The sequence below is a fragment of the Adiantum capillus-veneris genome, chromosome 18 (genome assembly GCF_014529385.1).
Source record: "Adiantum capillus-veneris isolate H3 chromosome 18, ASM1452938v2, whole genome shotgun sequence".
In the NCBI taxonomy this organism is placed as follows: Eukaryota; Viridiplantae; Streptophyta; class Polypodiopsida; order Polypodiales; family Pteridaceae; genus Adiantum; species Adiantum capillus-veneris.
Genome location: NC_140948.1, coordinates 50,801,384 through 50,873,472, shown reverse-complemented (window position 1 = coordinate 50,873,472; position 72,089 = coordinate 50,801,384).

The window sequence follows — 72,089 nt, the reverse complement described above, 5'->3', positions numbered from 1 at the left end:
CACACAGGCTCCCTTTACACAAAGGGAATGAGGGACACATGTCAGCTCCCTAGGCCAGATGCCCACAAGGTGTGCCCAATTTCTATTGGATGACCCTTGAAGTGGACCAATGAAAATTAAGCTAGAGTAAATCTAGTTTAAGTAATTTAAAAACATTTAATAAAAGAAACCAATGAGAATTAAGTCTCCTAGAAGACTATTGGGCAGTCTCCCAAGGGGTCCAATGAGCATTCAGGAGCCCCATGGCTTGCCTGATTCCTATTGGCCAGGAGGCAAAGGGGTCCAATGAGAGTTTAGTTTAATTATTTAATTACCTAAAGCTCTCACAAAAGGGGAAAGGGGGACACATGTCAGAAGGCTATCACTTATGCTGCTTAATTGTAATTGGCTTGACTTGGGGAGGGCCAATGAGGCTTCAGGAAGAGCATTTAGCAAGAGGGCTCGCCCAAGAGAGAGAGGGGGCTGATTTTTGCAAGGCATTATCACACACAGACTCACACAAGCTCATGTGTGAAGAAAGAGAAGACTATCTCTTCCCAAGCTTTAATGGAGAACTCATCACCTACTCCAAGCTTGTGAGATAGAAGCCTACATCAACACTCTCTTGGCATGTGGATGCAAATCCAACCAAGAGCCAAGCTTCAATGTATGCTCATCTCCTCTACCAAGCTAATTACTAAGCTAAGCTATGCTACATATGAGTGATTATGTGAGGAGATGTACATCTTTCTCGTAAGATACTCCTTCTTCCTCTCAATCTACTCTCATACCCTGCTAGCTCTCACCATCTTCGAAGGTGTGTGAGGTCTTGGGTCTGAGAACAGGGATAATTCAAGTTGTGTTTGTTAAGTGTTTTGCTTAGTGCATGAAGTTTCCATCTTCATTGCACTAGCTAGTCTTGAAGGAACACAAAGAATTGTATTGTACAATGTCTCTGTTGATGGGAGAAACCATAATACAAAGCCTTTTGGAGGGGGGACCGGCTCCATGAAAATCCGGTCCTCAACTGTTGTCAATAGCTTAATTGCTCTCTTTTTTGAAAGTATTGTCGATGCTATCTAACTAGGTGTTATGCTTTTTGTTGCTCTCTCCACCCAAGCACTCTTGTAATTCTCATTAGGAATCTTTTCTAATGAAATGCCCACTATGTTCATGCTAATTTCTGCTACACATAAGTTATTAGGCCATTAAATGTTACATAATATATAGTATAGATGTAAAAAAAGGTCATTTTGATTTTTTTTTAACTTGTACTTTTTGAAATAGATGGTTGAATCATATTTTTGCCAAGAATTACAACTGCTGGAGAAGGAGCCCTTATGAATATGAGCCGCAATATACATATAGATCATTATTAATAAGTGAAATATTTTATGCTTCTTAGCCAATTGACAACTCAGAAGGTTTAAGAAGAAGCAACAACAACAAATTTTATGAACAAAAATGTGTGTGCAAAAAGTAGGTGAGCAATACGCGAAGCTGGCAGCAAGTGCCGATGCATACCAAAGGAGATTGGATTCTTGGTTTCTTTTTGTTTATAATTAAGTCAGAGAGCTTTACATTACAAATAAAAGAGAGAGGTTACATTTTGACATAGTGTAAGGCGTAAGCTTTGTCCGAGAGTCACTAGAGTATGATTCAATGAGAGAAGAGGTGGAATTATCTCACATGTATTGGTGCAAGGACGTAGAGCTACTTAAAGTTCATTTCATGAATAAACAAACCTATTGAAAGTTTGCATTACATCTCTCTTGTTTACGTTGAGCTTGTGATGGATTAGCAATTACTCAGGATCTTGTTTATGAGTCCAAGTTAATCTATCTTGGAACCTAATTCGTTTGAGTGATAATCTAGCATACACACACTCACGTGTATGCACGATGTTTGTCTTTCATCTAGCACGATCCCGTTCCCATCAAGTGATATCAGAGCTATGGTGTGTAGCTAGGATTACTGCTATGGCAGGATTAACATTCCTTTGCATTGCATAGTTTTTCCTTTTAGTCACATTCCCTAATCAACCTTTTAATGCTAATCAACAATGGGACTCAGTGCGGTCACTACGTATAGATTTTGTGTATCATGTGCGTTCATGGACTATTTTTAAAACTCTTTATCTGTGACTTTTGGATAAATAAAATACACCCTTTTTCTATTCAATCTATAATTTTTATCCCAATTCCATTTTATGGTACCCTTCTGTATGTGAAAATGCGAGAAAAAAATAAAATTTAATAACCCCTTCTGCTGCACTCACATAATAGTCACATAATTATTAAGTGACCCCCCCGAGCGGTGGGATATGCACCCTTGAAAGGATGTGGCACTATCCATGGTCATTGAGGTAATGAAGGAGGATTAGTCATCATTAGTAATTGCCAATAGGAAATTTCACATTAACAATTGCATTGGTCCTGTGTTCCTTTGTTGCACCAAGAGTGGTTGTCGTGGCAGGTTGTTTGCATTCATCATCACTGAATAGTTTAGGTTTTCCTTGGCTCTCCTCATGGACAAGGAAAATCATGCATGCCATGTCCTCTTTTTCCACAATTCCAGCACTCCACCACTAGCCTAGGTCTAGGATCTAGATCCATTGTGAATTAAGGTGGCCCTCTTGGTCCTACACCTTGTGCAAAATGAATGGAAAAATTGTTAGTTGACTCATTGAGCCTATTGATTACCTCCGACGTGACTTCTAGGAATTCACAATGTCTAGACCGTTTTCCAGTCTCCCTTGTTGGGTTGTCTTCATTAATACCACACCTGCAAGCATCCCTAGTAGCAGCTCAAGAATATTTGAAGAGAAAACAAAAATACAAGAAGAAGCCAGAAACAGTGCCGATGAAGACTAGGGCATTTGAGTTCTTATAGCTTGAAGAGGATGTTGATCTCACCATAGTGACACCAAAATCCTCCATAGACGCGCTTGAGACAAAACAAGTGCAACTTGATAGCTTCACATATGAAGCAAAAAAAATCTCTAAATGTGAATATAAAGACAAAGACTAAAGACATCTAGAAGAAGGTCCATGGTCTGGGAGCAGAGAATCTTACATTTAGCTAATGTGGCCCAGCTTACTTCCAAGTAAATCACCAAAACATGACACCAATAGTCTCTATCATATCCATTAATGAAATATTATATTCTCAAGTTCAAAGAATGTCTTGTCAAAGATCAAGCCATAGATATTATGGATCAACACCCTGCTTGGAGAATGTATTAGTTGAAGAAGCACCCAAGGTACCTCATTCTTTATACTCAATCTCCATTGAAAATTAAAAGGGACCCCATTCTGTGTCTAGAGACAAGAGTTCACATTTGCAGCAACCATCAACTCATTCTCAAGAAACATCCTACATGTCTATATTACCCCCAGGTTGATCCCACCAAAAGGCAAAGATTTTTAAGATTATATGGTCAAGACATTATTGGAAGCTATAGAGATCTTCAAAATAATCCTAGATTTTGTTTGCATCATGTTCACAAAGGTTTCCAAGATGCTTCTTACATGCATCCAACCTTCCACCAGGAAGATCAGCGAGATGCTCCTTGGATGACTTTGCTAGAGTGCAACCAAGGACTATGCTATGATTTGTTAGATCACCACCTGATGAAATTATCTATGTATTTTATGCCAGAGTCATGTTCTTGCCCTCATACTACAAGAAGATCTTAAAAGAGGAATTCTACATGGGGCTCTTTCCTTCCGATCCAAAATCTTTGCCCCATGGTGGAAATTTTTTATGCTAGATTTGATGGCTTCACCGCAATGAAGATCAACACTCCAATGGATTTATAGACCCTAGCCAAAGATGACAAGAAGCTACGCATCAAGTACTATGATGCCCTGGAAGCACTAAAAATGCAAAGGAAAGCTCGCAAGCCTGATCACTACCCAACCCCTTGAAGCTATGTTGTGGGAACAACCCAACATAGGAGGGGGGAAATGTTAGCACATTTCGAATATCACAGCTTATATATCTAGCCTATGATACAATTCCTTTTTTTTTCAATCTTGATAGCTATAGCCTTAAGACATTGTAATTATTTAATTTTTGGATTTAATTCGTAATTAGCTATGTGATTATGAGCCATGCAGAGTGGGGTTAAATGCTTATACATTGTATCACTGAAATCTTAGGCTGCAAAAGAGTTAGAATGTTTCTCATTTTTGAACCCAAAACCTTTGGCTAAGGTATAAAAGCCAATTTTTTTGTAAAACGTAGAGGACATTTTTTGGATAATAAGCGGTACAACTGTTCTACACAACACTGCGTACTCTTTTATGATCTTCTCAAGCTCATAACACCCTAGTGAAGTGTTTGTTTGAAATTTTTTCTGTGTCATTGCGTTCAAAGGTGAAAGCTCTTCATGACATTGTGCTTTTATCGCCGTAAAATTATGTTTTTTTAAAATTCTCATTTGCTCCTTAATATGCTCATAACTTGGGACTCACATAGCAAAACGACGTTTTATGCCTTGGAGGGGTGTTAGGGCGTCATTGCTAAGCTCTACGATGCATTTGCAACTGAAAACGGTTAGGTCAAATTTGCTGTGTAAATAATAAGGTTGATTTTGGAAAATGGTGAAAAGGGGCATTTCAGGGCATGGGCATGTCTTTAGATGTTGCGTACCCATCCTATATGTTTCATCTCACTTGGACTTTGTTTGCTTGGTGATTCAGAAAGATTTTCTTGTAATGTCATAGTGAACATTTGTTGCCTGACATGTAGTTTAGTGTAGTTTTGAGTAGATAGGGAATAAGTGTGTTTTTTGGGAGCTTAACAACCTCTCGTAGCATCCATACATTAGTCAAGTCGACTCCGTCCCATGGTATGAAATTTATGTTTGTGGTTATCACAGTCACTACAATAAGATAGCAGTCTTAGCATTTGGAGTGCCCCACATGGACAGACTAACCGATTGATATACCTTTTTTCCCAGTCCTGTGCACTTCGACCAACCACCTCCGATCACTAGCCGAACCCTATCGGCCGTTGCCTATTCCAAATGAACCCACATGTTGTTTGCGAGCTGGTTCCCTTAGCTTCGACCAGCTACCGAGCCCACCCCAAAGGGCCTTTCCCACGGCCTGGTTGAGGTTCTCTTTCCTACTAAGATCCAAACCCTTGCTAAGGACACTTTTCCCACAACAAGTAAGAGTGTTGTCCCACTGTAGAAAAACACAAAGAAATCAAACCCTTGGTAGCACTTCAAAGATTCATTCTCATTGAAGTAAATCCATTGAGCCTTAAGCTTTCTCCATTTTGGAAGCTTTTCCCATGCTAACCTTCAAGTAATATTTCAAGCAAAGTTTGCTTGAGCTTCAACGCGTCGATAGTGGTAAAGAGGTACTTCACAAAAGTGAAGAGTGACTTCACACTTGGGATATATTTTTTAAATTCCCTTGAAGATTCATAAAACCACAATATCTTTAATATATATGCACTAATCATTAAATAAGGTAATTTTTTATGTACTCTAGAAAGAAGACACTACGAAGGGAGCCCCTTGGTAAGACCCGCTCTCTTATGTGCACTAGTTAGATGAATCCTCTACTGCTCTTAGTGCATGACAAACCCTAGAAAGACTCTTTGGAGCTAAAGGAAAGCACTCAAAGAATTTCATTTAAAATGCAATTGTGTGGGCTCATGATGGAGAGTGATAAGGACCTATTTAGTCTCACTGATAGGATTAAAATAATTTGCACAAAACTAGTGAACATAGAGTCATCAAATACAGAAGAATACCAAGTGGTTGTGCTCTTAAATGCCCTTCCTTAGGAGTATCATCAAATTGTAAATGTGCTCAAAGAAAAGAGAACCATTACCCTTGTAACATTTAATGGCCTAGTAGCTTGTGTAGCAGAAAATAACATGAACATAGTGAGCATTTCATTAGAATAGATTCCTAATGCGCATAGCGAGAGTGCTTGGATGGAGAGAGCAACAAAAAGCATCACACCTTGTAACATTTAATGGCCTAAAATCTTATGTGTAGCGGAAATTAGCATGAACATAGTGAGCATTTCATTAGAGTTGATTCCTAATGAGAATTACAAGAGTGCTTGGGTGGAGAGAGCAACAAAAAGCATAACACCTAGTTAGATAGCATCGACAATACTTTCAAAAGAGAGAGCAATTAAGCTATTGACAACAATTGAGGACCGGATTTCCATGGAGCCGGTCCCCCCTCCAAAAGGCTTTGTATTATGGTTTCTCCCATCAAGAGAGACATTGTACAATACAATTCTTTGTGTTCCTTCAAGACGAGCTAGTGCAATGAAGATGGAAGCTTCATACACCAAGCAAAACACTTAATCAAACACAACTTGAATTATCCCCGTTCTCAGACCCAAGACCTCACACACCTTCGAAGATGGTGAGAGCTAGCAGGGTATGAGAGTAGATTGAGAGGAAAAAGAAGTATCTTACGAGAAAGAAGTACATCTCCTCACATAATCACTCATATTAGCATAGCTTAGCTTAGTAATTAGCTTGGTAGAGAAGATGAGCATGCATTGAAGCTTGGCTCTTGGTTGGATTTGCATCCACATGCCAAGAGAGTGTTGATGTAGGCTTCTATCTCACAAGCTTGGAGTAGGTGATGAGCTCTCCATTAAAGCTTGGGAGGAGATAGAGTATTTTCCCTTCACACATGGTCAAGTGTGAGAGTGTGTGTGTCAATGCCCAGCAAAAATCAGCCCCCTCTCTCTCTCTTGGGCGAGCCCTAGCTGCTAAGTTAGTCTGGCTTTTGCCTCATTGGACCTCCCCAGGTCAAGCCAATAGGGATTAAGCAGCATAAGTGATAGCCTTCTGACATGTGTCCCCCTTTCCCCTTTTGTGAGAGCTTTAGATAATTAAATAATTAAACTAAACTCTCATTGGACCCCTTTGCCTCCTGGCCAATAGGAATCAGGCAAGCCATGGGGCTCCTGAATGCTCATTGGACCCCTTGGGAGACTGCCCAATAGTCTTCTAGGACACTCAATTCTTATTGGTTTCTTTTATTAAATGTTTTTAAATTAATTAAACTAGATTTACTCTAGTCTAATTCTCATTGGTCCACTTCAAGGGTCTTCCAATAGGAATTGGGCATACCTTGTGGGCATCTGGCCGAGGGAGCTGACATGTGTCCCTCATTCCCTTTGTGTAAAGGGAGCCTGTGTGTGTGTGTGTGGCTTTCTCTCTCATCCCCTAGCTTTGGGGCTCGCCCCCTCCCATGTAGGGATGTAGAAAGACTTTTTGGGCACACACTAAGCATCCAATTTTCCCTAAGGTTGACCTTTGGACACAACCTTTGAATTTTGGAACCTTAGCATTTTGGAAGTCTTAATGGGCTGAACCTTAGGGTCTTTTTAGCCCGTTGTTTCACATGGCTCTTTTGCAGATGGCCCCCCCTTTGGATCCCTATTTTCCCTCCTTTGGATCCCTACTGTGGCCGGTCTGCTAACTTAACCAATATTCTAGCTTTTTCTCCCTTGGCACTTCCCCATATTAAATGATCAGTTTAATATGAGAAAATCATTTAGGAGAATTAGATATTGATTATTATGACACACCTAGTTAGATAGGCATGAACAATAATTCAAAAGAGAAAGAAACTAAGGTATTGACAACAGTTGAGGACCGGATTTACATGGAGCCGGTCCCGCCTCCAAAAGGCTTTGTATTATAGGTTTCCCCCATCAAGAGAGACATTTTACAATACAATTCTTTGTACGTGTTTCTTCAATAACTAGCTAGTGCAATGAGAATGGAATCTTCAAGCACTAAGCAAAAACTTTAAAACACAACATCAATTCCCTCGTGGTCTCAGACCCAAGACCTCACACACCTTCGAAGATGGTGAGAGCTAGTGGGTATGAGAGTAGATTGAGAGAAAGAAGGAGTAGTCTTATGAGAAAGAAGTATATCTCCTCACATAATCACTCATAATAGCTTATTAATTAGCATGGTAGAGGAGATGATCATGCATTGAAGCTTGGCTCTTGGTTGGATTTGCATCACAAAGCCAAGAGTTGTTGGTGTAGGCTTCCCTTCTCACAAGCTTTGAGTAGATGATGAGCTTTCCATTAAATCCTGAGAAGGAGAGAGAGAGTCTTCTTGCTTCACACATGAGATTGTGTGAGTGTGTGTGTGATAATGCCTTGCCAAAATCAGCCCCCTCTCTCTCTTGGTCGACCCCTCTTGCAATCTACTCATGCTGGTACCCCATTGGACCCTGCAAAGCTTAGCCAATCATAATTGAGAAGAATAAGTGATATCCTTGTGACATGTTTCCCCCTTTCCCCTTTTGTGAGAGCCTTAGGTAATTAGATTATGCAATTAGACTCTCATTGGACCCCTTTGTGTTCTTGCCAGTAGGAAGTAAGCAAGCCATTGGGCTGCTAAATGCTCGTTGGACCCCTTGTGAGACTGTCCAATAGTTTTCTAGAGAGCTTAATTTATTTAGGTTCTTTTATCAAGTGTTTTTAAATGAATCAAACTAGATTTACTCTAGCCTAACTCTCATTGATCCACCTCTATGGCCATCCAATAGGATTTGCGTGCACCTTGGGGGAAACTGAGCTAGGGAAATGACATGTGTCCCCTATTCCCTTTGTGTAAAGGGCTTGCAGAGTGTGTGTGTGTGTGTGTGTGTGTTTCTCTCTCATCCCCTATTTACAAGGCTTACCCCCTCCTCTTTAAGAGTCTTTGAAGACTTTTTTCATACTACAAACCATCCAATTTTCCTAAGGAATGACCATTGGACTTAACCTTTGAATTTTGAAACCTTAGCATTTTGGAAGTCTTAATTGGCTGAACCTTAGGTCTTTGAATTCCATTGCTTGCAATTGCTCTTTTGTAGATGGTCCCCCTTTGGATCGCTATTTTTCCTCCTTTGGATCCCTACTGTGACCAGTCTGCTAGACTTAATTTGTCTCTTCAATTAATTTCATTGAGTTCACTTTCTCCTTGCATTGCTGACATTATGTGGAAGTGCTCATTGCAATCTTCCCATAGAGCCCTCAAACACTCCAATCGGACATCAGGAGCTCCCTCAACCCCACTTTATGCTATTATTAGGTGTGTGTATGTGAGTTCTATGTGTGCATTCTCTGCTAAGCCTAGCTTATCTTACCTATTTTTGGGGATTCTTACACAACAAGGCAAGTAGCCTCTTGGCATAGTGCATTGACTTCATTTGAGGTGGAGCACGAGGTGTAGTGCTCAAATTGGGTTTCCTATAGTGGGCAAGGCGGTCGGATCCGAGTTTGACAATCAAATCCAATTTTTGTGGAGCTGTTGGGTATGTAGAGGGGATTTCCCACACGCAAGTTGAACTATAGTGAGGCGTCAAGGCTACCTCCAAGCTGTTTTAAAATCGAATTTTGGGTCCATGGCTCCCCTTCCCACGCTCACCTCACTATCCACCGGCCATCCTCGAGATGCAATTCCCGCATGGCTCTTGACCAATCAGTCGCCTCCCAAGTGGGAATTCACACCGTCATCAACCTTAAAGGAACCCTTACCAAGGGCCTTTTCTTGCTTCCATTGAGCTCAAACTCTCGATCAGTAAGCAGCAGCTCCAGCGAGTAAAAGAGGAACATAAGCTAAGGCCTCCATTTCACCAAGAGCCAGTTCCCGCATGAGCTAAGAAAGTATTTAAAGGAAGTTTAAACAAGTTAAAGAAACTTTTGTGGTGAAGAGGGGCTTTACCCAAATCGTGAAGAGGTGCTTCACGAGCAAAAGGATAGTCTTTTGGGAAAATTTCAAAGTCAAAATATTTGCATCCAAGCACAATTTTATGTTATATATGCCATGCCTATTAAGGCATGTATGATGAGCCCAAGCTCGAGGGAAGGAGCAAAGGATTATCATGAGGTTTCCATTTGTTATGCACTTATTTTACATGAGTTTGCACAAATTTTATTTTTGAGTCTTGTACAAATTCTTGCATCCATATTTTCATGCACTCAAAGAAAAATAAAAATAGCTTTTATGATGTACAAAGTTCCGGACACTAGCCTTGAGAGTCTCCAAGTGCATATACCACTCCAAGGCACCGTGGGGAAATTCAAAAATTCACTTTAAGGGGAGGGAAAATTAGCACCAAAAAAAATTCAAGGTCCAAAGTCTATTTGGTAGAAGAAGACAAAGATAAAGATGAAGAAGAAGGCAGTAGTAGCCTTCTAGTCTCTGACAACATTCTCTAGCTTTTGTTTTGCCTTTCCCCTTCAGTTGTATTTGTTTTGAGATAGCTTGGACTAGTTTGGTCTTTGTTTTATACATCTGTTTGAGGGGAGGTGTTGAGTGTCTCTTGGATTAGATATGGTTTGTCTCCTGGGGATAGTCTCTTGGATTAAAGATGTTCTTTCACTCCTAGATTGGAGTGTGCCAGAGATGTTAGTTTCTTCATAGTCTAAACCTCAAGGGGAGGATTGTAAGGTGTGAGCTTTGTTCTAGAGTCGTTAGAGTATGAGTCAATGGGAGAAAAGGTGGAATTATCCCACATGTAGTGGTGCAAGGTTATAGAGATACTTAAAGCTCATTTCATAAATAAACAAATCTATTCAAAGTTTGCATTACATCTCTCTTGTTTATGGTGAGTTTGTGATGGGTTAAGATCATGTTTATGAGTCCAAGTTAATCTATCTTGGAACCTAATTTTCTTGAGTGATAATCTAGCCTACACACACTTACTTGAATGTACGATGTTTATATTTCATCCACCTAGATAGCACGATCCCATTTCCATCACATAGTGCCAAATATTCAAGCTTATAGAACGAATGCAGCTCATGTAAATGTTTTTGTGCCATGACTCCCTTGAAGATCTAGCCTAGGCCTAGCCCATGCAAATGCTCCATCCTCTTGTGGCTTTGTCCATTCATCTAAGGTCATCTATCACACTCTATGGATCAAGATTGATTGGTTCCCTGGTCAACAAGCAGAGACATAAGCAATGGCCTGAAGGGTGGTGGTAGAAAATAACATCTGGAATCCATAATGGCCATTGTCAATGAAGATCTTTTTGTGGAAGGTGCTACGGGGGGCTATATCAACAAGTGTCCAGATTCTTGCCAGAGGCATTGGATCAAATAGGTGCTCAACTGAGGACCCCTCTCACTTATTCAAGGACTGCCTGATGATTAGAGGCCTGGCAAGCAAGATACACAAATGGGTTCAAAGGACCTGGAAGATAGGTTTTTCCAAAAATGATTTTTTCTTGGGAGGGAAAGTGGTGAAAAGCCAAGATCTACTAATCTATACACAAACAGTTAGCTTCTGCTACTTTGAACAAATTTGGAGGGCCAAGAACCGCCACGTATTAAAAAATGACATCTTAAATTGAGATCTTCTCAGAGATCATCCAAGAAAGTAGGGAAGTGATTATTGCCATTGGAAAAAGGAAGAACTTGGACGAGTGGAATCAGACAATTCTTGCCGTCATGAGAGCTAACGGTGTGTAAGGATTTATGTATAATGGCTCGCCTTTGTTTGGTGCTTTATATCACTTACACAAGCTTGCGATTATCTTGTACATTTCTTTCTGGAGAATTTCATACGTTGATGGAGCAAAAGATGTCGTGCGCACACTCACACACCCAGACAACTCAACACAACACAAGGAATTTACTAGCATTCCTCACCTCACTCACTACCACTCAAAAGCTCCCTAAAAACTCTACCCACAAGCTCAATTCAAACTCCAAACGCCTCGACCTACAAGCCCTTGCCTGCCCGCAGACACTACAAGGTGAGTCGAGGTGATCAACACTGAAAATCACGCTTGATGGTGACCAAAATATACAAGAAAAATCATCAAAAATCAAAAACTCCAGCCACAAAAGGCCACTCTCAAACCATTGCAAAAGCTTCACCAAACTCCACTCTGTTGGCCTCTTTGGCGTAGCACCAACCCTAATGGCACCGATACAGGGTCACATAGTCTTGTAGAAAGCCGCACCTTCTTCCCTCAATTCCTTGCACACACACATACATGGAAACCTCAGAACTCCCATAGACTCTCCCAAGTGCAAAATTGAAGAGAGAAAGCTCTCATTCACTCCTCCACACACTCGAAAACAGGACGCGAACGCAACGGGACTGCACTAGACCCCACCTGTAGGAACCCTGCTCCCTCCCACACACAGAGGGGTGAAAGTGTTGATATTGCTCTTCAAAAGTCCTCCCTCATCCTGGACCATCACGGCACCATGAGTGATGTGGCAATTTGAAGCCATTTCACACCTTTTTTGACCATTTTTTTGACCTTTTTTGGCCCAGTTTTGACCCCCGGTAGGAATTTTGACCCCAAACGGACTCCAAAATTCACCAAATTTTTCACGCTTGATCCTCAATACCCAAAGCACATTTCCACATCCCCACATTCCATTTTTGACCACTTCTAGGGCGATGCACGTATCACCGCAGATCAGGCGCCGCAAATAGACAGTTATCGCATGTGTCAAACTTCTCGAGCGGGATGAGAGTACCCACACTTGTCACTTGCATTATTTACATTCTATAAAGCTCAAAGAAATTATATAGAGCCAAAATAAGCCACCTAGAACCATATCCAAGGCCCCGATACCCTATCCAGACATGTACATATGCTCGACTACCAACACGCAAGCACACATATTTACAATGTGCACACGTTGCACCTTTTTTCGAACTTGAAACCACTTTGCAAAGCTCCCAAATGCATGTATTTACATATTTTTGTACATATGACCATGCATATAAACGCTACTTTGTACACGCCAAAAACGGTCTATCATCATTGCCCACCCTCTAGGTAGAGCATTTATGCTCATTCAAGAGACTATTTGCATCTGGAACCACATCCCTCGCAAAATATTTCTTCAATCGATACCCATTTATTCTGTAGTGCAAACGTTCACCAGACAATTTTTCCAACTCATAGGTGCCATTAGGAAACATATGCTTCACTCTGTATGGACCCAACCATTTGTCCCTCAACTTCTTTTGAAAAGTAAAATCCAAGCGAGAATCATACTTCATCACCAAATCTCCTTCTTTGATCTCTTTCTCTGGTAGCCTCTTATTCATTTTCTCCATCCTTGTCTCTGCTTGTTGAAGATAATAATCACTGGCTTTCTCTCTATTCATTCGCAACAACTCTAGAGAAAGAATTCTTTCTTGCAGCTTGTAACTATGCTCACCTTGCATTTTGCACAACAACTTCAAGGCATCCAACTACACTTGTATGGGCATAAGAGCTTCCTTTCCATAAACAAGTTCATATGGTGTAAACTGTGTTGACACTCTATACGCAGTTCTATAAGCCCACGAACACTTTTCCAAGTCCAAGTCCCACTCTTTAGGATGCTCTCTAGCATACTTTGATAGCATCTTCACAATTTGACCATTGCAGTTCTCAACCAACCCATTGCATTGTGTGTAGTAAGGAGAAGAATGCCTATGCTGAATTTTCAATTTCTCCATGAGAGCAACAACAAGTTTTCCCCTAAATCATGGTCCACGATCAAAAATGATAACCATAGGAGCTCCAAACCTACAACACACCTGTTCATATAAAAAAGAGGCCACTCTTCCTGCTGTTACATCTTTTACTGCTCTTGCCTCCACCCATTTTGTCAAATAGTCCACAGCCACAAGGATATACCTTTTGCCATTGTTGGTCCTTGGCATTGGACCTATAACATCTACTCCCCATTTTGCAAATGCATCAAAAGACATTATAGCTTTCTAAGGCTCAGCCGAAAGCTTCCGATTTGCAAACACTTGGCATTCATGTCATGACTTGCACCAAAAATAAGCATCTCTCATCATAGAGGGCCAACAATAACCTACTCTTAAAACACGAAAGACAACCTGAGCCTTGCCTTGATGGCATGTTTCTTCATGGCAGTGCTCCAAAATCAAGCCTATCTCTTCTTTGTACCGCACTTTTCTCAAAATGCTATCCTTGCCATAAAGCATGAGATCCTCACCTACCAATGTGTAGTTTCTTGCTTTTGCAACTATTCTCTTATGCCAAACCTTTGACATGCCCTCTGGACATTGCCCTTTACCAAGAAATACTTCTACATCTTGCAATGATTCCCTTCCTGCATACAAGGCTTCCTTGACCTTTAAAGGAACTACCAAGGCATCCAACTTGTCCCTAGCCAACTCATCAGCTTCTTTATTTTTCTCACGAGGAACATGCTTAAATTGTATCTTCTCAAACTCATGCAAAAGATTCTTGATGCCATAGAACCACTTCTTCAGCTTTCTTAACATTCCACAAACCAAGCAACTGATTCATGACTAGCAATGCATCCCCTTTTGCAATGACCCTCTTCAGTCCAAACTCAACACACTGCTTCAACCCAAGGAAAAGCGTGAGATACTCGGCCTCATTGTTACTTTCAGCTTCATCAAGATTGTAAGCTCTAGAAAAGATTACATCGCCTTTTGGGTTCTTAATGACTATCCCACCACTTGACTTTTGAAGAACTTTCCTGTATGCACCATCAAACATCATTGTATACGCATCTGTAACATCATTGTATATGCATATGTAATATCTACTTCCTCTTCATGATCATCCTTGTCAACCCTTGGGTAAGATGGAAGCTCCCCCCCCTTATGTACGACTATGTCTGCCAAGTGAGCTTTAACAGAATGATCCACTTTAAACTCAAACTCATACTCTTGAAGCTCCAAAGTCCACTTTAAGATGCGCTTGCTAGGCTTCAAATGTTGTACTACATCCGGAAAAAGATTCGATGTGGTGAGCACATAGAAATTTTGGGGCAACAAATAGGTTTTAAACCTACGACAAGCAAGAACCAAGGTGAATACCCACTGTTCCATTTCTGTGTAGGAGAACTCGCTTACATTCTTCATCTTGCTCTCAAAATAAACTGGCTTGAAGTTCCTTCCTTGCTTTTGTAAGAGAACCGACCCAAAAGCTACTGACCCCACACTAATAGATACATAGAAAATCGACTACAAGTCAGGAGGACTCACTATTGGTAAAGCACACAATACCTCCTTGATGCCATCAAAAGCCTGTTGCATGTCTTCATTCCATTCAAACCCTTGAACTCTTTGACTCAATTTCTGGAGAGGATACACATACTGACATAGCATCCAGAAAAAATGTGACAAGTACCTGAGCTTATGCACAAATGATGCCAAATCCTTTGTGTTGCTGGGCGGATCCATAAGCAATAAAGCCTTAACTTTCTCTGGGTCAGCTTCTATTCCATTTTGGGAAACCACATGTCCTAGCAAATGGACTCTGGCATGAGCAAACTTACACTTCTTTGGGTTGAGTTGCCCACCCTCTTGTTGAAGCCGTTCAAAACTCAACCTCAACTTCTCCAAATGTGTGACCCTTGAGCTATAACACCCAATGTCATCCATGAAAACGCGAATGAACTTACCCAAGTAGGGACCAAACACTCTATTCATCCATCCTTGGAAGGTAGAATATGCATTAACCAGCCCAAAAGGTATTCTTTTGTAGGCAAAACAACCCCAAGGAGTAATGAAGTTCGTCTTCAATCGCTATCAAGATCTGAAAGTAGCCAGAAAATCCATCCATGATTGAGTAACGTTCATGACTTGCAACCTTATTAAGGATTTCATCTAGAAAGGGTAGTGGATAATGATTCCTTTCTGTGGCAGCATTCAAAGGTTTGAAATCGACACATATCCTAAATCTTCCGTTCTTCTTGGGCACAATAACAACAGGAGAGACCCATTCAGACTCCTCCACTCGAAAGATGAAATCTGCTTCCAAAAGCTTTGTCACCTCTTCATGAAGTGCCTTCTCATGAATGACCCCTAACCTTCTAAGCTTTTGAACCTTTGGCTTGGCATCTTCTTTTAGATTGATTCTATGCTCGACTCCTTTAGCTCCTTGCAACTCTGTATATTCAGTGGCGAATAGCTTTGGAAATTCCTTGAACATGTCTTCATACTCCTTTTTTTCTTTTTCTGTCAAGTCCTCTCCTAGCATGCTCCTTACATTCACTTTGGCAGGCTCTACAATTGCTTTTGGACTATCCTTCTCCTCCTTGACCTTCATATCATGCATCGATGCTTCCTTTTCAACACTTATCCCAAAAAGATCAGAACATAATTGCACCAAGCCTTCCTCTACATTTTCTTCTGATGATGTAGACGAAGCATCACTATCGTATGATGTGGTTTCCGTCGAATCCGTATCTTGCATCTCCACTAGGGGCTATGTACGGATCTCTTGTGTCTTCATGTTGTAGACAATGGTCCTTCCTTTCTCTTTGTCGGGGATGGTGATCAAGCCCGTGCCCCAATCCTGCTTAGCACCAAGGGTTATAAGCCATGGCCTCCCTAAAATGATTGGATACGCATTCTCACCCACTTGCATCACTTAGCAATCAACCAAGCACTCAATCCCCAAGACTTTTATCTTCACATCTTTAGCTATTCCAAGACACCTTGCCTTTTTGTGGTTGGCCATCTCATGCTGATCGAGGCATTCACTAACATCTTGACACCTACTTCTTTCATGATAGCCTCGTTCATGACACACACCTAGGCACCACCATCCACATATGCTTGCACTTCCGTCTTCTTTCCCAGCATAGCTTCAACTATTGACACCATATCCACTGGGTGACCAACCCTCAAAGATGACACCATGTTTTGGTGCTTTTCCTTCTTGGAAGGAAGCCGCGTACTCACACACTTGGTCCATTGCCTCCTCAATTTAGCATTGAAAGCCACCAACTGACCAAAAGATATATTTTCCTTTTGATTTCGTATGTCGTCGACAATATCATAGTCTTCAACACCTTGGCCAAGGAGGTAGTCCTTCGGACCAATTTTCCTTCTTCGCCGCCTCTTGCTACTTTCTGGTTTGTCTTCTACCTTAGCCTTTCCTTTCCTTGCTCTTGTTTCCCTCTCTTCTTTTGTCTCTTTCTCCCTATCATGCCTAGCTCTCTTATTGGCCAAAACATCCACATCTTGATGCTCAAGGGTAATGATGTTAATAGCCCTACCTTCTCCTTGCAGGCAACAGTTGCAGTTGTTGTTGCGGTGGCGGTGCTTCTAGTGCCCGTTCTTGATGATTCTCTTCTATTCTTCCTTGACCACGTCCATATAGGGGGTATATCTTTCCTCTCTCCCTTGGTGGTTCAGGACAATCGATCAGGGGCGTAATGACCTCGGGGGGTGCACTATGTAATCATGTTAATATATAACGTGAGTTCGAAAGGAGGGGTTTTAAAATACAAAAAATTTAGGCAATTTAACATAGATACATTAAAAAAAAGAGGTTTTTGTATTCAAATTTGGAAAAAAATTCATAAAATAAGGGATCATTTTATTCATTTTGACATGTTAAAAGAGAGGTTTTTTAAATACCCTGTGAATGCACGTTATATAGGGGGGTTGTTGAACGGTGAACCCCCCAAGGTAATGACCCTCTTCATTACAATTGTAGCATCTACCTTGTAGCCTTCATCCTCTGCCTCTCCCAGCTGGCCGCTCCTCTCTTTGGTTCCTATTCATTATGTTAATTCTTAATTCTTGCAACTGACCAGCAAGATCATGAAAAACCCGGGCCGTAACAGGATCTCGACCTTGAACCACTCACTCCACTCTATCATCCGTTGTCACAGGGACCATTGGTTGCACCACAACTAGCTCATTATGTGTCAAGCCTTGCTCCCACCTTCTCTTGATCTTCTTGCTCTTGGCCTCGGCAATTTCCACAGCTCTTTCAAATGTAGCAGGCTCCTCTTGATCGACCTTCTCCCTTACACTTGGATGGAGACAATCCATAAACTGACGCACTTTAAAGAAATCCCCTGGAGGTACTTGGGATGCCGCCTCTAATTGAACCCAAATTCCTTTGAAGTGTTGGAAAAACTCTTTAAAGTTAGCATGAACACCTTGCTGCAAACCTCTCAATTTTGTCGTCGCTTCTGTTGCGGTTAGTTTCTTCCCAAACCTGTCAAAAATTGCCAGCTTCACCTGCTCCCATGTTTGCTTTTTGTCTTCCTCTAAACCTTCAAACCACTCGCGAGCTTCTCCTTTGAGCGCAAGAGGAAATACATGAAGCTTTGCTTCATCATTCACAATGTGCATACGAAGCGTATGCCATTCGAAGTCCGCAATCCAGTCCTTCACATCCTCCTTCCCTGTAAACACTGGCCGACTATACGCCATCCCTTTGAAGTCCCTTCTCCCTTGCGTGAGTAATTCCACAAAATTTGAAGTCTTGCACCTCAACCAAACCACCACTTTTCTTCAATGAAGCTCGAACTTCACAGCAAAACCGCTTCACCTGGGTGCACAACCAGCAAATTTCCGCTCCCCAGTGGGATCGCCAAAGGATGATGGAGCAAAAGATGTCGTGCGCACACTCACACACCCAGACAACTCAACACAACACAAGTAATTTACTAGCATTCCTCACCTCACTCACTACCACTCAAAAGCTCCCTAAAAACTCTACCCACAAGCTCAATTCAAACTCCAAACGCCTCGACCTACAAGCCCTTGCCTGCCCGCAGACACTACAAGGTGAGTCGAGGTGATCAACACTTGAAATCATGCTTGATGGTGACCAAAATATACAAGAAAAACCATCAAAAACCAAAAATTCCGTCCACAAAAGGCCACTCTCAAACCATTGCAAAAGCTTCACCAAACTCCACTCTGTTGGACTCTTTGGAGTAGCGCCAACCCTAATGGCACCGATACAGGGTCACATAGTCTTGTAGAAAGCCACACCTTCTTCCCTCAATTCCTTGCACACACACATCCATGGAAACCTCAAAACTCCCATAGACTCTCCCGAGTGCAAAATTGAAGAGAGAAAGCTCTCATTCACTCCTCCACACACTCGAAAACAGGACGCGAACGCAACGGGACTGCACTAGACCACCTGTAGGAACCCTACTCACTCCCACACACAGAGGGGTGAAAGTGTTGATATTTCTCTTCAAAAGTCCTCCCTCCGCCTGGTACATCACGGCACCGTGAGTGATGTAGCAATTTGAAGCCATTTCACACCTTTTTTGACCATTTTTGGCCCAAGTTTTGACCCTTGGCGGGCATTTTTCGCAGGAAAAACCCCAAACGGACTCCAAAATTCACCAAATTTCGCACGCTTGATCCTCGATACCCAAGTCACATTTCCACATCCCCACATTCCATTTTTGACCACTTCTAGGGCGATGCACATATCACCGCAGATCAGGTGCCGCAAATAGACAGTTACCGCATGTGTCAAACTTCTCGAGCAGGATGAGAGTACCCACACTTGTCACTTGTATTATTTACATTCTAGAAAGATCAAAAAAATTATATATAGCCAAAATAAGCCACATAGAACCATATCCAAGGCCCCGATACCCTATCCAGGCATGTACATATGCTCGACTGCCGACACGCAAGCACACATATTTACAATGTGCACACGTTGCACCTTTTTTCAAACTTGAAACCACTTTTCAAAGCTCCCAAATGCATGTATTTACATCTTTTTGTACATATGACCATGCATATAAACGCTACTTTGTACACACCAAAAGCGGTCTATCAACATCCATTCACAATAGTGAGTTTGGCCAAAAAGAAAAAAGAGTGAGCTGATTTTTTCCTCTTAGGTGCCCTTATCTTTCTTGTTGTGGTTGTTTTTCTTAGACCTATCAGAGTTATTTTCTTCCCCTCATGTGTTCTTACCATGGTTAGTGGAATCACCCATAAAGTGCTAAATGAACACAATCTGAACATGTGGTGGGTGGTTTTTTACCATTCTCTTCTACTTCAATGATTTGGTCTTGCATCACCTTTTCCCATATTAGTAGAGGACACATGGTAGCCTCACTCCAAGTATGAGATCAATATTTCTTTTATACTCTTCCCTTCTCTCCTCTCTATATGTCGCTCTCAATGAGAGGTAGCAGTGATAAAACACATTGGAGGTTTTGGATCATTTCATGATTGGGTATGAATATAGCACAAAAATAATTCAATTTTGTTATGGATGGATGGCTTCTAAAGAATCTAATCGCTTCAATGTGCCCTATAGTATTTTGGGAATAGGTTTCAATAGATGCCTTTATTAGGTACATATCTACCTTTTGAAATGAAATAGGATTGGACTACCTCTGGCTCATATGACAAAGATTATGGAATGCCTTATATACTTGGATTTGATCCTCTTATTATGGATAGCATGATTTCCTTTCTACTTTTGGTCTTATTGTCTCATCATCACTAGCTTGTTTCTTTTCATTGCTATTTCATGAAGTCTTGGAAGAACGTGTTGTAGCTAGAAGTTACATGCAAGGACATGGTTGAAACATGAGAGTTTGTGCATGGCGACAAAAATATGCAAAATTTGAAAACGTATAGAGAAGGACATAGGATGGAGGGAGAGTGCGAACAATGGCTAGAGGAGCTATGGGGGTTTTTGAGATAGCTGGTTTTCTTAATTTGTTAACGAGGCTAAAGGAGACCTTGATGATTTTGAAGGAGGTGGGACTATCTTGTAGTTTTAGACAAGAACAAATAAAGAGGAGGTTGCTTAAGCTCAAATGAAATTGGAGGAGCTATTATAGGTGCCTTTCTAGTGGTGAGGATGGACAAGAAATGATATGTAAAATCTACCATGAGTGCCTTTGCTAGAATTAGTTTTTGACTTTTGTAGCATATGGTTATAATATGGATTGCAAGAAATTGTAGTCAACCAAACCACTATGCTATCCTTTAGTGCACACATCAATCCAATGAAATCTATCCACATGGCTAAGATTTTGAGGCCAATAGTATTAAGATCTCACTTGATATTTTTTTCCATGATAGGGTTTTGTAGCAACTTAAGTTGGTCTATACATTCTTTAATGCTTTGAAATCTATACAAGAAATTTCATAGCCATAGCTACCGTGATACTAGTTTAGACTATGAATGATTCCTTGACAAGAGCCAAAAAACCAACATCAGATAGAGATGCCATCACGGAATCTTAAGCTAGCTCTAAGTTGCCAGTAGATCATGAGATCTATGTGAGCACCCTTTGCAGATGGGTGAGTCACTACAGAGGTTGTGTACTCTTGTGACGCTGTTAGCGACGGAAATACACTGGGTTTTTATAACCCCCGGCGTCGCTAAAACCGTCGCTAATAGCGTCGCTATGAGAGCGTTGCTATATGCGACGCTATAGGCGTCGCTATATAGTGACGCTTATAGCGACGTTTACACAGAAGTCTATAGCGACGCTCATAGCGACGGTTATAGCGACGCCCGAGAGAATTTTTTTTGGTGACAGGGCATTGAATGCCCTGCCACCCATCAACCATATTGTACTTGATTCACTTTTTAAAAAAAGTGCAAGGGTAGATAATAGACCCAAAATAGTCACCCACAAGACGCATTGTTTGCAAAATTGACAAGCGTAAAATTGACAATTGTACACATCATAGGCAAAATGAATTGATTGGCAAATGTAATAATGACAATTGTACAACATCATAGGTATAAAGAATTGATTGGCAAAATGAACTGCGGTGACAATACATAAACTAGAAACATCCAAGCATAACAATTTGAGGCATAAGATGCATGGCGAGAACTTGAATGAGTACAACTCACAAAGGTGCATCCAATTTACTATCATGCAAAGAATGCACCAACCATTTTGGCATACCTCTAGCTTTCTCATTCTCAACCCTTTCCACATCAATTATATCATGTACATCTGCATCAGTAATAGGCTGATCCATGCCATTTTAGTTTTCTTAGGGCTAGCCACTTAGGTTTATGCCATTTCATTCTACTTAGGGCTAGCTTCTTAGGTTAGGACATTTCAATCTACTTAGGACTAGCTACTTAGGGCTAGCCGCTTGGGGTAAGCACCTTAGGGTTAGTGGCTTAAGATTTGGCCACTAATAGATGGCCATGTTTAGGGTGTTAAGGTAGGTTTTTTAAAGCCACTCAGGTTAGGTTGCTCCAAATTCGATTAGGGCAATGTTTAGCCATTTCAATCCCCTTAGGGCTAGCCACTAAGGGTTAGAAGCTTAGCTTAGGCCATTTTAGTTTTCTTAGGGCTATCCACTTAATTTTATGCCATTTCATTTTTCTTAGGCCTAGCCACTTAGGTTAGGCAATTTTGATATGGTTAGGGCTAGCCGCTTAGGGTAAACAGCTTAAGATTTGGCTGTTAAAAGATAGCCATGTTTAGGATGTTAAGGTAGGCTTTGTAAAGCCACTCAAGTTAGGTTACTCCAAATTAGATTAGAGTAGCATTTAGCCATTTCAATTTGCTTAGGGTTAGTGGCTTTACGTTTGGCCACTAATAGATGGTCGTAGTTGGACGGTTAGGGTAGGCCGTGTAAAGTCACTTAGGTTTGGCCGTTAAGAGTTTTGGGATATACTATTACGTATTAGGGTTTTTCCTCAATCTACGTGCACTTTCATGTAGATATGGGTGTGTACTTATGTCACACCCATGAATATAGGAATTGACCAATAAAGATGAGAATATTGTTAAGTATGGAGCCTGATTTACCCCTTGTAATTTTCTATATTAAAAACGCACATTTGTAAGGCCCCCTCTATGAGGAGAAGCCATCGTGCATGAAGAAAACTCACTCGCCCAAAACCAAAATTTTCACAGCTACAGTCACGAGCCTTCTCCGGAATATTATGGCCGGATGACGGTTGGAAAGTGGTCGGAGAACGGTCAGCCGGTTGGCCGCCGGTGGCCGATAGTCAATGGCCGCCGGTGGCCGAATTCAATGGCGGGTGGCGGATTTCAAGATGGACTTGTTTTATGAAGGGCGGCCACACATGGGCGCATTGAAGAGTCCAAGTTGGACTTGTCAACACAAGGGCGGCTACACACGGCTGCCTCTCATGAGAGAGGGCAGCTCTTTTGGCCTATAAAAGAAGTCCTCTTCTACACACAAAAACGGATTGTGAAATATTGGCAGAAGCTCCAAAAGGGTATAATCCCTTAGTGATCTACGTCTTGTTTTGAATTAATAAAGCCATTGAGTGGATGCTTTCCTGTGGATGTAGACCACATTGGGTGAACCACGTACATCGTGTGTGCTCTCTCTCTCTCTCTCTCTACTCTATAATCTCTCATGTGTGAAAATTATCTCTCTCCATTAAGTAAACTACTCAATTATCTACTTAGCTATGTCATATTTCCTAACAAATATTACCCGGTTCGTCCTGATCTTTGTGCACCTCTATACCAAGGTGTGCAGGGATCAGGTATGGCTAGAGAATGTGAGGAAGCTAAGCTACATTGTTATCTATTTTTGGTTTGGAAAATTAGGGATGGTTGTGCAAAGATGCTGTTGGTTTGGCCGCTTATCATTAGACGATCATGATTTGGCCGATTAGGGCTAGCGGCTTTTGGTTGGCCATTATGGTTAGCCGTGCAAAGACATTTTTTGTTGTCTGTTGGACCCCTTAAAGCTAGCTAGCTGTTTTTTCAAATGATTCTATTAGGTCATGTTATACACTCCAATAACAGTCAAGTTGTGTGCACTCAGTATGAGTTGTTACTCTGTTTGCAATCTTCAGATTAATTATGGATGATAGGATGGCATGCACTTGTATTCTATGTTATCATAAAATCTTTCAAAAACAAAAGATCTGTGATCAACATATACGCAACAACAGCCTTTTTCTTGTATAGCAACTACAAGATCTATGTTATCAATCTCATGGGCAAGCGAGATAGGTCAAATCTTGGATATTGATATCGCTCCAATCTCAACTCAGAATCAACAGAGGAGACAAACATAAAATGAAACACTATTGGTGGAGTCTACCCCATCCACCATTGATGCTACTTTTCAAGAAGTCGAGATGATCAGATGTTGAATGTATTCTTTGACATGGACACCATCATTGAAAGTCAAGGTGAAGGAAGTGCCAACATTCAAGGAAACAGTGCCTCTCAACCTCAATCTGCCTGTCCACAATGAGGGCCGCTTTATAGTGGTGCCATCACACAACCGCTCAATCTCACTCTCTCACACAAAGCACTGCCGGTCCAGGGGCACACACATTCAGAATGCCGACATCGTGGGGAAACACAAGTTTATGTTCTTCGTAGAGCTTTGGAAATGCTTAAACTAAAGTCTATTTATGGATGGCCTGACATGAGTGTTACAGAGCTTTTCAAGTAAATATAAATATGTCATACTAATTTACCGCTCAAGCCAAAGTTATTGGTTAAATTGTTTAAATGGTTTTGGTAGATTTCGCAACAAGCAAATTTTTCCAGAAGGCAATCACATGCCTGACCCGCCGCCAAATGCTGCTTACAAACTTGAGGATGGATTATAACAAAATCCATGCATGTCCTAATGATTGTGTGCTCTTTTGAAATGAGTATGAGTATTTGGAAAAATGTCCCAAATGCAGATCGAATAGGTATCTAAAGGACACACAACCCATTAAGGCGAGTGACTTGAAGAACATGTGGCAAGAATCAAGAGAGTTTATGCCTCTTGGGATGAAAAGACTCTCTATTTTTCATGATATTCTATACTGTAGTGATTTGCTTATCAATCATTTGCTCGACCCAATGCATATTTTTAAAAATGTGTGGGAGATCCTATGGAAGACCATTACTGGACAAAGGGATAACGAGGTGCAAAGAGACGACTTGCAAGCCATGGGACAAATGCCATACATGTGGCCTTGAATTAATTCTAATGGAAATTATGTGTATCCAAAAGCTCCATAGGTTTTGAGAAAGTTAGAGTAAAAACAAGTGAAGAGGGTCATATCTATATTCAAAACTCCTACGGGGAGCATGCAGTGCTTGAAAAGTGCTTTTACTAAAGATGACAAACTAAGTGGTCTAAATTCTCATGATTGCCACAAGTTTTTACAATTTATGTTACCAATTGCCATCAAAGACTACCTGACAGATGACATTAGAAACATAATTTACAAGATTAGTGAGTTAGTGTGTTGGATTTCATCAAAAGAGATGATTAAGCTAAGCCGCTAACCCTGAGCGGCTAGCCCTTAGGGGATTAAAATGGCTAAATGCTATCCTAATTCAATTTCAAGCAGCATAACCTAGCGGATTTACATAGCCTACCATAACACCCTAAACACGGCCATCTATTAGCAGCCTAATCTAAGCGGCTTTACAAAGCTTACCATAACACCCTAAACACAACCATCTATTAGTGGCCAAATCCTAAGCCACTAACCCTAAGCAGCTAGCCCTAAGTAGAGTGAAATGGTCAAACGCTATATAATTTGGAGCGGCCAAACCTAAAGCCGCTAACCCTAAGCGGCTAGCCCTAGGCAGAGTGAAATGGTCAAACGCTATCCAATTTGGAGCGGCCAAACCTAAAGCCGCTAACCCTAAGCAGCTAGCCCTAAGCAGCCTGAAACAACCAAAATGCGAAGTACTAACACCTAAGTGGCTAGCCCTAGGTGGCATGCCCTAAGCGACTAACCCCAAGCGATTACTGTAGCGGCTAGCCCTAAGCAGCCTGAAACAACCAAAATGCGAAGTACTAACACCTAAGTGGCTAGCCCTAGGTGGCATGCCCTAAGCGACTAACCCCAAGCGATTATTGTAGTGGCTAAAGTAATGCGACACTAGGTTGATTTAGAGCAGCCAAATAAAAAGGCGCTAATTTGAAAAAAGTTAAATCCTAAGTAGCTACCCTAAGCGGCCTAAAACAACCAAGTTACAAAGAATTAGAACCTAAGGAGCCGACTAGCCCTAAGCGGCTAACCCTAAGCGGACTAAACGTAAGCGGTCGACTAACCCTAAGTGGATTGAAACAACCCAATCGCCTTTACAAAGCCAACTATTAGCACCTGACATAGCAACACGGTTTTACCTTAAGCAATAAATTACCCTAACACTATAGCCTAAACCTAAATCGAACGCGCTAATACATTGTTTTAAACCAAAATAAAAAAGCTTATTATAAATCGATCTAAATCAAATAAAAAATTGATTATAAATTTATTTAAATCAAAATAACTTTTTTTTTGCCAAAATTCATTATGTTTTTTCATAAATGATTATATTTAATCAAAATTTATAAATAACAAAATTATTATTTTTTATTTGAAAATTTGTATGTGGATGTTATGTTTAATCATGTTCAAATTTATGTGCATTTTTATTTATTTGCTTGTTTAATTATTTGCATGTGTGTGTGTGTATGTATGCAAGAGAAGAAAAGGATAGAGCACTCACATGCGGCCTATGAGCACTTAAAAAACTTGAAAGTATACCGCTAAATCTGCAAGAAACACACACACACACACACACACACACACACACACAAACGAAGAAATCTAGCATAAATCTGAAAAAGCATCTTACCTTGTTGATGCAAGAGAATACGTGAGTGGATTTCCCAAGCTTGCAAGATCCACACCAGTAGATCTGAAGCTGTAAGAGAGGACGAGGAGATCAAGAGAGATTTATAAAAAATGGGGCAAAAAAAAAAGGTAAAGAGAAGCCGCGGTTCCGTTTTTGTAGGTGACGTCGGTATGACCCTCAGGATAGGCATTGGTATATAACTCTAAACATATGTCGGTACAATAGTTATAGTACAATCGTCAGCAACATTGTCGATATAAGCGTCAAAATTCAAAAAAAAAGAAACAAACTTGGGTCTCCCTCCAGATTTAGCTACACATATATTGACGCCCCCCATAAACATTGGTAATCTGGCATCGATATTCAGTTGATCTCTTGTAATTCCATTACTAAATTTCTGGGTGTTATTTTAGCACTACAAACTTTAAGTGTACTGAAGATCAAGTTGAGTTTCTGAAGTCTTAAACTCATAAAGGCTTATCTCTACCAGAGTGTATAAATGAAGCAAGCATTTTAGACATCACTCATGTTCACAAAGACCTAAGATTATGGATTTTTAGGCCTAGAAAAATCCAATTGTGAATACAATTCCAACTTGAGCGGATCTCCTAATAGCACTAAGAGTGTCTATATGAGCACAATTTTGGGGTAAGACTCTGCTCACAATTACTAAATCACTTACTAAGTGTTGATGGTCGATTTTTAAAACCTTCACACTGCACTTTCAAGGAAAAGTCCACCAGCTAGGGTATAAAGTGGACAAGTTAAACTTCCAAAGTTGACTTCAATAATTATTATATGTGCAGTTTTCATGCAAAGTCTAACCAAGCGGTTTGACATTGCAGAAGCAAACAAAGGGGTTTGGATTGCAAAGGCAACACCCATGGTTTTCCTAGTTTTTTCTTTCAGGTTGGCAAAGTACATGTGACTACGGATAAGTGTACTTTATGTATAACCTCTAGGTATGCATATGATTTGGTTTTATTCTCCTTTTGAATATGTTTTGCTTGACTTTCTCAAGTCAGATGAATAAGATCAAATGATTTCATCTATTTTTCTTCAAATACATGACAAGGTCATGTAAGAGCAAAGAATTTGGGGCCGCAGTGTCCCAAATAAATTTCTGTATTATGCAGGTTATGAACTTATATCTAGCATTTTCTTTGGCACATGTTGTGACATGGGATACAACAGGTTCTAGGAACTCAAGGAGTTCAGTTTAGCCAGTGTGGAGAAAGGTTAATGAGGGTCCCTCCTACTCATGTTGCTGAGTGTTTATAATTACCTCCACACACAAGTAGATCACGGACTTGAAGGATGTTCTTTTTCTAAACATCCTTAGTTGAGACATATTCCACATGTGGTGAGTATGACTCTCTCGGACTGACATTGGCACTCACTATTTCAATTATGTGTCACGACAAAGTCCCCAGGTGCTGGTCAAATATATTTGCTAGACCATTTTCAACACGTTGTATCAGGAACAATTTCAATGGCCAAAAATTATCGGATACTTAGGATGACTTGTTAAGGTTGCAAATGTTTTTAAACAACATTAAAAGATTGTTGTTTATGCATATAGGAAAGCTATGTATCATGAATGAAAATGTTTCATTGTATGCACCTAGAAGTGATTTATGTTTCACATTCTATTATGGTTCAAACATTTTGGCAAAGCTTGCAAATCATTGCACTATAAAGTATTTAGTTTCTTTCCAAAACTATTTACACTACTCTTTCATGTGTTCTATGGGTATCCTGTTCGCCATAAGTATTGACAAGTATGGTCATGGATATGTAGGTTCAGTTCTATTTTTGCTAAATGCATGCACACTAGGGTAAAGGGGCCAATAAAAAACCGGCCCCCTGTAATGGGACCCTGGACTCCCCAAGTTTAAGAAAACTTTTCTCCAATAATGGGTCACAAGTTGGCTATTGCTAGGCTAGTTAGCATGTCTGTCTAGGGGGTTTGGGCCGCTGGATCTGTGATTAAGCCTTGCTGGCCGCTTTGGCTCATTACTCCCCTTGGGAGTGGCTTCCCTCTCACACCCACTTTTGTTACAAAGGAAATGTTCATCGGTGCCATACTTTCTCTGCATAGATCACTTCATCACCATATTTTTTCTGGAGATAGCAATAGTGGTGCTCTTTCAAATGCGCCCCTCAGCAATGTATTTCGTGCAACACACAGATCAGGAGCCCCCTCGCGGCTTAGGTGGCCTAAATTTGGCCCCCTTACCCTAGGTGTTATGGGCCCTAGTGTTTAGCAAAGGCAGATTTGAAGGAGCATGCATATTCATGACATAGATCTTACAGTCACCAATAGAGGTCATGCCTCGGTTTGGGTGCTTTTGGATCTTTCAAGATAACCAAGATGGTTATTTATTCTATAAATGGTGGGGAAACGCACCTTAGTATTGTCATTAATCCAAAGGGGATAAACAAACTACAAGTGTAATCTTGTGTTAAAGGATATGCGAAGCGCGTATGTTAGCACCAAGCAATCCAATTAGAAAGCATGTATCGTTCTAGTTGGAGTTTGCTTACCATAAAGTAAAGCATGTTTGCGACTCGGTTTAGTCTCTTCATGTGTAAGTCCGGTTCTCAACCTTGAACACTAGTTATGGTGGGGTTGTTTAATGATGAAAATTGATAAGAAGTCAAGGACTTATATTTTGATGACGCCAGTTACTTTCATGGAAAGTGAAACGAGGTTCTCTTTTGGGTACGTCCTAGTTGTGATAACTTGTTTAGCATACTCAAGTAATTTCTAAATGGAGTCTACACGCTATGTTGGTTATGGGTCAGTTAAACAAGACAATTGCAAAGGGACAACAATGTGGAAAATCAAGATCTTCTTCTTGATTTCATTGAACCTCCTACTGAACCGTGTTCCGGTCCAACAAACAGTTGGATCCATGAAGGATGCCATTGTGGAAAACATTAGTGTTCTTATGAAGATACAACCACTTTTGATTTTGAGGACAAAAACACTTCTCCAAGAGGGAAGTAATGTCAGGCTTAGGGTAAGACTGGGCAGACCAAGGGCCAGGATGGACATGCGGTACACTGGGTCCCTATAATTATCTAGGCAAGGCCTATATAGGGCATGGTTGGGTGGAACATGGCATGCTTCTTTCCCCAGAGCCTTATAGTGCACAAGGAAACAAGCCAAAAGTGCTTGAAGGTGAGCACATTAACATTGATATTAACACATATATTAAGCACTCAAATCACAAACAAAGACTTATAGGGTAAGACTGGGCAGATGAAGGGCCAAGATGGACATGCGGTACACTGGGTCCCTATAATTATCTAGGCAAGGCCTATATAGGGCATGGTTGGGTGGAGCATGGCATGCTTATTTCCCCAAAGTCTTATATTGCACAGGGAAACAAGCCAAAAGTGCTTGTAGGTGAGCACATTAACATTGATATTAACACATATATTAAGCACTCAAATCACAAACAAAGACTTGTAGATTACAAGAGATGATGAGGGAAAGGCTAATAGAGTTTTCATTAACTTAAGAAGATTATCTATGCCATGGCCATACTTTCTCTATGTCATTTTATTATAGCAAATCTTTTCAAAATTCTGTGTTCTCCCTACTTTCTGTGCACCAGAAACCTTCCTCTCACCCCGTTGCCATCCAACCCCCCTACCTACGGTCCTCCTCTTCTCATGTAGGATCACAGGCGCACACCCACACTCCTCGTCCCCTCCTCCTACGGGTTTTTACAGCCCGTCAAGGGCCCCCAAAAACCCTCGCCAGTCTTGAGTGCAGTCGTGTCCGCATCTCTTACCTAGTAGCTTGTGCTCTCTCTTGTGCTACCAAAAACGCCTGCCACTATCATAGGACTTAAAAATATTTTGGCCTTCCTTGATGAGAACTCATGAATCATGAAGTTCTTGTCAAAAATCCCATTTTTTTCGGCAACCTATGTAGCCCAGGCAACTGCAAAGAAAATGAGGAACAAAATACGGGCACTTTCAATGTAGAAATTGCAAGGCTCGATTGGTGGGGTCGCCTTTGAGGTACTGGAGGTAGAGGCTGAATTTGACAATAGTTCCACTTGGTCAGGTGCAGTGTGAGAGGGAGGATGCTTTTCAAGAAGACCTTTGAACTTATTTTCGTGCCAATACTCATGGTGATGTAGTGTCTTTGAAAATGGAGGAGAAGAAGAAGAAGACAAAGAATAAGTACAGGGAGGGACCACCAACAACACTGGTTCATCCTCAACTTAGAAATGGAGGCATGCATGCTAACACATCCCCCAGATTGCAACCCTATGCATGCATGGCGACAAGGCATCGAGAGTGAGATCTATAGAAAATGTGAATGCCTGCACTGCTCATCATCACAGGGAAAAATCTAGCTCTTCATTTCTCTCTCTCTCTCTCTCTCTCTGTGTGTGTGTGTGTGTGTGTGTGTGTGTGTGTGTGTGTGTGTGTGTGTGTGTGTGTGTGCACATGTCACGTCCGTCAATGTATTGTCTTTTACCTTTTTAATTCACAGATGAAGAGGGTAGCGTTTTTACTTCTCTCCAACCAGAAGGGTCTTCCTAGATTCTCCATAGAAAAATGAGTCCAAGATTGTGACTACATTCTAGCAGAAGCTCTTTGCAAGCTCTATCCATTGCTATGCAGCACATGAGCTCTGTTTTCCTCTTTTCTCTTACCATTCTTATCTTCAAACCTTTAAAATAACTTTTATAACTTGGCCCAATTTTGAAAGTATTTGGTCAAAGTAAGAAAAGACTTTGCTAAACGTAGACTCACTAGCCAATCTCCCAAGCCAAGTTTACCAAAGATACACAACAAAATACACCTACCACCTTAAAAGTACAAATCTCGCTAATTCTACACATGTTTTCCATAATGGAAAAAATTCATAAAAATGGAAAAGTTAGAGTGATTTTTGCTTGATAGCATCCATCTTGCATCTTCACCTCTTTACAAGCATCCTCACTTTGACATTTGTGAGGAAACTTTGCTAGAAATGTTTGGCTGGATGGACAATATTCCAACACCCCATAAAACCCTCAAGAATATAGAAAATTCAAGAGATGATGAGACAATAAGCCAAAAATAAAAAGGGCATCATACATCAATTATAGGAGGACCACATCTAAGAATATAGGCTTTCCTTCATCAAGGTGCCATTAGAGTCAGGGATAGTCAGCTATTCCATTTTAAAAGGTAGATAAGTAGTCAATGCAGTGGCCCAAATACAAGTATTTCCAAGATTGATGAGGGAATCTTGAAGCAATCAACTTTAGCACCTTTCCATACTTCCTTCCATCAAATTAACCACAACAAAATTATTCCTTATGTTACTGCATTTATACTTGATATTGAATTCAGTTAACATTTTTATTGCTTTATATCAATTCCATCTCTTTGAGACAGAAGAGGAGAAAGGATTACAAAGACGAGTTGGTCCCAAAATTTGTGTGAGGCTACCATGTGCCCGCTAAGATATGAGAAAAAGAGGTATATGTGTTGGACACTCAAATAGAAGAGACACTAAAAAACTCACTACAAGAGGCTATTCATATTAGCGACGCTCACACAGCGACGCTCAAAAAAAAAAATCCCGGCGTCGCTATGAGCGTCGCAACATAGCGACGCCGGCTGGGCTAAAAAAATAACAGAGAGCGCCCAAAAACTCAGATCTCAGATTTGAGTTTTTCGGCGCCCTCAAGCAAGGAGCAGGTAACGCTCTCCCTCTCTCTCTCTCTCTCTCTCTCTCTCTCTCTCTTTCTTCTCCACACACACACACACACACACACACACGAGGAGAGGAAGAAGAGCCAGGTATACTCCTTCCCTCTCCTCACTCTCATGTTCCCTTCCCCTCTTTCTCTCTCCCTCTCTCTCTCTCTCTCTCTCACACACACACACACACATAGTGTTTTTGAGAGAGAGAGAGAGAGAGAGAGAGAGAGAGAGTACAAACATAAACAAAAACGCACACACACATACATAAACAAAGAATGCACACACACATTGAGAGAGGAAAAGAGAGAGAGAACATGCATAAACAAAAAACGCACACATTGAGAGAGGAAAAAAGAGAGAAAACATGCATAAACAAAAAAACGCACACAGATTGAGAGAGAAAGACAGAGAAACTAATTTAACGTCGTAGGAAACTAATTAAAATTAAAAGACCTAAAGATCTAGCCGACGAGGAGTTGAACTCAAGACCTATTATTCAAGAGGGAAATGGCATAACCAATCTATCATACTTGGCATGGGTGATAGAAAGGTTATACCATTTATCTCTTTTTATTGGCACACACATCCACACACGCGCACACACACAAGAAGAAGAGAGTTATAACGTCGTAGGAAACTATCCTAAAAGACGTTAAAGATTAGGTTAGATGTAGACTTACGTTAAATTAGATTTAGGTTTATTTAAGTTAAATTAGATTAGATTTAGGTTTATTTTTAATTAGATTTACGTTTATTTACGCTAGATTTAGATTTACGTTATATTAGATTAGATTTAGGTCTCCATAGACTGCAATGCCTGCATGAAGCGGGTGAAGAAAGCCCTCAATGGAATATAGGGTATTGCTGCCTTCACTCATGGTGGGCTCCGTCGATCCAAAAGTACTGGTGAAATGTCTTCAGAAGATAGGGAAGAAGGTGGATCTTCAGGGCGGCAAGAGTCACTACATCCCCGACACAATGACCATCTAGACAACCTCTAGTCATTCAACAGCAACTTCAAAGTTAGTAACAAGAGCAAGAACGGTCTAAAGGGCCAATTGCTGTCGTCAGATGTGGATGGAGATGAGGCAGCGTCACCGCCGGAAGTTAACTCTCACATCTTTAGTGATGAGAATGCCAACTCTTGCCGAGTTATGTGAAAAATTATGTGTTAAATCAGTTTTAATGTTCTTATAATCCCTGCTAGTTTAGTTCTTTGTTTTTAATATAACATAATTTACGTTAGATTTAGATTTATGTTATATTAGATTAGACTTAGGTTTATTTAGGTTTACCCACACACACACACACACACAAGAAGAAGAGAGTTTTAACGTCGTAGGAAACTATCTCAAAAGACATTAAAGATTAGGTTAGATGAAGACTTACGTTAAATTAGATTTAGGATTATTTTTAGTTAGATTTACGTTTATTTAGATTTGCGCTTATTTATGTTAGATCGAGTCCACGCAAGAATTACTTACGGATTAGGGTTTAGAGTTAGACGAACAGTGAAAAGATCTACTGTGAAAAGATGTTAAGATGCTGTGAAGTGCTACAGCTAGAGAAGAGGCAAAGGGGTTTTGTCCACTACATGCAGTATCATGTAGACGTGGGTCTGTAGATTTCTTGTACCCACAAATATAGGTATTGACCAATAAAGACGAGATTATAACCCGGTGGTGGATATGAGCCGACACACAGGACGACGGAATGCTTTGATCAGAGGCATTCTAATGTGGACCATGCATAGAGGTGGTGGATATGAGCCGACACACAGGACGACGGAATGCTTTGATCAGAGGCATTCTAATGTGGACCATGCATGACTATCCCGGGCTAACAGAATGCTCAGGTGATCTATTGACACTCCTCACTCAGACACTGTAAATCTTGTTTTTTCCCATAGTTGATCTATTATCATGTGTATACATGCAGGGCTTCAAACAAGCGGATACAGAGCATGTGTCACATGTGGACCTAGACTGAATGCACGTAGGGCGCCCTCACTGAAGAAGCAAATCTACAAAGGTCATCAAGCGTATCTTCCAAAGAATCATGTGTTACGCGATGGCTTTTTGGGAAGAGAGCCACCAAGGATGTCTGCACAAGCATGGTTAGAGCCGAAGGAGATGTGCGATGACGGATTGCCTCCAGGGATGAAGAGACTATCTCTATGGTACAAGTTACCATACTGGCATCGACTCATGATCAATCACTTGCTCGATCCAATGCACATATTCAAGAATGTGGGTAGTCTACTATGGGACCATCTGACCAGCAAGAAAGATACTTTGGGAGCCAGAGTTGACCTTAGAAATGTGGATCGTATGGAGCAATATTGGCCGCAAACAGCGTCTGATGGATCGATAAAACTCCCTAAAGCACCATGGATTTTCACAGGAGCCCAAGAACGCAAAGTAAAAGAGACCATTCGATCTTTGCGGACCCCCACTGGCGTAATGCACTCGCTCCGAACGTGTTTTACTAAAGAAGGAAAGCTTACCGGTTTGAAGTCACACGATTGGCATAGAATGTGTCAGGTACGTTCATAGTGGACTTTAATATCATTGCATAAAATGTGGACTTTAATATCATTGTTGCACATACTTTACAGTTTATTTTACCGGTTGCCATTGAGGGATGTTTGTCTCTCGACATCCGTAACACAATCTACAAACTTGCAAAGCTAGTGAAATGGATCTCACAAAAGGAGATCAACGTAGACTCCATACCATTCGCCAAACTAAATGCTGCGGAGCTTGTGTGCATGTTTGAGAAACATTTTCCTACTACCATGCTAACCATTCAGGTGCATCTTCTTGTTCACATAGTTGATGAGGTGGAAATAGCTGGCACAGTTCATTCCAGATGGATGTTCTTCTTAGAACGTTTCATGAAAACGCTTAAGGGATATGTGCGTCAAAAGGCACGTCCAGAGGGTAGCATGGCAGAAGGTTGGTTGGTATCAGAGTCCCTAGTGTACATTGGAGAGTGGCTAGACGGATTTGATAAAGCCCGGGACACGCTATGGCGAACCATAGATGATGAGCGCATATCTGGGATTGTCATGTGCAATCTCAGTGTTGAGAAGAAGATGACGGAAGATCTAGAGGCTAAAATCAACCGATTTTGCATGCTTCACAATCCAGTGATGCAAAAGTGGATTTCACAATATGAGGATGCAAAGCAAGAGCGACAAAGGGCACGAATCGAGTGGAGACGGGGAAGACGACCACCGATGCACTATCCGACGGTTCTGGAGAGCCTACCAACCTTCATGAGCTTAAGATGGTTGCACAACCAATTGAAAAGCGCACACCAATGCGGTGACGAAGTGACTGAGGAAGAGTGGGAGTACTCTCGGGGTTGCGCGACCAAGGTAAGTTTGCAATGTACGACTAGCTAGTGACTTTATTTCTAAACGTTTGAACGGCCACTCATAATCTTTGTTCGTTGTAGTATAAGTCATACACAGTAGCATGGTGTAAAGGTCGACATTTTAGGGTGGAACGAATCGACAAAAAGCGTTTTACTCAAGATTGTGGAATCATGGCAAAATTTGAACAGTCTAGTCGACGACGTTCCTCTGATGCAGATCCCGTGGTGGCGGAACTCACTTACTTCGGCACGCTGCAAGAGATTTTGAGGATCAATTACAGAGGATTTTTTGTCGACTTGTTCGACATGCAATGGTTCAAGATAATCATGGAGGGTCGCAACGCTACTGTGCGTAGAGGAGAGTCTGGTTTTCTTGAGGTGGATTCTACTAAGAAATGGACTGACCTAAGAGACACTTTCGTACTACCCGAGCATTGTGAACAAGTAAGTATGTAAATAGTTAACATCCCCCTTGTACAAGTTATGTGCTTGAAAGCTCTCATGTAAGTTATGTTGCTCTGGCAGGTAATTTCATCCTACAAAGTCTACATCAAACTGGTGGTACGTCATAGAGGTAGCCCCTCGTAGTGCAAGGACATATGAAGGCTACCATGTGCCAATCACAACGGCATCAATGGAGGAGATTAGAGAAGATGCTCAATCAGAAGCCGCTGCGGTGGTGGCAGACGAGCATCAAGATGCTACTACTCTATATGGGGTGCATGCAGAGGAGCTACAAAATGAAACAGAGGATATGTGTTTAAACGGAGAGCTCTATATAGATATAGGAAGTTATGCTGAGTTATGCGAGGATGAGAGAGAGATCTCTTAAAGCCACAAATATTGTATTTGAACAATTTTGCTCCGTGTTGTAAAAGCTCTGGCTCTCTAAGTACCTTCCATGGTGTATAACGCTCTTTTCTACTCGCGCTCACATCTTTTGATTGAAAATTCTAAGTTTTCGACTTGCCTCTTCTATCACTCAATTCATTGCGTCATTGTATTTATATGCGTCATTACGTCATTGTATTTAATGGTCTTTGGGTCATTGTCTACTCTATTCATTCAATATTAAGTTTAAATATTCATGTGTTTAATGCATGTATGGATGATGAGGAGTTTCTTTCTTCTTTGTCACCGCAACAGAGACAGTGGTACGTGGAGCATCATCGCTCTGGCGCATCATCGCGCGTTCCTACTCCATCCGCATCTCCCTCTCTTTCGGAGCATTCGGCGCGCTCCGAAGCTTCGGCGTCGACGAGATGAGCTTCACACTCGTCTAGACACCGGTGCTCTAGTGGTGGCGGTGGCGGTTGTTGTGGGGATTCCGCCACCGATGCCTCCACACCGCCTCGTGTTCGACGAGGCTCTTTACCCTCCCCTTCTTTGCCTGCCCCCACACCAGCCACAGCATCGCCATCTACGCCAGGTTTTGCACGGCTGACTGTTCCTAGCAGCTACACACCTCTACCTACTCTGCCAGGAGCCACCCCACTTGACACTCCTTGCTTCGGGGCCCAGACGCCGGTGGAGACACCTGACGTCCGTACCCCCATTGACACACCGCTAGAGACCCCTGCCGGGACACCCAGGTTCACGCGTCACCGGCCAGAGGGCTTGCCTTATTCCGTCGACTTCAGCGGCGGCATCATCATGGATGATGACGACAAGAAGGTGATCTCACGCATGCGTGGTCTTTTCTCTCAGCTGTTTAGACACTACATACTAAACAAATGGAATGAAGTACCAAGTGATTTAAAAAACAGATTCATCAGCATACTTCATGATGAGTTTTCCGTTCCAACACGGGATCAGCGCTTCAATGAAGACCTGATGAAGATTCGAATGCACAAATACTGCAAACACAAGCGTTCCGAAGTGCAAAAAGCAATCAAGCATGGGTGGAACAGGCCAGATTGGCTGGCCAAAGAAGATCGGAAGAATGCGAAGAAAGCAGCGCACGAGAATCCCGACAAGTGGAAGCAACAAAAGGATGCAGCCAGAGCGCGAGTAGAGGCAGGGAGCTCGCACCACTTGGGGAGCGGTGGATGGGCATCGTTTGAGGCCGATTTTGTAAGTGTTTTTGCATTGCTCTTTATGTTCGATAGTTTCGGGTTTATGAGTTTTCTAATTCTAACATAATGAATTCTTTGTATGTTTTGACAGTGGTCGATGACAGGACGTGATCCCACACCGTACGAGCACGAGTACGCAGGCAGGAAGGGCTTAAACGCCTTGATGGACATTCTCAGTTCTCGCGGCGGCATGGTTAATATTAGGGTTTACTCTTTTCTATTTTTTGTATTGTTTTATAAATGTCGTTATATGTTTATACTTACTGAAAGCTGTCTTATTGTCTTTTTTTGCAGAATCCGACAGATACGCCGCTTGGACGCGATGAGACGTCTGACTAGACGACGTCAGTTTAGCCGTAGCTAGATAGCATTAGTTTAGGGTTTCTCATAGCTTATGTATCATGAGACGGATTGTATACGTCTTTTTGAACCATGTATATTAGAAGATGATCAATATGGATCCTATGCACAGATTCAACCGAATGCTAGCACCTCCATTTGTACTAATTAAGAGCTACGATGCATTACTTGCAAAGTAAGTTGTGTTTAAGAGCTCCTAAGAGCACAGATTGAAGATCAGACGGCTTAGATAACTCACATTGGTTGTTTGTTAAGATTTTCCATTAGCAATGTTGCAGAGCTTGATGAAGTAGTTAAGAGCTTAGAAGTTTTTTTCCTTCACTTAAAGCTTAATCTAGTGCTCACACATGCTATAGTTGAGCACCAAAGCAAATGAATTCGAAAATCAAGGCTTGTAGTTTTTCAATTTGAAGAATCTTCTGAGTCTTAATTACTTCCCATCATCTCTTCCCTACAAGCTTTGAATACTCGTCATTAATGAAGACTCAGAAGCACTCCACCAATCTGTAGGTAGATTAATCAAGCTATGATACCATGTTAGATTAGTAGTGTTAATAGAGCAGTAAATGATTCAAGACATGAAATTTATTAACAATGTATTAAGCTTCTATAAGTAGACAAAGATACAAACGAGTGTTTCTTTGTATAGGGAGAACAAACAAGGTCTTGTAGCCTCAATAAATCCTATATCTAGGGAGAGATTGTAGTCCAATAAGAAAGGAATTTAAGGTGGCTACCAATTAAAAGAAGGAAGTTACAAGGCTACGGCTAAGCTTGGAGCGATTTAGGGAGAGGATTGAGGGTGCTAAAGGTAAAAAGACCCCAAAGAGTAAAAAACCCTTTAGCCTTATTGAATGCTTAAAATGGAGCTACTTGACTAAGGTACTCCTAGGCTAGGTCATAAGCTTGATCTCCAAAAAACACATCTGTAAGATTGTCATATGATGGCACATAAGCCAAGTTGATTGCTCCTGCTGAGAGTCTCTCCCTGACATAGTGATAATTCACCTCAATGTGCTTTGTGCAAGCTTGAAAAACTGGGTTCCTCACAATTTCCAACGCGCTCTGACTATCAGTGTAGATGATGTTGGCAGTGTCTTGTCCAACACCCAAATCAGCCATAAGGCGTCTGAGCCATACACACTCAACCATAGCTGTGAAGACTACCATGTACTCAACCTCACAACTGGAAGTGGCCACAATAGGTTTCTTGTTTCTCAACCATCATATGCATGAACTGCCAAGCATGAAACAAAAACCACTTGTGGGATACTCACGCGTCAAAACAACAATCCCAATTTGAGCCCAAAAACACATGTAAATCTAGTGTCAATGATCCCCCCTTGGGATAAAACAACCCAAGATGCAAAGTGCCACTCAAGTAGCGAAAAATGATATTGTCAGCTTGCCAATGATTAGACCATGGACTATGGATAAGTCTGTTAACCTGTGAGACTACAAACTGAATATCAGGCCTTGTGTTCCATACATAAATAAAGCATCAACAGTATGGTAAAGAATGACATTGACATGATCTCCAGCATCATGAAGACTCAATTTCAAACTTGTTCCATGGGAGTAGCAATAGGTTTGTAAATCTCAAGTCTAAACTTACATATCAATGCCTCTATGTAGCATGTTTGACATAAGGCAATACCACCATCACATTGCTTAAATTGTATGCCCAAGTAATTATGCAACAACCCTAAATATTTCTTCTTGAGAGTAGCATTTAAATTAGCTTTAACAGCAACATGTGTCTAATTTAGGCTAGTGATTAGCAATCATCCACATATACAACAACAATGAGAAATACATCACCCTCACACTTTACATACAAAGTGCTTTTTGCTAGACTATTATGAAAGCCTCATTTGATCAAATGAGTGTCAACTTTCTCATACCAAGCAGAAGGAGACTGTTTCAACCCATACAAATATTTCTTACATTTGCATAATTTATCTTCTTGTCCTTTTATGACCAAACCACGAGGCCGCTTTACATAAACTTCCTCAAATATGTCGCCATTCAAGAAAGCAGTAACAATGTTTGATTGATGTACATTCCATCCAAAATGAGCTAACAATACACATAGAAAACACACAATATTCATACAACAAGTGGGAGAAAAAGTCTTCATAATCTATGCCTTTCTTCTGTGCATAACCTTTTGAAATAAGCTGAGCCTAATAGCAATCAATCTCACCATCCGGCTTACGTTTCAACTTGTAAACCCACTTTTTACCAATGACCTTTTTGCCAGGAGGCAAACCACATAAAGTACATGTGTCACTTTCTATAAGTGCATCATATTTTGATTGCATGGAAACGATCCGAATCTTAGAAGTTTGTGCTTCATCAACTCACACACAAACAGTTTTCAATAGGGTCAAATGCTGCCTCCAATTTTCGTCAACGTAGCTCTATGTCCAATGTTGCCTCCATTTTTTGTCAATAGTAGTAGTCTCTTTAGCAAATCTAACTGTATTGATATGCTATCTAGGTCGTGGCAAGCCCACAAACACTCCTCATTCATCACCTCAGAGCTCATGGCCTTCACTTGCAAGCGACAGTAATCGTCGGCCCCTGCAACTTCGTAGCTTAGAGTTTTTATTTTTCTTGTTTAAAAAACTTGTAAAGTTACTCAAGAGTTCTATCCCATAGGGATTCAATGTGACACACAACCACAAGTCATGGATTTCATTAGTGTCTTCATTATAATCATCATAAAAATCAAAAATCTTGAGAGGGATTACTCAACTCCTCATAAAAAAACAAAGAAGTTTTTTTAAATTATTTTTCGACCTTTGTAAAAGAATAGACATTACCCTTGACACAGTCAAGAGATAGACCTTCTCATTCAGGTAACTCCGATGACTAAGAGCTCATTTTCAAGAACTATCACACGCGAAACCAAAGCAAATGTCAATTGTGACGAAGAGGTAACTTCCTGAGCTACACATATACGTGGTCCTAGAATTTATAGGATGACTAGAAAGAAAATTTTCCCATTTTGTAAACTTGATATGTAGAACCCATGAAATCTAAACATATCTTTGTGCAAGAAGCATTTGCCAAATGCAATTAAAACCTTTCTTTGTACAAAGTCTAGACACTGGTAGAGTAGTCTACTAAGACCACACCTAACATGGAAGCCAATGACAAATTCAATGGCACAAACTTCTTTACATGGCAAACATGAATAAAATTCAAACATATGAAAAAGGGGTTATGGGACATTGTAGAACGAGAACCTTCAGGGACTTCAACTAGAGAAGCTTCCTCGGCATTTGAGCAAAGAAATTTAAAAGCACCAGGAATCATAGGGGAAGGGTTGCAAGATGTCTTTATACATCACATCGGATCTTGCGCTACTGCACAAGAAGCATGGACCTTACTCGAGAAAGTGTTTTGTACTACTTCCAATACATCTAAAATCATTCTCTTTATAGAGTTTTCTTTTTCACTTACGAAAGCTACCGACACTACTATGTCAGTTCACTTCAGAAGATTCAAAAGCTTAGAGTCACAATTAGTGAGAATCAACAAAGATGTGGAAGATGATATCAAAATAGTTTTCCTCATCAAAAGTATTTCAACTCTTGATGAGTATTCTAGCCTTGTTACTACCCTAACAAATCTTCCTACACCTATCTTAGCTAAGGTAGAAGGCTCTCTCTTAGAAGAAGAGAGAAGAAAGGCACTGTATGCACATTTGTGGAAAAGGCAATCACATGGAGGAATTTTGTTTCCTTAAACAACGGATAAGAGCAATGTACATCAAATATGCAAATTCGAAGGATGCAGATGAAGAGAAGACTGCCTCGGATGAGGCAAACCTTGTTCATGTGGATGAAGAATGGACCTTTCAAGGTCTATATAAGCTAGGCAAAAGTCTTCTCTTGTATCTCAAACACCTTATTTTTAGTCTACCTAGTATCTCTCTAAGCTAGATGAACCTCATGTTGTATCCAAGGCTAAGTGAACCACACATTTATAATTGTGTTGTATCCTTGGAGTGAACCTTGAGTAGGTGTATCACAAGGCTTTGTCCTATTATGCTAGGTCATCAACTTGAAGGAGGGTTTGTTAGAGATCAAGCTTATGAGCTAGCCTAGGAGTACCTTCGTCCTAGTTAAGGAGCTGCATTTTAAGAATTCAATAAGGCTAAAGGATTTTTTACTCTTTGGGGTCTTTTTACCTTTAGCACTCTCAATCCTCTCCGTAAATCACTCCAACCTTAGCGGTAGCCTTGCAACTTCCTTCTTTTCATTGGTAGCCACCTTAACCTCCTTTCTTATTGGACCACTCTCCCATATCACCACAATCTCTCCCTAGATGTAAGAGTTAATGAGGCTACAAGACCTTGTTTGTTCTCCCTATATAAAGGGACACTCGTTTGTATCTTTTTCTGCTTGCAAAATCTTAATACAATCTTAATCAGCTTCATGTCTTGAATCATTATTGCTCTATTAACACTACTAATCTAACATTGTTCACAAAGGAATTGCCTCATGAGAAGTTAGAAGCTTTTTGCAAAGCTTTGGGCTTACTCCCCTTTGTGGGTTGATCATGCACTCAAGGCATGGCACTTCCCTATACACTATGTGCCAACTCTCATTCACTGCATCACTCCTAGGGGGAATTGCTACCATACATATGTGGTAGTGATGTGTGTGAACACACTTAGGACTGTTGGGGCATTTTTTCCCTCACTACTCACTGGGATGTTTTTTGCCTCGTGCATTGTATATACATCACTTTAGGGCTAATTTATCTTTCCATTGTGCACTAAGCATTGCTACTCTCTGTTGTGTTCCTTGAGCTTCTTCATCTTCTCCAAGGCATGTGTGTTTCCCTGCAACCCTATTTCGAGCAGAGCAGGTGCATAGCTTGAGCAATCATAGGCACTAATAGATTTCACTTCAGAAATGCATTTCCCCACATACATACATCATGCACATATAGTTTTGCATCTCACATTTGACATCCATGTGTCTTAAAATTTCATGCAAGCATTGCCTATACACGTACAATAACTTTGACTTGTCAAAATTTTCAAAAGTCTATAGTGCATAAATTGCACAAATTGGGATCGGTGTGATACCAATAGCTAGTAAATCAAAGTATACCCACTCATAGCATGTGACTAGAAAATCACAATCATATCGTTGTCTTAGATTTGGACATTATTATCACAATTTGAGAGCTTTAGAGGAATTGCAATTGCCAGCCCAAAGAGAATTTGTGCATTTAAATCACATCTAGTTCATACCAAACTCATAGAAACTCTAAACATATGTGTAAACTTGGTAATGCCAATTGAATTTTGTGACAACAAAGGCTATGATTGGATTCCACTCCAACTCTTACATGTCATTGGTTGCTTAGAAATCAGAGATAATGTGCCACTACCCAATGACATGCTAGAACAAGCACATGCTTCCACTAGACACGAAAAGATGGAACACGAGGAAATCATCAAGAGGGAGCCAGGAAGCTTGCAGCAGCAAAAAGAAAATTCCATACAACAATAGAAGATCCTTTCTAAGAAATTACTTGAGTTAACCATGTGACAACATGTGACATGGATGAAGAACACGTGAGCTCGTACATCAAAGTATATGTAGGAAAAAATATTGTCACAACCTATGCACTAGTGTATTAGGGAGCACATACTAACATGATTAGCGATGAAGTCTTTGCACACCTCCAAAGTTTCATGTTAGATATGAAAGCTTTAGAACTCAGCTTGCGTGAGACTTCTTAGTTAGTATTAGTCAGAAAGAAACTTTGAAAGGAGATCCCTAATGTGTGTGATAATGTAGGGTAACGGGAATCTACATGGTGAATTTGAATTTTGAGTTTAAAAAAAGATCCTTGGGTGCTTAAACAAGTTTTTTTTAAATATGGTGTTGATGATTCTTGCCCGAAAATGGGGTAGGTGGGAGGCTATGGCCAAGCCGAAGAGTTAGGGAGGTTTGGGAATCCTCAACCCTGCCATCTACGGTGAGGCCATATGTGCAAAATTGTTTCCAACTTTCGCCAAATCTGACAAGAGTTGGGTGTGTATGGCTAGATAAATGGTGATGAATGCAAATGTGAAGTCTAGAGGGGGAAAGTGGTTGAATCTTAGTCTACAAAATAGAATTTTGCTCCCCAAAGGAGTACAGATAGAGCTGGAGGGTTTCACTAATAAATTTATTGGTAAATGTTGTAGAGCTGCCTCCACACTCATCTACGATGAAGAGATAAGATACTGAAAAAAAAAGTGCTCTACACTGGTCTCCTTGGGCCCCAATTTTACAAGGTCTTGGTCTTGATCACTGCTGGAACGAGATTGCAAGAAGACTCAATAATAAAGGTTTTGACACCCTAGCCTCTCTCTGGAATCATCATGAAGGAGGATGGCAGTCTTTATAACAATTGAAGGAGGCCAATCGCTTATCCCTTCAAGAAAAGGTCCTTGTTGGTAGACTCCTGGATCTCCTTTGCCACTTTTCCTCCCATCGTGCTCCACAACGGTCTAGCGAAAGGCGTGGAAGTGGCCGGGGGGGAACTCTTTCCTTTCTCCCTTGACAAAGAGCATTTATGAGAAGCTAGCTTTCTCTGAGTAGTGGGTTGGGCATCTCAACAAAACTTGGTCTAAAAAGTGGAGCAAGATCAAATGGAGCAAGGTGTTGGAGAATATATGGCTCTCTAAATGCAAAGATGTTCAGAAAGTTTTCCTCTAGAAAATGATTTTTGGTTTTTTGTCTAGTAGGAACAAGGCCAAAGTGTTGGGTCTTGGCAATGGTACCTGCATTAGATGAAACTAGCAAATCAAGACCATCTCCCATCTCATTTGGGGATGTACATCAATCAAGTGCTTGATGGTCTTGCTCTCTCTCTCTCTCTCTCTCTCTCTCTCTCTCTCTCTCTCTCTATATATATATATATATATATATATATATATATATATATATATATATATATATATATATATATATATATATATATATATATATATATATATGTCTCCTTTTTCTGCCTGAGAGCGGGTCCAAGCAGAGTGAGAGCACTTCAATGGGACCTCTGTCTTGCTAACTGACGACCTCTCTCTCTCTCTCTATACACACACACACACACACACATATATCTCACACAAACACATAGCCAATAACCTGTAGACATAGCGTTACTCTCTCTCTCTCTCTCTCTCTCTCTCTCTCTCTCTATGAACAACTATTGTTTACTTTGCTGAGAAGAAAACCATGGTAGCCGATTTCTCCTTCATCTTTGTTGTTGTAGACTTGATCAGTTGCACAACTTGGTAATCCAAAAGAAGTCATCTGTGATTTTCTTTGATGTGAGTGGCTTTCTCTGATGTGGAGTAGAAAAGCTTGGTGAGTATACATTTCTTGCTTTGAGTCAGTGTGTCTAAACTTTTTAGATAGATGGTTGTAAGAGTATGTGTGTGTGTGTGTGTGTGTGTGTGTGTGTGTGTGTGTGTGTGTGTGTGTGTGTGTGTGTGTGTGTGTGTGTGTGAGAGAGAGAGAGAGAGAGAGAGAGAGAGAGAGAGAGAGAGAGAGAGAGAGAGAGCTTACCGGTTAAAAGTGTATAAACTAATCCATTCTTGATGTCTTTTAACTTAATGACTATCCTGTGCATTTTTGCCATTTTGAGCTTTCAACATCAGAGGGAGAAAGGCACCAACAGCTTCATGTCTTCACTCCTCTACAACCTCCAATTTTCAACAAGCATAGTTCTCTTCACAAAGCGAACAAGCTTGAGAGACACCCTCTCTATATCCTCCTTCTCCATGGAAACTTGCATTGTTGCCCCCTCCCCTGTAGCTCTTTTGCCAAGCCTTTCTTCTCTCACACCGATCACGAGGAGGAGGAGCCTTTGTCCCTCTACTGTCTCAAGATTAACTATGGTGGTGTTTGTGTGTGTGTGTGTGTGTGTGTGTGTGTGTGTGTGTGTGTGTGTGTGTGTGTGTGTGTGTGTGTGTGTGTGTGTGTGTGTGTGTGAGAGAGAGAGAGAGAGAGAGAGAGAGAGGAGGAGGAGGAGGAGGAGGAGGAGGAGGAGAAATAATGTGTCCAAAATAAAAAATAATGGAGATTTTAAAAAAACTGAAAATGTTAGAATAGGAAAAGAATGAATAAAAATATAATATTTGAAGTATAAACATAAAAATGGAGATTTTAAAAAAACTGAAAATGTTAGAATAGGAAAAGAATAAATAAAAATATAATATTTGAAGTATAAACATAAAAATGGAAAAATACATAGAAATAAATAGGCAATGAAAATTTGTGGAAATAATATGTCAAATTGGAAACTAATAATGTTAAAAAAGGTGAAATTTTGTAGAATACGAATAGAGTGAATGAATGAATAACATTTTAAGTATAAACATAAAAATAAAAAAATATATAGAAATAAATAGACATAGGTAGATATTGAGTTTGAAAAAAACACAATAAATTTAGAAAGAAAATTAGCAAGAAATTTAGAATACAAAAATAGCAATAGAAGATTAAAATTATGAAAAATAAAAAAAAATTGATGAATAGAAAATAGATAGATAACTGATTGAGATTGAAAAGAAAGAACAGTAATTTTAGAATACAAAAATAGAAAAAAGTTGTTATATGTGTAGTTATGTAGGTGCCATGAGTATGTTTTAATTGATAATCTCTTTTTTTGGTTCAGTTATCACAAGGTTGGCTTTAAAATACTTCTATTTTTTTGAAGATAAGCATCTCTCTCTCTCTCTCTCTCTCTCTCTCTCTCTCTCTCTCTCTCTCTCTCTCTCTCTCTCCACAAATCTCAATGATCCAATTTTTCTAAGCTTCGTGTGTATACTGAGTCAAAGAGGGAGACCTGAGGGAGGAAAGACTTGCAAAATCACATATAAAATTTCATTAAAGCCATTCCAATATTGATATTGATGGTATTTGATCTTCAATAACTTCTCTTCTGTTTGGTTATCGAAGGCGTCGAAGGCCGAGGGAGTCTCACCTGTTGCTTCGATCTGTGATAATAATTCCCCAAAACAGGTGGTCTACAAACCACAATTGAGAACCATTACTTGAGGTTTGCTAAATAAATTCTAAGGGCAATGGATACAAATTATACATAAGCGTTTCTAGACTTGATGAAGAGATGGAGTTGAAAATCACTTGAAGAACCTAAATCTCCAATATTTGTAACATGTGCAATGGAAAGGGGAGTAAAAAATAGTGATAGAAGTCAAGCTCCTCTCTTGTCCTCTGAATCTATGTTACTTAATCTCCCTCCCTCTCTCTTTCAAGCCACTTGGGCCCCTGTGTGTGTGTGTCTGTATCTTCGTCTCTCTTTCCGAGATGGTTGCTTGCAAGTCATGTAGGATGCCGATATCGCACCATTTCTACCATGACCAAGTCCATTGAGATTGTGACAACCCAAAGTAAGGAGTCGTGGTTCACTTATGTTGACTTAGATGTATCTTGGCTCCTTGGGTTGAGGCTTCAGATTGCTAAATAAGGGATGGTTTGACCCCATGGGTGGGGGGATAAGAATTAAACTAAGGTGACGAGACCTTCTAATGTCATATTTTAAAGGGGTGGGATTGACGACTTGTGAAGAAAGGAGGGTGGAAACGTGAGAGTGAGGGTGGACCGAGGCAAGGGATCGAGGAAAGCGTGTGTGCCAGCGCTGCAAAGGGTGTGGTTGGGGTGGCTACTTTCAAGGGAGGACGTCGCCCAACAGGCAAGAACATTTTCTTCTCAGAGGAAAGAGACCACCCTGCTCGGAGCTCCCTAATTCTTCCTCATTTGCGGCGGGCCTTGGAAAAGCGAGGCTCACAGCACGTTCAGCAAAAGCCACGTCCTCTTCTCCCTTAGACCAGTCTCTTCTCGCATGCAAATCGTGACCCTGGTCTTCCCTTTGTCAACCCTGCCGTCCAGGTGCCACCCCCTCCCTCACCTCCTCTCTGACATCATCAAGAAAGAACACAAAACGACATGTGACTTTCTGTGAGTTGTGACCCATCAACCCCAAGGCCTCAATTCACACACATCCGCCCAAAACATGGAGATGAGCTTGCTTTGTGACTTTGTGAGTTGTGACCCATCAACCCCAAGGCTACTTAGGCTCAATTCACATACGTCCGCCCATAACATGAACCCATCTCCAGATGAGCTTGCTTTCACACAGTGATGGCTTGGGTCGATGTTGTTGCTTAGCTCATTTGTCGATGTGCCCCTAAAACACACTCATTGGCTAACAAAGTTGCTTCATTTAGCTGCTAAAAGAAGAAAGAGGCAGAATTTGTGGTACTCCAGTGAGTGATTTTTCAACTCCACCAGAATGGGCAAAGTTACCAATGGCCACTAACATTCATACAACATAGGGGACAAAAGTTTAGAGCTTCTCCACTCTGTAGGCATCATACAATTAGAGAGACTATAATCACATGTACCACACATACAATCAATAAATAATATCACATTTGTCGTACGTCCAAAGAACAGAGCCTTAACGTCAATAAGGCATGGCTAAAATTAATCTTTTAAAGGAAAAGTTTAATTGACATCAGGAAAAGTTTGGACTCAAATTTGGTCCTTTTAGAGCTAGAGAGAGAACGTTGTGTGATTGATGGATGGCGGGCTACCATAATGGTAGCTCGGTCTTTTCTTATTTTTATATTAAATTTTTACATTTTTAAAAATTACTTTTTAAATGTTTAATAAAAAATACTTTGCGATTTGCTCAAATCTCTTTGCTATCAGCATTTAATACAGGACAAATCTGGCATAACTTACACTCAATGGAGTTGTGCGCACTTTTTTTATATTAGAAATTTTGTGCTATTACTGCTCGTTCCCATCTACTTGCGCTCAACTTACTATTCTACTCATATTCGACTGCACGCTCTTTGTGCTCAGTGACACTACTAAACACTCTCCCTCTCTCTGTTGTGTTGTGCATCTTAAAGCTGTCGAAGAAGCACTAATGGTGAACAGAAGACCTCGATGACCATCTGCAAGAATTACGTCTATGGAAATATTCAATAGCTTCGATTTGCAGAGTGGTCTTGAGCTTTCCACCACCACTGTCATTGGAAGTTGGGTTCTCCTACAAATGAGAAAGAGAAAGTACATGAGGAATGAAGTGAAGATGAACAATTACAAAGGCAGGGTGAACGACTTTTGTTTGTCACAAACGGGCAAAACAGTCGAACAGGTGCTCATTGAACACACATATATGCACTCAAAGCTGCGTTTGAGAGCAATGCCAATAGGGTTCCCAGCTCACCGATCAAACTGTGCATTTTACTAACCTCCAATAAAGATTTTTATGTTCACCGTTTAGCTTATGTTTAACTTGTATGTTGCAGATATCTATCCCTTGGACAAAGAAGACTGGCAGTCGATGGATTCCCTTATAGGCATTTTTTATGTATTTCATGCATCGTATGCACTAGTGCTAGAAGAGCGTGGACTGAGAGGGGGGTATTTTTCTTCAATCACTTTTACAATGCATCACGTTCGGCGCTTAGCTTCGACAATCTTCAATATCTCTCGCTTCCTCCAAAGGAGAGTCCACAAAGGCCATTACCTGTCTCTGAAATCTTAGAGTGTTTCAGACTAAAGCGTCATCAAGAAATACAAAATTGTTTAAGACCAAATATTGCAAGTAAGGGGGTACTTGTTTCAATCTTTATGCCCATGCATGTGTTCATCGACTTCTTCCATGATGAGGAGCTTATGAAGACTATAAATATGCTAACCTGCAAGTTAGAGAAATGCCTTGACTTTCTGGACGAGTGTTGGGATGTTCATGATTCGGATGGTATCTTGTGCAAGGTAGATAAGAAGTTTGTTGTGTGTAAATCCATGATAGCTTCTCAAAACTTTAAAGCTTCCTTCCACACATAAGGTGGCATCGAGTGAATGGTCATTTGGTAGCTGTTGATCAAGATTTTCATGATGACATGACTATTCCTTTGAGGATGCTTGAGGTTTGGTGTGGACTTGACCTGTTGACCGTTCTTAACATTCAAGGAAATGTGACACTACGATAGGTGCACGAGGACTTGGAGAATGAGGTTGACCTCAATCTGCCTCCAAAATTTCTTTTTCAGTGCAACATAAGAAAGGTAGTGTATGTCCATGTTGATTGATTGAAACCAATCAATGATGTCAACTAAGGAAGTGGCCTTCGAGGTCAACACAACTGAAAGCTGTGTGTCTAACACAACTACCTCGGATTGGCGATTCCACGACAGATTAGAGACAAGCATGCTGCAAATTTGTTAAAATTAATGAGTACCCCAAATATGTTATAATTTTAAGAGAAGCTCGACAAAACAAAATTCACGTACTAGAGACCAAAATTAACAATTTGGTTCGTCAACTCCCTCATATCATCTTGCAATATGGTTATCTCTTGAGGGCCAAAGGTAAAATACAACATCTGTCCCCATATGAGCAATGCAACATCAAATCTAGGACCCCAGGAAAGCAAGGATTCGTTGTTGGCTTCATCAATAGCCACTACCATTGCCAAGTCATTTTGACTCAGCCAAAACCGCTTCCCCTTCCTCCACCTATTCCTAGACTTGTTCCACATTGAGATGTGTGCTATATGTGTGTTGGGTGGTTCTAACATCCGCCATCTTCACTTTGCTAATCGGCGGGATTTTCAAAATGGTCTCTTATCAAAAAGAGGGACTGGTGTTGGTGTCCTATCGTACCTGAAGCGTAACAATCTAAGTGTGTTGATATCCCGAGGCATGACAATCACTCGCTCTTAGTCCGAAATGTCGTCTCTTAGAGCGTGTTGATTGCATGATTTACCCAACATGACTATGGGTGAGAGGATTCATGAGATTTCTCGGTTAGGGGATGCTCGAAAAGGATGTTGTGTGAGGCAATGCTTGTTAGTGTATGTGCCAAATGCCGTGTGAAGCGGTGCCTTGGCCCATATATATGCTAAATGGGGTGCCTCTACGAGCCCAAAGGAGGGCCGCCCATAAGAAAAGTAATGGCCATGGCCCGCCCATACCCGAAGGCTGCCAAAGGCCAAACGGCCACCCCAAGCAAATGGTCGCCACCCAATTAAAAGGAAGGGTTTTTAGTGTGAAAGGGGGGCCGAAAAAACGATCCATGACATCAACCAGAGTGTAGGCAGCGTGGAGGGGGAGTGAGGAGCTCGGGCTGAGCGTAGTGTTGCCCCAATGACATCACCCAAGAAGCATGAAGTTGTCAGCACCCCATTGCGCCCCTTTCGGACCCCTTCCCAACTGGTTTTGTGTTTCTCGCCTTACTTGCTGCCATGTCATCAAGGGATGTTTTCTATGCTCCCTAGCAACGATGGCGCCATCATTGCTAAGGGAGAAGGGGAGGCTATTAATAGAGGGAAGCACATGAAAAAGTGGGGTATTATTGAAGAGGAGAAGGACGGAGCAGACCGTGCTGAAATGGTTTAGCTCAAAGAGTGCTTCACAAGCCTAACATTGCGAGCTCTCTCATGCTTGATCAAGGAAGGGAACTCTCTCTCTCTCTCTCTCTCTCTCTCTCTCTCTCTCTCTCTCTCTCTCTCTCTCTCTCTCTCTCTCTCTCTCTCTCTCTCTCTCTCGGACAAGCAAGGAGAGGAGCAAGAAGCCACGCTCTCTCTCACTCTTGAACATAAGCAAGGAGTTGGAGAAGAGTGGGCAAAGGGGATACTCTTTCTCTTGATCTCAAAATTAAGCAGGGGATTCTCTCTCTTTCGCTCTCGCTTTCGGATCTAAGCAAGGAAAGAGTTGAAGAAGCAATTGGAAGGGCACTCAGACCAAACAAGTTGAAGGAAGTTCGGTAAGCCAGGGCTCAAGAAGATCTAACGAAGTTAAGCACGGATGAATCTGGAAGCCCAACACAAAAGAAGTTTTGATCATCGACGTCAGCTCATCCATTGTGATGAATCACGGAGCCGTTAACGGGCCGGGGAAAATGTAAGGGAAGTTTAAACTCCTAAAATGTCATTTGAATTAATTAATAGGTGTCATTAATGGCATTGCTTCAATAATTGTGCGTCAGTTCGTCAGTGTTATCAGTTTTCAAGCGGTTTTTGTGCGTCGCTGGGATTACCAATTAAGTTACAACTACCTTATTGTGCGGTGTGGCAACTCTTGCCTCTCAATTCTCCCACATCCAGGATCCTGATACTAACCTGGCTCACGTTTTGAACCCATATTCCCCGACAACCTGGTGAACCCGACGTGAAACCGAGCCGGGGTGGGAAAATAGTTGGAGACTATGTCTACATCGTAAGAGGCAGCCATGCAACAAATGATGCTGCAGTTTTTGGCATACATGTAGAAGCAACAGGCTACCCAATAGCAGCATAATCTGCAAGAGCGGATTTGCAAAGCTCAACAAACTGTTACAAATAAGTTACAGCAGTTTGAAGGCCGATATATTTCAAAATTTTGCAATTTTTATGAGCAGTCTATGGAAGATAACGGAATTGAAGACCAGAACTCAGTGGAAGGGTTTCCTCTGATTGTAGTGCCAGAACTTAGGGCCCGAATTAAAAAAATTGAGGTGGCTCAAGACAGGACTTCAAGAAGGCGTTGCAAGAGGAATATTTTCTCGAAGATTCTCAGAGGGTGACCACACAAAGTTGTATGAAGTGGGTGCAGAAGAAGAGTAAAAATTTATCTGCACGACAGCTGTTACAAGAATTCAAAAAGAAGTTTGATCACTTGTCATTAGCAAAACAACGTTCCTTGAAGGATAAGAAGGTGGAATGCTTTATTTAAGTTGCCGATCCAGGACTTCAAAAGAATTTGGTGTAATTATTGGTGGAGGACCCAACAAGAGAATTGGGATTGACATTTGATTGGAAAATAGTCGATGAAGTAGTGAATATGATTGTAAAACGGAAGAAGCGAGCTGGCAAGCAGATCCTTGTCGAGGTAATAGATGACACTGAAGATGTTTCACCCTCGACAGTACCCAAGTTTTTAGGGGGCGTGTTCGCGACGATCTGGTAAAATGTATTCAAGAGCTAAATTTAAATTTCAAAACTGTTAAATTTGAAGAATTAGCTGGAAAGGAATCTACTTCCGAACCTAAGCAGCAACAGCCACCATGTAAAAACTGGGATAATCGATGCATGTGGTGCGATAGTGAAGACCATAGGTATTTGAAAGAGTGTGATGAGCTTGATGAAGCTTACAAGAAGAATGTGGTTTTCAGGAAAGACAGGAAGATTCATCTCAGGGAAACAGGAAAGATGCTTCCCTTAAACTTTGGCAGGGGCTGCATGAAGAAGCTAGTGGAAGAAATACAACATAATGTTGCTCTTGTGGAAGCAAGTACATATGGGCTGCAGGTTTGTGTTAGAGGAGATGATGAAGGTACAGGTGCAAGGGGACAACTATGGCCGTATGCTTTAAAGACAGTAGAAGTAGGTAAGGTAGCATATGGGAAGTCACGACAAGTAGGGAATTCTATTTTGGAAACCACTCGGTGGACCGATCCAATAGATTCTCTTTCAGTATACTCATTTATTGCTAAGGCTCAAGCCAATGAAGCTATGGTGGAAGAGAAGCGAAAAAGAGTTGAAGATGTTACTCGAACATCAAAAAGGCCAATGAGATCCAGCAGCAAGAAAGAGGAAGGGCGTGTTCCTAAGTCCGCTCCCGAAGTGGTTATGGAGGAGATACCAAAGAACAAAAAGCAAGGTAAGCCTAAGGGACCCTCGTATAAGCTTAAATCTAATATTTAATTGGCTATAGATCTGAAGAAGGTTTTTAAAGAGCGAATCCTAAATAGTAAAGTGGAGCTCACATTGGGTGATATTGGGAATTTCCAAACACGAGTTCCATGAGGAGATCATCGATATTATCAAAAGGAAGCGACAAATAGCGAGTTCGCAAGAGCCAAAATCAGTTAAGAGCCATGTGGTTTGACACATTGAAGAAATTCTGGATGATTATGAAGAATATTTGGCAGACCAAGGAGAAGAAGCACCGAGGTCTATGATGGTTTTAAACCCGATTGTACTTGAGGTAAGAAACGTGCATTTTAATGACGGGGAAGGAAAAACAAGCTATGCCGTCGACCAACACGAAGGCAGCGTGGAGGGGGAGTGAGGAGCTTGCGCCAGGCGTTGTGCTTCTCCATGAAGTTACAAGCGCACATCCCCTAGTGCCCCTTTCGGAACCTGTCTCAGCCACTTTCGTGTTGCTGGCCTTACCTGCACCACATCATCAAGGGATGTTTTCTATGCTCCCTAGCAAGGACGGCGTTGTCGTTGCTAAGGGAGAAGGGGAGGATATTAATAAAGGGAATTACATGCAAAAGTGGGGTATTATTGAGGAGGAGAAGGACGGAGCACACCATGCTATAATGGTTTAGCTCAAAGAGCGCTTCACAAGCCTAACATTGTGAGCTCTCTCGTGCTTAAGCAAGGAAGGGAACTCTCTCTCCCTCTCTCAAGCTTGAGCAAGGAAGGGAACTCTCTCACTCTCTCGTGCTTGAGCAAGGAAGGGATCTCTCTCTCTCTCTCTCTCTCTCTCTCTCTCTCTCTCTCTCTCTCTCTCTCTCTCTCTCTCTCTCTCTCTCTCTCTCTCTCTTGCTCGTTCTCAGAAAAGCAAGGAGAGGAGCAATAAGCCACGCTTTCTCTTGCTCTCGGACATTTGCTCTCGGACATAAGCCTAGGAGTCGGAGAAGAGGGAGAAAAGGGGAGACTTTTTCTCTCGATCTCAAAATTAAGCAGGGAATTCTCTCTCTTTTGATCTCGCTTTCGGATCTAAACGAGGAAAGAGTTGAGGAAGCAATCTTAGACGAAACAAGTTGAAGGAAGCTCGGTAAGCTAGGGCTTAATAAGATCGGATGAAGTTAAGGAGGGTTAAATGTGGAAGCCCAACACAAAAGAAGTTTTGATCATCTACGTCAACTTAGGTGTAATTAATCCATTTTGATGAATCACGGAGCCGTTAATGGCATCAAGAAAATTGTACGGGGAGTTCAAACTTCTAAACCGTCATTTTAACTAATTAACAGGTGTTGTTAACGGCACTGCTTCAATAATTGTGCGTCAATTCGTCAATGTTATCAGTTTTAAAGCGAATTTTGTGCGTCGTTAGCATTACCAATTAAGTGGTCATGCAGCTCCACTCCCATGCTAAGGAAGATACCAAAAAGATGAATGTTGAGCTTATTTGAAGCTTACCGTATTATCGATCAGTGTTCAAGGCTTGGTAATAGGCTACCTTTATGAGTAATGTACGCCAGATGCGGCTTAAAAGGGCCAATAGATGCCTTAATGATTCTAAGAAATAGTATCCTTGAATTAAGCACATATGGGATCTATGATCTAGAACTATAGTGCTTAAAATTATCTACTGGCCTATCTTTACGGATCGTCGATTGGAGCTACGGTGAAGAAGTTATGGCAATTTGAAGTTTAAGTTGATGCAGATCCGTTCCTGATTGGGCAACTTACAACTGAGAGGTTTCAGATGAAGTGAATGTATGGGCCTAAAGTTCGCACGTTGGTCTTTTCAAATTAGTGATCGGATTTCTGGTTGCCAAGATATTAGCAGTTTAAGTTTCACTCGTGGCTAGTTTCGTACCAGTTTGGTCGCCTCGGTTGGGGTGCCATCTGGGAGTTTTGAGCTTCATCCAGGTTTTGGAACGCAGAACACTAAGTGCTTAAGGAGAATATTATCCGAAATGCCATCTCTTGCAGTCATTGGTTGTTGAATATGCTAGTCATGAACTTGTGCTCGTTCGGCGCTAACATGGTCGAGAGATATGGCTAATGTGGTGATTGGCAGTACCTTGATCGATATGGTCTCCTAGAGCGGATTCATGATGAGATTTCTCGGCAGGGGATGCTGGAGAAGGATGTCATGCAAGGCATTGCTTGTCAATGTACGTGCCAAATGTCGTGCGATGCAGTATGCTAAATGTGGTGCCTCTACGAGCCCAAAGGAGGGCCGCCCATAAGAAAAAAATGGTCATGGCCACCCATACTCAAAGGCTGCCCAAGGCCAAACGGCCACCCTAAGCAAGTGGCTGCCACCCAATTAAGGGTTTTTAGTGTGAAAGGGGGGAAGAAAAAATGAGCCATGCTATCCCAAGAAGCGTGAAATCGCCAGCACCCCATTGCGCCCCTTTCGGACCCTATCCCAACCGGTTTCGTGTTCCTCGCCTTACCCACTGCCACATCATCAAGGGATGTTTTCTATGCTCCCTAGAAATGACGGCACCGTTGTTGGCTAAGGGAGAAGGGGAGGCTATTAATAGAGGGAAGTACATGCAAAAGTGGGGTATTATTGCGGAGGAGAAGGACAGAGCAGGCCGTGTTGAAATGGTTTAGCTCAACGAGCCCTTCACAATCCTAACATTGTGAGTTTTCTCGTGCTTGAGCAAGGAAGGGAACTCTCTCTCTCTCTCTCTCTCTCTCTCTCTCTCTCTCTCTCTCTCTCTCTCTCTCTCTCTCTCTCTCTCTCTCTCTCTCTCTCTCTCTCTGTCTGTCTCTCTCTCTCTCTCTCGCTCGGACAAGCAAAGAGAGTTCTCTCTCTCTCTCATTCTTGGACAAGAAAGGAGAGGATCAAGAAGCCACGCTCTCTCTTGCTCTTGGGCATAAGCAAGGAGTCGGAGAAGAGGGGGGCAAAGGGGAGACTCTTTCTCTTGATCTCAAAATTAAGCAGGGAATTGTCTCTCTTTCGATCTTGCTTTCAGATCTAAGCAAGGAAAGAGTTGAAGAAGCAACTGGAAGGGCACTCAAAAGAAACAAGTTAAGGGAAGCTTGATAAGCTAGGGCTCAAGAAGAATGGAGGAAGTTAAGGAGGGCTGAATCTGGAAGCCCAACACAGAAGAAGTTTTGATCATCGACGTCAACTTAGCTTTAATTAATCCATTTTGATGAATCACGGAGCTGTTAATGGCTCGAGGAAAATTGTAAGGGGAGTTTAAACTCCTAAACCATCAATTGAATTAATTAACATGTGTTGTTAGCGGCACTCCTTCAATAATTGTGCATCAGTTTGTCAGTGTTATCAGTTTTCAAGCGGTTTTGGTGCATCATTAGCATTACCAATTAAGTTATAACTACCTTATTGTGCAGTGCGGCAACTCTTGGCTCTCAATTTTCCCACAGCCAACAGCCCGGTGTTGACCTGGCTCATGTTTTGAACCCATATCCCCCGACAACCTGGTGAACCTGACCCAAAACCGAGTCGGGTGGGAAAATAGTTGAAGACTATGTCTACACCGCAAGAGGCAACCATGCAGCAAATGATGCAGCAGTTTGTAGCATACATGCAACAACAACATGCTGCCCAACAACAACATAATTTACAAGAGTGGATTTGTAAATCTCGGCAAACTGTTACAAATAAGTTACAGTGATTTGAAGGCCGAGATATTTCAAAATTTTGCAATTTTTATGAGCAGTCTACGGAGGATAACGGAATTGAAGACCATAACTCAATGGTAGGGTTTCATCTGATTGTAGTGCCGAACTTAGGTCTTGGATTAAAGAAATCCAGGTGGCCCAAGGACCAAATTGGTAGGACTTCAAGAAGGCGTTGCAAGAGGAATATTTTCTCAAAGATTCTCAGAGGGTGACCAGACACAATTTTATGAAGTGAGTGCAGAAGAAGAGTAAAAATTTTATCTGCACGAGAGTTGTTACAAGAATTCAAAAAGAAGTTTGATCATTTGTCATCAGCAGAACAATGTTTATTGAAGGATCAAAAGGTGGATTTTTTTATTCAAGATGCTGATCCAGGACTTCAAAAGACTTTGGTGCAATTATTGGAGGACCCGACAGGAGAATTGGGATTGACATCTGATTGGAAAATAGTCGTTGAAGCTGTGAATATGATTGTAACACGACAAAAGCGAGTTGACAAGCAAATCGTGGTGGAGGTAATAGATGAGATTAAAGAGAAATCACCCTCGACAGTACCCAAGGTGGAGGGGCCTGTTCTCAACGATCTGGTAAATTTCAAAACTGTTAAATTTGAAGGGTTAGCTGGAACGGCGTCTACTTTCAAACCTAAGCAGCAACAGTCACCATGTAAAAATCGGGATAATCGATGCATGTGGTGCGATAGTGAAGACCATAGGTATGTGAAAGAGTGTGATGAGCTTGATGAAGCTTACAAGAAGAATGTGGTTTTCTGGAAAGACAGGAAGATTCATATCAAGGCAACAGGAGAAATGCTTTGCTTAAACTTTGGCAGGGGCGGCATGAAGAAGCTAGTGGAAGAAATACAACATAATGTTGCTCTTGTGGAAGCAAGTACATATGGGTTGCAAGTTTGTGTTAGGGGAGATGATGAAGGTACAGGTGCAAGGGGCCAACTGTGGTCGTATGCTTTAAAGACAGCAGAAGCAGGTAAGGTAACATATGGAAAGTTACGACAGGTAGGGAATTCAATTTGGGAAACTACTCGGTGGACCGATCCAATAGATTCTCTTTCACTATACGCATTTATTGCTAAGGCTCAAGCCAATGAAGCTATGGTGGAAGAGAAGCGGAAAAGAGTTGAAGATGTTACTGGGACATCAAAAAGGCCAACGAGATCCAGCAGCAAGAAAGAGGAAGGGCATGTTCCTAAGCCCCGCTCCTGAAGTGGTTATGGAGGAGGAACCAAAGGAAAAAAACCAAGGTAAGCCTAAGGGACCCTCGTATAAGCTTAAATCTAATATTGAATTGGCTATAGATCTGAAGAAGGTTCTTGAAGAGCGTATCCTGAATAGTAAAGTGGAGCTCACATTGGGTGATATTCTGGGAATTTCCAAGCACGAGTTCCATGAGGAGATCATCGATATTATCGAAAGGAAGAGACAGATAGCGAGTTAGCAAGAGCGAGAATCAGTTAAGAGCCAAGTGGTTTGACACATTGAAGCAATTTTGGATGATTATGAAGAATATTTGGCAGATCTTGAAGAAGAAGTGCCGAGGTCTATGATGGTTTCAAACCTGATTGTACCTGAGGTAAGAAACGCGCATTTTAATGACGGGGAAGAAAAAACAATCCATGCCATCGACCAACACACAAGCAACGTGGAGGGGGAGTGAGGAGCTCACGCTGGGCGTTGTGCTTCTCCAATGACGTCGCCCAAGAAGCATGAAGTCGCGAGCACCCCATTGCACCCCTTTCGGACCCTATCTTGGCCGGTTTCGTGCGGCTCGCCTTATCTGCTTCCACATCATCAAGGGATGATTTCAATGCTCTCTAGCAACGGTGGCACCATCGCTAAGGGAGAAGGGGGTGCTATTAATAGAGGGAAGTATATGCAAAAGTGGGGTATTATTGAGGAGGAGAAGGACGGAGCAGGACGTGCTGAAATGGTTTAGCACAAAGAGTGCTTCACAAGCCTAACATTGCGAGCTCTCTCATGCTTGAGCAAGAAAGGGAACTCTCTCTCTCTCTCTCTCTCTCTCTCTCTCTCTCTCTCTCTCTCTCTTGCTTGAGCAAGGAAGGGAACTCTCTTTATCTCCCTCTCTCTCTCTCTCTCTCTCTCTCTCTCTCTCTCTCTCTCTCTCTCTCTCTCTCTCTCTCTCTCTCTCTCTCTCTCTCTCTCTCTCTCTCTCTCTCTCTCTCTCTCTCTCTCTCTCTCTCTCGTTCTCGTTCTCGGACAAGCAAAGAGAGTTCTCTCTCTCTCTCATTCTTGGACAAGCAAGGAGAGGAGCAAGGGGGGAGCAAGAAGCCACACTCTCTCTCACTCTCCGACATAAGCAAGGAGTTAGAGAAGAGTGGGCAAAGGGGAGACTCTTTCTTTCGATCTCAAAATTTAGCAGGGAATTCTCTCTCTTTTGATCTCGCTTTTGATCTCGCTTTTGGATCTAAGCAAGGAAAGAGTTGAAGAAGAAATTGTAAGGGCACTCAGATGAAACAAGTTGAAGGAAGCTTGGTAAGCTACGGCTCAAGAAGACCGGACGAAGTTAAGCAAGGCTGAATGTGGAAGCCCAACACAGAAGAAGTTTTGATCATCGATGTCAACTTAGGTTTAATTAATCCATTTTGATGAATCACTATTTTGATGAATCACCTTGCTTACGTTTCAAACCCATATCCCCCGACATCGTAAAACATGAAAAGTGCTTGAGGAGCTTCTTATCCAATATGTTCACTCTATAAATGCACTAATTGCAGGTTATAATGAACAAATGCAAGGTGAGGAAGCTCTGAACTATTTTTAGCAGATGCAAAGCAAGGATATATCTCTAGATGAATCATTCTATGCTTTGGTCTTAGAGGCATGTGGCCCTATGCAACACGTTGATTTTTGCAAAAGAAATCACAATTATATTTTTAAACAGGTGTTGTTGAGAAAAAAACATTGTGCTTGACAATGCCTTGGTCGACATGTATGCCAAAGATTCTTGAGGAGCTATCTATGAGAGATGTCATCTCTTGGAGTGAATTGATTTTTGGCTACGCCCAACAAGGGCAGGGCCAAAAACCTTTAGGCTGTTTTCAGTGGATGCGAAGTGAGGGCGTCTCTCAAGATGAAAATGTGGTGCTTGGAAATGCCTTGGTCACCGTAGGTGCCAAATGTGGTCTACTTCAAAAAGCACAACAAGTGCTTGAGATGCTACCTATTCGCGCAACGTCGTCTCTTGGAGGGCACCGATTACCCAATATGCCCAACAACGACATGGGTAGGAAGCTTTGGGCTGTTTTCAACACATGCAAATCGAAGGAATATCCCCGACTGCAATCACCTATGCTTGCATCTTGAAGGCATGTGTACGGAAAGCCCTCTCGCCTGTGATGCGTGAATCTGGGTGTCTCAGCAGGGGTCTCGAGTGGCATCTTAATTAGCGTCTTGATGGGGGTACGGACAACAGGTGTCTCCACTAGAGTCTGAGCCCCGAAGCGAGGATTGCCGAGTGGGGTGACTCCCAAAAGAGTAGCGAGTGGTGTGTAGCTAGGAACGACCGATAGTCGCGCAAAACCTAGAGTAGAGGGTGATGTCGTGGCTGGTGTTGGGGTGGGCAAAAAAGAGGAAGTTAAGGAGCCTCGACGACTATCAGGTGGTATCAAAGCATCAGCGGCGGCTCCTCCACAACAACCACCACCACCACCACTAGAGCATCGACATCTAGAAGAATGTGTAGAACGTCTAATCGACACCGAACTCTTGGACGGTGCTGATCGCCCCGAAGCAGATGGATACGTTGAAGGAGTGGAACGATGCAACGGTTCTCCAAAGCGATGGTGTTCCTCATACCACCTCCTCTTCTCGAGGTCCAAGGAAGAAATAAACTGATCATCATCCATACCTGCATTAAATACACGAACATTAAATCTTAATATTGAATGGAGAAGAAAATCTGAACAAGTTATAATTTGATTAATCATAATTTAAATTTTGCAAGTATAGCATAGAGACAAGAATGGACAAAACTCCACATGAATACAATATATATTATAAAAAGGAGAAAAAATGCTCAGATACAATGTCTATGGATTTAAGAGGTCTCTCTCTCATCCTCGCATAACTCAGAATAACTCCCTATGTCTATATAAAACTCTCTGTTTAGGCAGATGTCCTCCGTTTCATTTTGAGGTCCTCCACATGCATCCCATAGAGCATAGCAGTGCCACGCTCATCTGGCGTACCACGTCAGCAGCTTCCAAATCAGCATCCTCTCCAATCTCCTCCATTGATGCCACTGTGATTGTCACATTGTAGCCCTCATATGTCCATGCACTACGAGGGGCTACCTCTATGACATACCACCACTTTGGTGTAGACTTTGTAGAATGAAATACCACCTGCAAGAGCCACATAACTTATATGAGTCCTTCCAGACCACCAATCCTCTAAAGTTGGATGTTAAATATTTATAGACTTACTTGTTCACAATGCTCGGGTAGTACAAAAGTGTTTCAAAGATCGGTCCATTTTTTGGTTGAGTCCACCTCAAGAAAACCTGACTCTCCTCTGCGCACAGTAGCATTCCAACCCTCCACGTTTATCTTGAACCATTTCACGTCAAACAAATCCACAAAAAATCCTCTATAATTGATCCTCAAAATTAATCTCTTGTAGCGTACCGAAGTAACTGAGTTCCGCAAAACAAAGTGGTACACTTGTGTAAGTAATTTGGTACATTATACATTAGAGTTTTTTATTGAAGTAAACACATTGTAATAGATCACCTGTAAAGTGATGTGACACTAGTGTCACTCCATCCAAACTTTGCCTGCATATTGAGAAGAACCAGGAGCGCCTTCAATCTAGATACATGTGCTCCACCATACAATGTCGTATCGGTTTCACTTTTCATGTCATCATAGATAATCCTTTATGAATCCATGATCATCTTGATCATTTCATCGATCTCGGACTCAAACATAGCCTCGTTGGTAATGTGCTTTGCATGATCACCCTCTGCGCTATCAGAGGTTGCATCTTGCGGCCTCACATATGCTGCTTGAGTAATGCGCCTGCGAACACGTTTGTTGGGTTGCAAGATTGCCGCATGTTGGCCAGTGTCAAGAGTCTGATGAGTGGTAATTGGCAACAACTCGATCTATAATAGATGGGTCAAACTCGCCAAATTCAGGACCGTGCTGCAAAGAAAGATGTCTTGTCTGTTGCACATCATGTTTGCATTGATTACAAGGACATAAGATCCTTGTTGAGAGATAGGCATTTTGGTTTGATGGTCCCACATCATTGTCACTACTCAGAATGAATTTAAAAACTTTATAACTTGAACATAAAATTAATCTTCTATTGGCATCCTCCGTCTCTTATCACTGTCTCTCTTAATCTCCCTCACAATCAAGAAACCATTGATCACACTATAAACTACCTCAAATTCTCTAGCCATGTCTGATTTCCGCACACCTCAGTCTAGAGGTGCACAGAGATCAAAACAAGCGGGTTATAATCTCGTCTTTATTGGTCAATGCCTATATTTGTGGGTACAAGAAATCTACACACCCACGTCTACATGACAATGCATGTAGTGGACAAAACCCTTTGCCTCTTGTTCAGTTGTAGCAGTAGCTCCTTGTTCGAGGGATTACCATGCACATTACATGTTTGTCTCCATTCTGAGTATCATGCCGTTGAAAGCTTTCCAATCTAATGCCGCATCGCTGGAGAGAAAGAGAGAGAAATGTTTGCACTTGTGATCTTGCAAACAACTACATACCTAAACTCATGTGAGCTACATGCAAACTACTACAAACATAACCATAAACCTAACTCTAAATTTAACCCATAATCTTGAGGCTAATCTTTAATATAAAAAATAAATCCGATATCTAATATTAAATCTAACCTAATGCATCTCTCTCAAACATGCATGCACATACACACAACAAAAATGCAAAATTTTCAAATGAAAATTGCTCCTGCTACATTGTTCGCTTCAACTGCTCTAATTCTTGCTCAGCAAACGGGAGTGCTCTCTCTCTCTCTCTCTCTCTCTCTCTCTCTCTCTCTCTCTCTCTCTCACACACACACACACACACACACACACACACACACCTCTCTCTCTCTCTCTCTCTCTCTCTCTCTCTCTCTCTCTCTCACACACACACACACACACACACACACACACACACACACACACACACACACACACACACAAGCCAACTTGATACGTCGTGAAAGTCCTGAGTTATCCACTTTTCTCTCCCATCACTCAAGCTCAACAGAAGGAGAACGCTTTCAGCAGCTAGTGTTGTTGTCTACCCTTTCAACATTCCAAATCTAACTATCTTTAAACAACTTTAAGCTCTACAAAAAAAGAGAGATGGTTGGGCCTCTTCTTTAGCTCTAAACCTTAAATCTTGAGTTAAATCCTAAACCTAACTCCAAAGCTCTAATATTAAATCTAAACCTAAACTCTAACTTAAATATAAAAACTAAATCCTAAACCTATGTCGACTCTCTCTCTCTCTCTCTCTCTCTCTCTCTCTCTCTCTATCTCTATCTCTCTTTCCCTCTCTCTTTATCTATATATGTCATAGTACGTGTATTTACAAACACAGACATTTACAAAGCTCTTCACCGACCAATGCACTATTTTATTGGACAACGCAAAAATTATATTAGATCCACAAGGAGTTTATATATCGGATTGGTATCATAAATCATTTTGCAATTTTGAAGATGTTTAATATAACATTTCATTTCATATTCTCTCTCTTTCTCTATTTATCTCTCTCTCTCTCTCTCTCTCTCTCTCTCTCTCTCTCTCTCTCTTTCTTACACAATGTGTGTGTGTGTGTGTGTGTGTGTGCGTGGGGGGGGGGAGAGGGAGAGAGAGAAAGAGGGGAAGGGAACATGAGAGAGAGGAGAGAGAAGGAGCATACATGGCTCTCCTTCCTCTCCTCCTATGTGTGTGTGTGTGTGGGGGGGGGGGGGGGGGATAGAGAGAGAGAGAGAGAGAGAGAGAGAGAGAGAGAAAGAGCAGCATGGGTATACCTGTTTTGCAAGAACGCCAAAACTCTGATTTGAGATCTGAGTTTTTGGCGCTCGCGGATTATTTTTTCTCTGGTCAGCATCGCTATAATTGTCGCTATAAGCATAGCTATATTATTTGTTGCATAGCGACATTCATATAGCGATGATCATTAGCAACGATGTGAATTTTCACATTTGAGCGTTGCACTGCTAGCGGCGCTACTATGAAGAACCTCTTGTAGTGTTTTAAGATACTCAAGCGAGTTGGGTATATAGCTTACAAAATCTCTTTACCTATGCATTCTTGTATTCATCCAGTTTTTCATGTAAGTCGTATATGTAAACGCTTGCATAGGGATGGCAATGTCATTGGCCAACGGATATTGGTTGATTTCATTGAATTGCCATGTGCAAAGTAGAAAGAAAAAATGGAAAGCGGACAAGGTGTTTCTAAACTTCGTTCGCGTTTTCAAAAGAAAATACGCAAATAGACCTAGAAATGGCTTGTATACTTATCATATGTGTTTGTCGCTTTGCATACATATTTTTCACTTTTCTATTGATCATTTGGGTAATCTTGTGAACACAAATGATAAGAGAGCAAGCCGTATGCAAAGTGGCAAGCATAAATGACAAGTACACAAATAGTTTCTGAAGTCTATTAGCATTGTTTAGAGAAAAATTGAAACCGACTTCAAGAATAGCTTTTCATCTTTTTGTTTGAGCTAACCACGTTGCGTACACCTTTCCCAAACCATCAATAGGTACAAGGGCAAGCTGTATGCAAAGTGACAAGTAAAAATGACAAGTAAACAAGCTATTTTGAAGTTTGTTTGCGTTTTTAAGAAAAAAGATATGCGAACGAACTTCAGGAATGGCTTGCACACTTGTCGTATGTGCATATAGCTTGCTCAGTTGTTTATTGATAGCTTGGGAAAAGCATACACATTCTTGTCAACACAAAATTCAAGAGTACAAACCATTTTTGAAGTTTTTTTTTTGTTTTAACACTAGTTTAGTACCAAAACAGGACACTTTTAGTGTCCTTTTTTTATAATTTTACGTTAAATGATACTTGCATCAGACAGTGTATTTAAGAAAACCCTCTTGATAGTATTAAATATGCTAGCTAGAGTTTCATTTAAAAATATAACCTTGCATTTTAGAAGCTATCATGATCACTACAACAAAAAAACGTGTTATCGACACAGATATCGACGCGGCCCGTCGCTATGCGCGTCGCTATCTGCGTCGTTGTGAAACCAGTCGCTATTAGCGACGTGCATAGCGACGCACATAGTGACGACCATAGCAGAAAAAAAATTTCTTGGGCAGAGGACAGGTAGCCTGGCCTGTGCCCAGTTAAAAGATGGACACAGCCACAGCCAGACTTCCTGCCCTCTGCCCAAGAAAGCAAGCAGCACCAAAATATCAACCATGCTCCCGCGCGCAGAAATTTCGGCAGAGTTCCCTTTGTTTTTACATAAACTTTTCAAAAAAAACCATATCATGTATACGCCTCCTACATGCTATCCATGTAGGATCTCACATGAGATTTAAGGCCAATGAAAGACAACCGTACCAACTGAAAAGCATAGCCATAACTTAAAATCATAACCATAACGAACCATAACCATAACTTAAAACCATAACCGGCTATAACCACTTTGATCAAAACCATAATGCAGATAACCATAACCATAAACAAAATTAACAATAACCATAAGCATAACCAGAAAGAGAAACAATAACTGTCTATACAATGACAATGACAATAATCATAACCATAAGGGAAACAATAACTGTTTGAACACTAACTATTTGTACAAAAAAGAAACACAGAAGCGTGTCTGTGTCTCACAAAGCATATAGATGAAATCTGGTCCACTAATGACTACGCATCGCAACCTGCACATAGGACAACTCACAAAATTAGTATTGATATTACTTCATATATACTGAATTAATTAAATCAACTCACACATATTAACGTCTCACCTCAAGTGATCAGCGAGACTGTAAGGCCTCCCAGTCTACAGGCTCTCCTGAAGCTTCAAGATCATTCAGTACTTCATAGATACCTCTGCGATATCCATCTGACTCCTCCTCACGTGATGGAGCTCGATGCATTGCAAGATTCTGCGTTTATACAAAAATCAAAGTAATAAGAATACATGAGTCATCGCGTTTTAAAAAACGCCATAGTTAAGATTGGATTAGAAACTCACAAACTCAAGGAAAGGTGTCGAAGCCTCCACTGCCAAGATGAGATGTCCCCCTAGTCATCTATCGTACCTGCGCGGCCTCACGCTACTGTCTGAACCGCGTGGCCGCTGTCCGCTCATCCTCCCTGATCTGCAACCACGTCTCGTGTGGGATGCCCGAAGGCTTCGACGAGCCGGTTCTGAAAGCCTTCCGAGCTGCATCTCGTCGATGTTTGATGGTGTCCCGTGCAACACCCTTGATCCACCGTGCCGAAACAACGGAAGAACCTAGAGCAAGCTGGTACTCTCTCAGGATGGTCTCCACTATATAAGTGACTTTTTCCTTTTCTTGCTGATCCCAAGACGTCAGAATGTTGGTCGAAAACTGCAGCTCCACGTGTTGGCGAATCCGCTGTCGCATCTCAGTCCCGACTCTATCCATGTCAACAGAACCATCTCCCCGTACAGTATAGAGCTTGGAGGCACTAGGATCGTGTTCCCCCCAAGGTGTCCGAGGTGTGCCAAGAGGTGTGTCGAGAGGTGTGCATGGGTAAGACGGGGGTCGTGAGCGAGGAGGGGTCGAAGCATCTGTAGACCCTCCTCCACAGCAACCACCACCTCCACCTGACGATCGCCGAGATCGGCGAGTGCGCCTATGTTGCGGAGATGAGGACGTACCCGCCTCTACCCCACCCCTAGGTGTCGAAGCGGCCGTGATGGGAGAAGAAGGCGTCGTACCCATAGGCGTCCTGAACCCCGTAGGCGTCCCCCCCCTAGGCGTCGGACCCTCGGGTGTGAAGCCTGGAGGCGTAGTACCCGTGCCTCTGGCTACCGAGTACTAAGAAGCCTCTTCCATCTGAGCAGGCGTCATCCCTGTAACGAAGCCCATGAATGCATCTGCACTCATGGAAGCGGGATCTGGAATCTCATTTGCCATACTAATTAAAGTCCTGCACAAAGAAAGTAAAATAAAGCGTCAGAACATAGTTGTTTAAATTAACTTTAAGCTTAATTTTAAATCAAAGTCTTCACACAAACACTTACAGGCCTAGGCCTCGACGAGTGAGGCATCATCGATAAGATCTTGCACCGTATCATCGTTTATCTCTAATTGCAAACATAACTCTGCCCCAACTCGTTCTGGCAGATTGTCTTCATCCATTGCATCTTCATCTACAAGTGTCAATTCTGGCTCGTCTACGTCATCCCTCGTATATCTGTCTGCTTCCTCTGCCATACCTTCGTCCATCTCATCTAATGTCACAATAGTATGAACGTCGTCTGACTGACTTTCCTCCAGGAGATCTTGCCCTTCAAATACTTGTTTATCTTCAATGTGCGTCCAAGCCTTCGAATCAGCGGGCACCCTAAATGTTGCGTCAGTGGATCTATTCGTAGAATGCCACTGCATCAACTTTGCAATGGAACCACAACGAAACATGCTTTTTATCTAGGAATAATAGGGAAATGCCGCAACACTTTAGCTGACACTGTCTCGCCAACTGCATCTTGTTTGTAGCGCATTGCTTCGCACTTAGGACACGAAGATGTTGGTATGGGCAAAGGGATTCAAAAATACTAATGGTCAGGGGCTGTTGGCATTAAGAAACATAGTGCCTGGAACTTCCTTGGTCATCATGTATTCCAAGTGTGGTGCACTTCAGAGAGCAAGAAAAGTTCTTGAGGATCTTCTTGTCCAAAAATTTTGAATTTATGAATGCATTATTGCTGGATATGCTGATGAACAAGGGTAGAGCAAGGGCATCTTTCCAGATGAAGCCATCTATGCTTACGTCTTGGAGGGATGTGGCACTATGCAACACGCTAATATGTGAAAAAGAATTCACAATGATATTGTTAAATAGGGGCTCTTAGAAAAAACATTTTTCTTGGCAATGCCTTGGTTGACATGTATACCAAAAATGCTTGAGCAGATGCTGATTTCTAGCCATGCGCAATAGGGCAAGGCCACAAATCTGTGGGCTATTTTCAACGGATGCAAAGTGAGGGCATATCTCTAGATGAAAATGTGATGATTGGCACTTCCTTGCCCCCAACATGTTTGCTAGATGTAGTTTGCTTCAAAAAGCATAAAAAGTGCTTGAGGAGCTACATGTCCGTGATGCCATCTCTTAGAGTACACTAATTTTTGAATACGCCCAACATGGACAGGACTTTGGGCTATTTGCAGAAGATGCAAACCAAGGGCATCTCTCCAATTGCAATCACCTATGATTGCATCTCTAAAGGTGTTTAGTACTACGCAAGATGCTGATATGGGCAAAAGAATTTACAATGATATTAATAGTCAGGGGCCGTTGGAGAAAAACATAGTCTTTGGCGATGCCTTGGTCGACATATATGCCAAGTGGTGCATATCAAAAAACAATAAAAGTGATTGAGGAGCTTCTTGTCTAGAATGTCAACTCTATGAATCTCCAATTGCAATCACCTATGCTTGCATCTCTGTCAGGGGCCGTTGGAGAAAAACATAGTGGTTGGTGCTGCCTTGGTCGACATATATGCCAAGTGGTGCACTTCAAAAAACAAAATAAGTGATTGAGGAGCTTCTTGTCTAGAATGTAGACTCTATGAATCTCCAATTGCAATCACCTATGCTTGCATCTTTAAAGGCGTTTGGTACTACGCAAGATGCTGATATGGGCAAAAGAATTTACAATGATATTAATAGTCAAGGGTCGTTCGAGAAAAAATATAATGCTTGGTACTACCTTGGTCAACATATATGCCAAGTGGTGCACTTTAGAAAACAAGAAAAGTGATTGAGGAGCTTCTTGTCTAGAATGTTGACTCTATGAATGCATTGGTTGCAGGATGAGTGCATGATATGCTAATTAGGGACAAGATAAGGAAGCTCTCAGCTCAGCGGATGCAAAATGAGGACATCTCTCTAGTGGAAGCCACTGATGCTTTTGTATTGAAGGCATGTGGAAATATGTAAGATGCTTATTGAGAAAAAACATTGTGCTTAGCAATGCCTTGGTTGACATGTATGCCAAAGATGCTTGAGGAGCTGCATGTCCGGGATGTTGTCTCTTGGAGTGCACTATGCTCTTTTCAAGAGATGTAAATCGAGGGCATCTCTCCAATTGACATCACCTATGCTTGCATCTTGAAGGCATGTGACACTACACAAGAAGCTCGTATGGGCAAAGGAATTCACAACAATAGTAATAGTTAGGGGTTGTTGATAGAAAACGTAGTGCTTGGCACTACCTTGGTACTTCAAAGAGCACAAAATGTGCTCGAGGAGCTTCCTGTCTCGAATGTTGACTTTTGGACTGCACTCATTGTGGAATATGCCAAATACAGGCAGGGAGAGGAAGCTATGGGCTATTTTCAACAGAAGCAATGTGAGGACATCTCTCCAGATAAAGCCCGAGGGATTCACTCTATATAGAAAACAAGACGCCACTTGCGAGTGGACAAACTTTAATAAAACCCTTATATACAACTCATATTAGGGAATATGACCCCCTTTCTACACTTATACGACAATCAATGAAAAAAACTATCATACCCTTATCTTACATATAAAATTTAGGTCTCACATGATCTAAATGAGTAAAACTAGTAAAAGAGTGTGTAGCATAGTGATTGGCAACGTACTACAAAACTACTTCTATTGATAACTAGATGTACCCTCAATGTGTCTTAGTTTGACTTTCAAACTATGTTCCTGATCAGTCTGCACTCTGGCTACTCGTCCAATTCTGACCCATCCAAAGCTGGTGTGAAGCAAACCTTGACCTGCTCCAAATCAGCCCTTATCTATGACCGTCTTGATGCAAAATTGATGTGTGACCTAATAAAAAACTTCCCTAAAATCCATCCAAGTTCTAGTGAACATCGGTGACCAATCGTTACAAGTAATCAACTCGGGTCAGGTCCCCCCCCCCCCCCCCCCCCCCCCCCCCCCCCCCCCCACCCATAGATATGATACCCCCCTCCCTTATTTTTTATCTTGGGAGATAAATGATTGGGGGTCTGTCTCTAACTTATATGCTTATATAACTTTGTTAAAAAAAACCCTCCCCTGCACTTACATGGTGTGGTAAGTTTTCCATGGTGAATCCCCTGAGAGATGAAGATACCTAAACTTTTGTCTTCAAGGCATGTGGCACTATGCAAGACTCTGATATGTGCAAAAGAATTCACAAAGGTATTGTTAATCAGAGGCTGTTAAAAAAAAACATCATGCTTGGCAATGCCTTGGTTCACATGTATGCCAAGGATGCTTAAGGAGATGCATATGTGGGGATTTCATGTCTTAGAGTGCACTGATTTCTGGCTATGCCGGCCCAACAAGGGTAGGGCCACAAAGCTCTAGACTATTTTCAACAGATGCAAAGTGAGAATGTCTCTCTAGATGAATACGTGGTGCTTGGAACTTCCTTGGCTGCTGGCATGTACGCCAAATGTGGTTTACTTCAAAAAACACATAAAATGCTTGAGGAGTTTCCTGTCCACTATGTACTCTCTTGGAGTGCACTGATTTTTGGATAAGCACAACACAAGTAGGACTTTTGATTGTTTTTAGGAGATGAAAACCGAGGGAATCTCTCCAATTTCAATCACCTATGCTTGCATCTCTGAAGGCATGTGGTACTACATAAGATGTTGATATGGGAAAAAGAATTCACAACGATAGTAATATTTAGGGGTTGTTAGAAACAAACGTACGCTACAAGAGGTTGTGTGCACTTGTGACGCTTTTAGCGACGGAAATACACTGAGTTTTTATAACCCCCGGCGTCGCTAAAAGCGACGCTATCCGCGTCGATACGGGGACGTCGCTATAGTCGTCGCTATATAGCAACGTCTATAGCGACGGCTATAGCGACGTTGTAGGGCCATCAATAGCGACGCTTATAGCAACGTTGCAGAGCCTAATATAACGACACCCGAGATGAATTTTTTTTGGTGGCAGGGCATTCACCCATCAACCATATTGAATGTTTCATTTGTCTATTTACTTTTGAAAAAAAGTGCAAAGGTAAATATAGACCCAAAATAGTCACCCACAAGACAATATAATCATTAACTCCATCATCCATAGTACATATTGTTTGCAAAATAAAGATACAAAAATGACAAGCATGAATTGATAAAAGTAAATCAATGACAATTGTACACAACAACAAAATCACTTGATTGTTAATCATTGCAAATGTAATAGTTACAAACCATTGTCATTATTTAAAAAATATACATGGTTTTCAAAAATACGTATAAAAGTCGTCTCATGATACATAATCTATGTAAAAAATGCTATCTAACTATGGCTAAACTAACGTCGTTTAATCAAATGTCTCATCGCGTCGAAGCGGCATATCTATCGGATTCTGCAAAAAAAAACAATAAGATAGCTTTTTGTAAGTATAAACATATAGAGACGTTTATAAAACAATACAATAAATAGAAAAGAATAAACCCTAATACTAACCATGCCGCCGCGAGAAGTCAGGATGTCTATAAGGGCGTTTAAGCCCTTCCTGCTTGCATACTCACGCTCGTACCGTGTGGGATCGCGTCCTGTAAACAACCACTGTCAAA